At 37.0% G+C, this 71082-nt stretch overlaps 7 protein-coding genes, 1 non-coding gene and 1 pseudogene across 8 annotated transcripts; 5 read left to right on the forward strand and 4 right to left on the reverse strand.

The window, feature by feature from the left end:
• Positions 1–1352: 1352 nt before the first annotated feature.
• Positions 1353–1754, reverse strand: LOC141703020 (uncharacterized). Its single transcript, XM_074506639.1, has one exon. It carries the CDS (start codon positions 1752–1754, stop codon positions 1353–1355), a length of 402 nt encoding a protein of 133 aa, XP_074362740.1.
• A 2191-nt stretch (positions 1755–3945) lies between these two features.
• On the forward strand, positions 3946–6488 carry LOC141703023 (protein RER1A-like; annotated as a pseudogene).
• Positions 6489–9061: 2573 nt separating this feature from the next.
• Positions 9062–10259, reverse strand: LOC141703022 (putative pinoresinol-lariciresinol reductase 3). Its single transcript, XM_074506641.1, has 3 exons — positions 9967–10259; positions 9674–9808; positions 9062–9252 (listed from the first exon to the last, which is right to left on the reverse strand). The coding sequence occupies exons 1-3, from the start codon at positions 10162–10164 to the stop codon at positions 9151–9153; spliced, it is 435 nt and encodes a 144-aa protein (XP_074362742.1). The 5' UTR covers positions 10165–10259; the 3' UTR covers positions 9062–9150.
• Positions 10260–10647: 388 nt separating this feature from the next.
• Positions 10648–12434, reverse strand: LOC141703017 (putative pectinesterase 11). Its single transcript, XM_074506637.1, has 5 exons — positions 12271–12434; positions 12019–12178; positions 11600–11788; positions 11186–11421; positions 10648–10897 (listed from the first exon to the last, which is right to left on the reverse strand). The coding sequence occupies exons 1-5, from the start codon at positions 12432–12434 to the stop codon at positions 10693–10695; spliced, it is 954 nt and encodes a 317-aa protein (XP_074362738.1). The 3' UTR covers positions 10648–10692.
• Positions 12435–14075: 1641 nt separating this feature from the next.
• LOC141703028 (small nucleolar RNA U30) lies at positions 14076–14154 on the forward strand. Its single transcript, XR_012567332.1, has one exon. It is a non-coding gene; the product is annotated as a small nucleolar RNA U30 (small nucleolar RNA).
• Positions 14155–16373: 2219 nt separating this feature from the next.
• Positions 16374–18313, forward strand: LOC141703024 (uncharacterized). Its single transcript, XM_074506642.1, has 4 exons — positions 16374–17149; positions 17285–17627; positions 17799–17907; positions 18027–18313. The coding sequence occupies exons 1-4, from the start codon at positions 16374–16376 to the stop codon at positions 18311–18313; spliced, it is 1515 nt and encodes a 504-aa protein (XP_074362743.1).
• A 3823-nt stretch (positions 18314–22136) lies between these two features.
• Positions 22137–23539, forward strand: LOC141703027 (universal stress protein PHOS32-like). The gene is made up of 4 exons (XM_074506644.1): positions 22137–22359; positions 22511–22590; positions 23062–23180; positions 23252–23539. Exons 1-4 carry the CDS (start codon positions 22137–22139, stop codon positions 23340–23342), a joined length of 513 nt encoding a protein of 170 aa, XP_074362745.1. The 3' UTR covers positions 23343–23539.
• A 3442-nt stretch (positions 23540–26981) lies between these two features.
• Positions 26982–29753, reverse strand: LOC141703025 (uncharacterized). Its single transcript, XM_074506643.1, has 7 exons — positions 28998–29753; positions 28707–28922; positions 28304–28438; positions 28146–28217; positions 27875–28057; positions 27686–27788; positions 26982–27151 (listed from the first exon to the last, which is right to left on the reverse strand). Exons 1-7 carry the CDS (start codon positions 29499–29501, stop codon positions 27114–27116), a joined length of 1251 nt encoding a protein of 416 aa, XP_074362744.1. The 5' UTR covers positions 29502–29753; the 3' UTR covers positions 26982–27113.
• Positions 29754–56274: 26521 nt separating this feature from the next.
• LOC141703021 (protein RADIALIS-like 4) lies at positions 56275–57110 on the forward strand. Its single transcript, XM_074506640.1, has 2 exons — positions 56275–56714; positions 56903–57110. Exons 1-2 carry the CDS (start codon positions 56443–56445, stop codon positions 56928–56930), a joined length of 300 nt encoding a protein of 99 aa, XP_074362741.1. The 5' UTR covers positions 56275–56442; the 3' UTR covers positions 56931–57110.
• The last annotated feature ends 13972 nt before the right edge of the window (positions 57111–71082 follow it).

A 71082-nucleotide genomic window follows, 5' to 3' on the forward strand; every position in this document is an offset into this window, starting at 1 on the left:
TTCAAGTTAAGTTCACATAGTATATATAGTATATGATTGATGAGATCTTATTCATGTAAATGTTTGTTCTTGCTGAGATTCGAACCTGAAAACTTATATGTACTTTATAAAATTAATATAATGTTGTTGTTGACGGGATTCGAATATGAGAACTTGTGTAGTGTATTTTTTTAGCATTTGGATCTAACTGCTCTGATTATTTGATAAAAAAGATCCGACGGTCGTGATGAAAAGGATAATTAAAATGAGGGGTTAACCAAACTACAATTCGGTTATTAAAGTATAGTATAGATTTTTCTATTCATAAAATACTAACACGAGAGAGAGGAAAAAAAATTAAATAATATTCAGATGTCAAAAAACCAAACAATCCTCCATCGTATCAATCTACACAATTATCATTTTAATAATAAAATTAAAAATTATCTAAAACAATCTTAAATTAGGGGTGATCATGGTTCGTTTTGAACCACAAAAATCGCAAAAACCAATTCAGTTTAATCTGATACGAATCGAAACAAGGTTCATGATTTCGGTTCACCTAATTTAATAAATCGAGGTTCGTGTTTTAATTCCGATTTATCTTAAGCCAAACCACTTTCAAACTGAATCACATATTAGAGTAATATATATTTTAGTTTATTAATTATATTACTTCCGGGAATTTCACCGAAGTTGTCATTATTTAATAAAATTTTAGTTAAACATATAGTACAATTATGCTGCCATATTATTGTTCTCTTAATTATTTTGGAATACTCTTAATTATTATTTGCCTTTATTATTCATTATTGCAAGTTTTTGGTTATTATTATCCAAATATTATTATTTGTGATTATATGATTAATACATCATGATTTGCAGGCTATTATTACATTCAATGAGAAACATTTCATTTTATTTTTTAGTAATATCAGTTGTTTATGATAATCATTGTATCACTAGTCACAGACAGACTAATCGGCTAAACCCCGCTAACCGAATTATCTAAAATCGCAATCGCATGATTCAGATTAGATGGATTGATGGTTGTAGATTGGTTTAAAATTTTAAAAACCGCACCATAAGATTTGATTTAGTTTTGAACTCTAACCGAATCAATCAGACCTTGATCACCCTATTTAAAATATTCATAAAAAATAAAGAAAAACTTACTTAAGTATATAAATATTTTTGAGTAATGCGGAGGCAAAAAATATAAACAATTATTATAACATATCGTGACATTACTGATTGACAGTATATAATAATTTAATGATTTTTTTTTGAGTAAATAATTTAATTGATGTTATAGTTTAAATTCATGGGTCCATTTTTTTTTTTTTTTTTTTTTTGAAACAAAACTGAATATTTCATTCAAGAAGCATCAATAGTACAAATCTCCACCAAATGGGTAGGAGGAGACGTGAAAATGATAAAGCAATTAACCGACAAGGCATTTTAGCTAATCCATGAGCTACCTCATTGGCTTGCTTTCGAACAAACTTGACACTAACCCCTGACAACGACTGGAGCAATAGTCTGCAATGGTCAATTATGTGGCCAACCTCTAACAGAAACTTGTTCTGGCCATTAATTGCATTGACTGCTACTAGTGAGTCCGACTCCACCGTCACCTTTCTACCATCCATACTCTTCACCCACGAGAGAGCTTCTCTTATCCCTAGAACTTCTGCTTCCAATGCGTCTGCTGCTTGAGAAAGGACTACAGTTCGGCCCTCGACAAAACTTCCAAGATGGTTACGTATTACCATTCCTATGGAGAAAGATTCAGCCCCCTGAAACCACGAAGCATCTACATTAACCTTATATTCCCCAGCTGCTGGGGTCGTCCACTTCCTCAGATTACAGTTCGTTTGAGATTGGTGAACTCTTCTCTGTCACTCCCTTTGCTCTGGCTTCCTTCCAGTCCTGCACCATTTTGCTACACATCCACAGCTACCTTCCCTGTAACCGTCTACCCTCCCAGACTTGCTTATTTCTCCAGAACCAGATTCCATATAGAACCATGCACCCTGCGTAATTTCACTCTGGGATGCCGTCTCCAATTTATGAAGAAGCCATACATTAGCTTCGTCCATCTCATTCGTGTCGTACAGCAAATTTACATGTTGCCAGCAGCTCATTGCAAAAGAGCACTCAAGAATACATGGCGTAAATTCTCAATATCAACATTACACATGGGACAGCTAGTAGGGACTGGGATACCTTTACCTTGCAGCCTCACTCTCACAGGCAAATTATTGCGACAAAATCTCCAGATAAAAATTTTGACCTTGTGTGGGAGAGTCAATTGCCAGACCTTGTGCCAGCCATTCGATGAGGAATTGCAGAGCTGTCAACATTTCGATTATGCCAAAAATTGTACCCAGCTTTCACTGTATATATCCCATCCTTGGAGCTGGACCATACTATTCTATCCTCAACTTCATGATGTGGCACCCTAGTTGCCAGAATAGCTTTAGCATCAACCATCATAAACAGCTGCTTCACTTTCCTTTCATCCCATATTTAGTTCCTGGAATGAATAACGACTTGACACATTCAGACCTGCCAGCATAGCCATGAAAATCTTCCACACAAAAATTATTTTTATCTCTTAGCCAGTGATCTTTAGTAGCAATAATATCACTGCCATTTCCTACCACCCATCTGTAACCACCCTTCAATAGTTCCTTGACTTGCCATATTCCCCCCCAGACCGTGCTCGAGTTGTTTCCTTTAACAGCATGTAACAAACTTGAATCAGAAAAGTATCTAGCTTTTAGCACTCTAGAAACCAGAAGATTGGGACGACTCATACAACGCCACACTTGTTTACCTAATAACGCAATGTTAAACCCATACAGGCTTCGAAAGCCTAAGCCCCCTTTACCTTTTGACATACTCATTGACTCCCATGAATGCCAGTGGACACCCCTTCTCTGACCATTACCTGATTTCCACCAATATTCATTGAACAATCTCTCTATCTCCTGGCACAGCGATATTGGAAGCAAAAAACATGTCATACAATAACTGGGAATAGATTGTGCAGCATTTTTTAGAAGAACTGTTTTACCCGCTCTCGAGATAGGCTTTGCACACCATGCCTGCAGTTTGCGACTAACTTTCTCTTTTAAAAACCCAAACATCCTTTTCTTCGAGCGACCGATCAAAGCAGGTAAACCCAGGTAATTACTACTGGAGATATCATTAGAAACCCCCAAAATCTCCGAGAATTCAACTTGCTTCTCTCTTCTAACGTTCGAGCTATAGAAAATCCCAGACTTTTGAAAGTTGATGGACTGACCTGATTTAACAGCATACTCCTCCAATATAGACTTGATTTTTAAAACCTCGCTCACCTCTGCCTTAAAGAAAAGGAAGCTGTCGTCTGCAAACAATAGGGGGTAATTTCTGGAGCTGAAGTACTTATCCTGCATCCATGAATTTCTCCCCTAGCTGCAGTATTATCAAGAGCAATGGAAAGCCCCTCTACACAAAACAAAAACAGGTAGGGGGATAAGGGATCACCCTGTCGAAGTCCCCTTCCTGGAACAATCGGACCCACTGTCATTCCATTGAAGCAGAATTCATACCCCACTGTTGTTACACATCTCATCATCCATTTGATCCAACCCTCACAAAAACCCATAGCAACCATCCTCTGATGCAAGTATGACCATCAACTCTGTCATATGCTTTACTAACGTCTAATTTCAAAGCAATCTCACCTCCTGCCCCCTCTTTTTATTCCTCATGTGATGTATAACTTCGAAAGCCACCAAGAAGTTGTCTGCAGTATCAATCAGGGTCCATTTTAATTCATCAAATAAAAATCCGTAACTATTTTGAGAAGTAATAGTATTTTCTAGGCCTGCAAATGCAAATGAATAGAGCTCGGTTATCAAATTAAAAAATAAAACTCGGCTCGGCTCGACTATGTTCCTTTGCCTATTTTCCGTAAATATATTTGCGTAGGGAAGAAAAAAGAATATGATATTCTGAGCATAAAAATAAAATTGGATATCTAAACCAAAAAAACAGATCTCTTCCTAATTTTACTCTTCAGACCCTCTCCTTGTCAATCTCTCAACTGCTCCATATTCTCCGGAGGTAAGTTTTGTATCTATATTCTTGTTCTTGTCTATAACTCCCCCCTATATACTTTCTTGATCTTTTAAGTTCTTCAAATTAATTTATTCTATGTGTTAAATTATCTTTATTTAGATACTAACCAAGAAACAATTTTTGGGCTGACCCTTTTCAGATCTGGTGCTAAATTAATGTAAAGTTAGTGCTTTTCTTGATTTTCTTGATTATTTATGTACTGGGTTGGTGAAATTATGAGAAAATATTGGAAAAACAGGAAGATTTTATCTGTGTATTGACTTTTTTCTCGGTTTCTTGTGGTTTAAGAAGTCAAGTAGTGTAGTTTATGGTGTTTTTAGTGTAAAGATTTAAAGATTTTGTAAAGAATGTGTGTGCCTTGCTGCCCAAGTGATTCTTGATTGATTTTTCGATAAAAGTTGGGTTCTTGGTGTGGAAATGTGTATTGGGTTATAGGGTTTTTTTGGTGTGTGTTAATGGGAATGTGTGCAGTGGAGTTGATTGAGGTTTGTTTCGAGATGTGTTAGGGTTTGGAGGCCAATTTTTTAACATGGAGGGTGTTGGAAGTGAAGGTGCCTCTGCTGGGGCGCCTCTTAATCAATGGAGACATGATGTTTGGAAACGCTTTCAGTATTATTTGGATAAGAGCAGTCCACATGCGGTTTATAGATGGGTTGGAACTGCGGTTTTAGCGTCTCTTTATGCTCTGCGTTGTTATTACGTTCAAGGGTTCTACGTTGTTAGCTATGGTTTGGGAATTTATCTACTGAATTTGTTGATTGGGTTTTTGTCGCCTCTTGTTGATCCTGAATTGGAACCTTCGAATGGGTCTTTGCTGCCAACGAAAGATTCTGATGAGTTCAAGCCTTTCATTCGCCGTCTCCCTGAGTTTAAGTTCTGGTGAGTGATTGATACATCCTTTTTGTAGTTTGTGTTTATGTTTTGTATATCATATGCGCTGATAAAATGGAGTTTGTCAGTGGTGCTACCAGCGTCCAGTGGTCTCTTTCTTTGATTGTTACGTTTCTGCTGTTATTGTTTCTCTCTTTTAGGTCTCTGTTTCAGTTTGAAAAGGTTATGTTAATTCTCATCTACCTTGCTTTGATCAACTGATACTTTTTTCAAAGAGTTGCATGTGTATTTGTTTCACTGTGGGTTGCACAAGGTGCTGCTAGTTGCCACTGTTTATTTATATCACGCTAGCTTATAAGTACACTAAATATTAATGGGTTAGGAAGATGGCTTAGGCATTGCGGCATAACTTAATAAATTTGTTAGTATCATCTTCCATAGGTTTTTGATTGTTTGTTCAACTGTTATTTTAATGATGACGAAAGTAAAGGAATACAGGTGAACATATGTATAGGTTAATTGCGTGCCGAAATGTCATTTCCATTAATCCGTTTTTATAAACAAGTAGGAGTATCTAATTATATAAGGCGAGTATTTTACAGAATTTAAATCTTAGTCCTTGATAAGTAAAAGTAGAAATTGATGCATAAAGGTGGTTTCTGGTTGCAAAATTTTTTAATCTCTATTGCCATAAATTTATGTTACCATAAGATTAGAACGCAATTGAGAATATACACTTACACTTGCATGCACATCATCAATGTTAAGTTTTATGCTATCAATTGTTTTAATTACTTGAGACTAAGCAGTCTATTCATATGTATGTTTATGCATAAGAGAATTTGAGCAACATGATTGCTTGGGTAATTACAAGTCAACCTGGAGACTTAGAGTGGACCCTAATCAAGTGATACATTAGTGCATAAATATTGTATCATATACCGTTGAGTAGAGTAGTTTTCAGTATTGTGGTCGTAGTTCGGCTTTGTCAGTTTTTTAGTTCTGTTATGGATTAGATGTCTGCACAAATGTTTATAGATGCTTTTATCTGCACCACATCACATAAACACTTGGCTTTCAGTAACATGTTGCAGCCCACAGTCAGACTACTTGTCAGTGCATGGTGTTGACTTTCTTCTTCCTTATTTCAGGTATGCTATAACAAAAGCATTTGTGTAGCATTTCTCATGACGTTCTTCTCAATGTTCGATGTACCTGTCTTTTGGCCTATATTACTACTTTACTGGCTGGTTCTGTTCCTCCTTACTATGAAGCGCCAAATTATGCACATGATTAAGTACAAATATGTTCCTTTCAACATTGGAAAGCAGGTGAGTTTTAGGTTTTTCCACTACAGGGTTTAGTTTATCCTGTAATATCCGTGTCCATCGGAACCATAATTTTGTTGTTGTTTTTATTGAAGTACAAGGGGAAGAAGCCTGCAGGGGGCAGCGGCAGCGGCAGCATGTCCAGAAGAGACTGAAATGCTGCTTCATATCTTAGGCCTAGCTGAGTATGAAGCAAACTGTTGTAGCCAATTATGATGATGGACTACTGTTAGATTGTACAATTTGGAAAAGGATTGTTGAACTGAGTTCATTTAGCAAATGCTCATCAAATATATAATGGGTAGCTTTACTCGATATTCTATTTCATGTAGAAATTGATGTTTTTTTTGGGTTGACTAACGAAAAATTATTAAACAAGGATGGTTGTATATGCTCTTATTCTTGTGGCATTGATAGCTCCTGATTTCTTATACTAGGGTCAAGTGTTTATTTCAAATTCTGTTTACTGAGGTAATAGTTACTGAAGAAATAAAGGTGGTTGTGATAGTTACTGATAAAGAGCAGTAATTAGAGATTATCATATGGTTTCCAATTCCTAAGGTGTCACATTTCTTCAAAGATAATTTAAATGGGACAGATAGTAACTGTACCCTGTCAATTACTCAAAAGACATAAAAGTTTGTTGGTAGTTGGAGCTTATCATATCATGCTTGTGTTTGTTAGATCATCCATTTGATTAACTTATTATGCTTGTAAGAGAAGATAATACTATCTTCTAAGCCCAGAGGATACTCCCAAGTCCTAATTATAAAGACTTTATTGCAAAGTTTTAAAAGTGAACTATCAAGTGTTTATTGTATCAATATTGAGAATATATCAAGAAAAAATGGTTTCCAGTGGTTTGGCCACCTGGAATTCATACTACAGTTTCTGCCTCTCCCTACTACCAGTGTTGTACACAAACAGATAACAAGACATTGGTAAAGTTGAACATGAATCTTACAAGAGGGTGTCAAGGTACTCGCTTATAGTGGTGTCTCAATTCTGGATACAACTGTGACCCTTCCACCCCTCCAGATGAATCAATGTCGAAATATGTCTGGTCTCCTTTTACAAAGGCCGAGTATATAAAAACCATAGTCATGTTCTCTGGATACGGAGTTTCTGCAACACATGAAAGGAGTCTCTCTTATAAATATATCAGAACAAACTGGAACAGAAAGAAATATCGAGTATGAATTAAAGCTGATAGAAAGAAATGAAGCACTGATACAAAACTGATGACTCGAGGGAAAAATTAGACTAAAAACTGTATATCAAACCTGAAAGATTTCACGACATATAAAGGATAAAAATGGATCATATACTAGATTATTTGCTCAAAATACACCGAAAAAATATATATTAGGTGAGTAAATGTGTAGATAGTAGGTTTTTGATTCACACATTAGCTGAAGCACAGATAAGTAGATATACAGTAGATACTGCCACCATTTAAGTAAAAAGCCTGGTGGATACTCTTAAGAGCATCACACGCAGAAGACAAGACCCAAGCCACAAGATTTCAAGTGTGTATATGATAAGCTGTAGCAAGTTGCCTGCAGTCATTAATCATACAGAACTCGCTGGCCTGCTTATAAGGATCAAACAGCAGACCTTAATAATGCTATTCTGATACATAACTTGAAAGTGATCTATAGGACGGACTGGCATCAAGACTATCATGGAATACATAAAACTATATGTGATCACTCAAATAAAAATACTATTTAGCCTTGGGGACTAACAGGTACACATTTTCTAATTGTCATAAATATTAATATGAGTCAAGTCCCATTAGGAACAAGAACTGAAACTACTGGGGTACGAGCAAGTGTCAAAGCACTTGAAAAATTATGTTTGTACTTGGTTCAGATGCCATGCCACCTAAGAATCATTTTCAATTTACTGAACTGTTTGCTATTCTAAAATCAATTTGGCTATCCTGAGTAAAGATGTCGATTTCTGCAAGACAAGAATGTTATCATTTGCATATTGCAAGATCCACATAATGATAGTATGTAGCAACTTCTCGCAAACTTTTTGGAATTAAATAAAAAATTCATGCGCATACCAATAAATAGAACAGAAGGCACACTTTTATTTTCATTTAGGAGCTCATCTTCAGGAATGTATATCCTTCTCAAGTGTCTTCTTGAGCTTACTTTCCCATAGTTCAACTAGTTCATTGAGGGAGTATATATTCCCCGGGGGTCTCAATAGAGAACTTTATTCAATGTACGTGGATCATCCATAGCACTAATGGTAAAACTGGCAACATCAGCTTCCTTTCATAAAGACACCTGCAAACAATGCAATGGACCAGCAGAAATACAGTGTAACTCAAATAATGAATTCGCAACAACTTGGCTGCATTGCAAACGTTAGAAAATAAACCACTCATAAACAAAAACAAACAAAACAAGGAAAAAGAATGAGTTAATAGGCAAATACATCACTACACTTGTAGCCAATTTGCAGGTGGGTCAGCGAACTCAAAAGGCTTACTAATGAATAAAACTTGCGAAATAATCATTGAATGTAAAAAATATTCCCGCCGTTAATTCTCCTTGACTCTAATGGAAGTCCGTTAAATTTTTATCACTAAAGCGTAACAATAGTCATCCACGTAATGATTACCCACTTACAGTTGATAGTGAGTTAGTGATGTTTTTGCTAGTAACCCGAAAATGAATTATAGTCAAACCTTTGCTACACCTAAAGTATAATACTGATCCACAAACCTTTGACATCACCATTTCCAAACACAGTAAATTTGTCCCGGGTGGAGCCTTTAGACCAGGTTGAACTAAGGATGGGAGTAAATAGCTCATGAAGAAGTTGCAAGAGATGACAGTGTAGGGAATGTTTTGAGCTTCTACAGTTGTCGAATTTCAGCCTTGCTAGAATAGAAGTTGTGATCCAAGTCAGATACTTGAGTTTTGTAAGGATCCAACCCGAATTCTGATGGAATGAACCTCTGCACCAACCCACACATATTTTAATGGTCTAAAAATCACGAGACACTGCAAATGCCATTGACAATTAATTCAAACGCATAACATATTCTGAGTGCTGATGTCTAAATTAAAACGCATAACACCAGTTTGAGTTTCGATCTCTACATCTGGCCTCAAAATAGACACTTGAGGAACAAAGAATTCAAAATTACTTCGCAAGACACAAATGTAATTGTATACTCTTCAAATCAGACCAAATTTTTTCACCTCTCTATATGACTAAAAAGGATCCCATCTTTCCGCGTAAATGACAAAGAATGGCTAATTTTTTTCACCTCTATATAAGACTAAAAAAGATCCTATGTTTCTGCGGAAATTACAGACAATATCAACAAAGAGCGCGCACACACACACACAGAGTTGGAAGAAGAGATTGCCAACCTTAACGGATCCCAAATTCTTGATAACCTGAACCAACAGCTTCTGATCAAGGGCTTGTTTAGAAGAAACAGCACAAATCACAACATCTACTAGCTTAACTGCTTCAACAAGACTCTCTTCATCTTGCAGTGAACCCTAAAACCTCAAAAAAAACATAAAAAATAAAAATAAAATCAAAGCATCAATAGCAAATTCATAAACTAAAAACCCCCACAAAGCACATTTCCAAGAAAACACACAAACACACACAAACACAAACACACACAAACACATACATACACATATACACAAACCTTAAGAAGTGTGGCCCCAGCATTAGAGAGAAACTGAAGTTTGTGGGATTTTAAAGAATCAGAATCAAAGTTTCTGACAAGGGCAAAAGTGGGATTTGAAGATTGGAGACTTGCTTTTGCTAACTCAAACCCTAGATTCCCTGTTGCTCCTATTATTAGTACTCTACTCTTCTTCTCTTTCTCTTCCATTTTCTCCATTTTCTCTTCTCTTTACCAATAATTCTTATCCCAACCTCAAATATACTTTCCCAAAAAGCACTATTTTTTTCAATAAAAACTTCTTGCACCTAGTATTTTATTTTTATAAAAGTTTATATCTTTTTAATGGGAATCTTGAGATTTTAATTTTTCAAGTTGCTGAAAGTGTTTGATATCTAAAAATTTCTTTTTTCTTATTTTTTTTCGACTTGAATTATAATTTTCGGGTGAACAAGAATCGAATATGAACAAAACCGATAATAAGCCCATTATCACTATGTTATCTTATCTCTCTTTTTTTGTTCTAGTATAGCTTTTAAGTATTTAAGTGAGGTAGATATGTATGAATATCATCAAATTCTCAATCATTTGCAATGAAATTCTCAAACACATAGAATCTTGAGTTCCATGAACTTACAATGAAATGTGTAGTAAAAAACTGACACAATATATTGAATTTTAAAAAAAATAAGATGTTATAAACACAACATGACAATTAGGAAAGTGTTAATAGCTATTAGTTGTCTTCTACATATCAGCTTGCAATGTAGTAGCTACAACAGGCCTTTTTTTGAAGTGGATAGGGGAGATTCTAAGCCAACCACCACCTCCAATCATGCCTTTACTCAGGAAAGGTGTAGCTTCTTCTTTCGATAGGCCTCGAGACCATGCAACCCTCTTTGATCTATCTGCTCCCGGTCCATAACACTTGTATTCCCCGTAAAATGCAGTCCTGTCAGATTTACAATGTAATCGTTTTGTAAAATACGCTAAAAAAGAGCTAGCGGGCTGTTGGTTCTAGTTATTTGCCAGACAAACCGTAAGGGTCTTAAGTCGTACCCAGTGCACAAGCTTTCCGCATCAAATATGGGGAATGTACCAATATACGTAGCATTACCGTTATTTTTAATATGAGTCAGTTTGGTCAAAATTGGATTAGTTTGACCATAAAAAGTCAAACATGACAGATAAATTGGGACGGAGGAAGTATTTATTTGGGCGAAAATGAGTAATAGTTTACCTTTGATTGCTTGGATTACCCCAGTCATTCCATCCCTCTGGCTGTATCGCACTAGACAGATAACTTAAAGCAAAAATAACTCTAGAATAAGCTCCCCAGGGCCTTCCAAGTAGAGTTGTTCCAATCCCGGTAATCTTACAACCTAGAAATGTGTATCCTGTGTTCTCTACTGGTGAGGCCCTATGTTGAGCAGTCACCCATCCGGTTCGTTCTGCTAGTGAATGCAGATGACATTTCTAAAAACATTCATGAGACTTAGTAATGTTAGCATATCAAAACAAGTCAAGGACGCTATGATCCTCGAGTTCTTAATATCTTAATGTAAATGTTGAGGTTTATAAAATGAGCCCTCCAAGTTTTGAAGGTGAACTATTGTATTATAACAGACAAGATAATTTAACTTCAAGCACTTACTTCAAATAGGGATGCAGCATTTCCGCATATAAAATCAACACTTCCTTCGATATAACAGTTCTTGAAATAATGTCTTCCAGCATCATCCAGCACCGTATCCTGACGAGACAGTATCCTGCAACTATAGATTGCAGCTTTATCTCCTGATACCCTCAGTGCAACAGCTTTACCACTTCCCTCGTATGCATTCTACATTACAACGATTAATCAGTAAAGGTCGGTCATACCACTTTGTTTTTCTATATGTAGCCTTTTGTTAGAATACTAATATAAGATCGTGAAAAAGACCTTCCTCTAACACCTTGAGGTTTTAGAGCGACTGGTTTCTTTAACCCCTTTGTTTATTGTACATTATTCTTGTTTAAATGTCACATAATTGTAAAAAATTTATGTTCTTTGATCATTAGGAAATTAAATACCTGGATTGTGAGATATCTTCCAACAAAGTCAGCGGCTAATATAGAGAGCGTTGGAGAATCATAAATCTCTCCAGCTTCACTCCGCGTTATGATGGTGTTTGATGCCTTTGTGCCACTCAAAGTTATGTAAGGTTTATCCACAGGAACAACAATCTTTTCTCTGTCAAAACAACAATAATCAAATAGTTTATTAATCATCGTCTTAACCGTAGAACAAATACCAGTGTCCAGTGCTTGTAATAGAATTAGAACCTGTAAGTTCCAGGCTTAACCCAAATGTAATAAAGGTCAGAATTATTAGATGGAACAGCATCAATAGCATCCTGTATCTTTTTAAAATCTCCTTGTCCTGATTGATCAACCCTTATAAGAATTGCAGTTGACAAATCTTTCGGCTCTGTGCTTGAATCAGCCATTGAAAAATAAAAAGTAGAATCTCAAGTAATATCGGAATAACACAAACACTAAGATTTAAGTAGTTGTCAATCCCCATGTGCAGTTGCTACAAATTGTGCAGAAGACTTTGTTTGAGTGAACTGAAGTTGTAACCAAACCAAGTAAAGTTGATCTTCAGAAGTACATTTGTGTTAAGTAACCAGTCGTTCTAAAATCTTAAGGTGGTAGAGGAAGTCCCGAACAGGATCTTATACTCTTTAACAATTTGCATGGTCTATAATAGTCAATGGACTAATGGTCTGATTTTCGTGATCAAGATTTCAAAATTGCAAGTAATCTTGATTATGTAATGTATCTAAGTATCTCAGAAGTTGCTTGTGGCAGCCACGTTACGACAATTAGAAGATATCATTGACATTGTCTGATTTTTGTGATCATGACCTTAAGTTGGTTTGAAGTTATCATTGATTACAGCAGTTAGAAGATAGTTATTTCATTGTTCAAATTTGCAGAAAGCAAGGAAGACCATACATTGTATACTAAACCAATTTTTCAGAAAATCTTCTACGAATCCCTTTGGCTTTAGCTTCACAAATGCTCCTCACATGTTAAGTACTAAAATTTTGTCGATTGCTGCAGTTCTTCGCGGCCGTGATCACAGGCTTCTCCAGATTATTTGCCTAATGATTTAACAACAATGCATTTGATAAACTGTTAATTATTACACAGTTGGCAAATCAAAAAGACAGTTAGATTATAATTGCAGCTTCAGATATCTAACATGAAACGTTAGCTAGTTGCCACAATCTAGTTTAAGAAGATAATAAGTTAAGTTTGCATGTGCCTTCCATAGTTCACAATCACAACTATATAATTCGGTATTGAAGTTTTCTCTCCTTTTAAAAATCACAAATATATTTCGATTTTGTTCCGTCAAATTACAGTTAAACCTCTCTAAAGTAACAGGGTCGGGACCAAGAAAAAATATTACTTTACCAAGTTTATTACTTTTTCGGGAGCAAAAATACACTGTGTCCATTATGTTGGGACCGAATAAAAATATTATTTTAGCGAGGTTATTACTTTATCGATTATTACTTTATCGACGTTTAACTGTAACCTAATTTTGACGATAAATTATAAATTGCTCCCACCGTCCCAAATTAACCGTCCAGTTTGATTTTCTTACCATATTTTGTTAAAATTCAGTAATTCTGGCAATAAAAAGACAATAATTTGGGCCCGAGGGAGTATTTATTTAAATTCATAAAAAATTAAAAAAAACATTCAAATCAAATATTGTACACTTTTCAAGGGTAATTTTTTTAAAAATTTTGGTCTGCCTGAACAACATCAAAACAGGCCGGATCAAATCCAAGTGTTGGCCCAAAAGAATCTGAATCTATGAGCCCAATCAAAAGCCCAGATTTATTACCTAAAAAACAAAGGGCAGTTTGGTAATAACACACATCTTCCAACCATTCTAAAATTCTATAAATTCATAGCAAACAGATCTAAACCCTAATTCACAGCTGCTTCTCAGCACTCTCACTCCTTTTATTCTTCTTTCTTCTCTATTTTCCTGTATATAATTATTAAGTGTTTTCGATTTATATTATTATTAATTAAGTTGTGTAAATAATTTGTGTTAATTCTGAGGGCGCGATGATGAGGAACAAGTAATCTCGTTAATCTGATTGATTTGTGAGGAGAATTTCTAATCCATTTTAATTTCTGAGCGCCCTTCCTCTTACTTATTTTTCTTAACCTTTTTTCTTGTTAAAAACTCATTTTAGTTATTTTGTATTGAGCGTATGTAAATGGTGTAACGAATCGTTTAAGTAGCATTAATCTTGTCATTTGGAGCTAAAGTGGACAAACGAAAATTGTTAAAGAAATTCAACCTCTTGGTATGGCAGGTTCAGGGTCGGGTTTGTGTGAGTTAGATTTACCCGATTTTTTTTAACGTAGCCAACCCGAAATGGGATAGATACCCAAATTACTTGAAACTAGATCTGATAAAATGGGTCTAGATTCGGAAAAATTGAACTGAAATTCATGTAGCCGAGATCTAAATTGAACTGAAATTCATGTAACCGATATCTGATCTGAGATCTGAAACATATAATCGGTTAATTATCCGAAATCAAATTAAATCGATCCAAAAATTATTTGAACAAAAAATTTAATCGTAAAATGATCTGAAATATTGGATCCGATTATAAATTGAAAACGAACAAAATCGAGTCAAATATTATCAAAACCGAATATGATTTGAAATAATCAAAATTCATAAAATTCATATTTAAAAGTATTTTATGTTTATGATTATATTTTTATTTAATCATAATGTTTTGTAAAAATACATTATATTATATTAAAAGTACTACTATTAATAAAAAGATATTTTTATAATCTCATAAATTGAAAAAATCAATAGGTCATGATCTGAAAATATTCCAACCGAGTTTAATTCGAACTGAATTTGTCCGATTTTTATCCGAATTTCATTCGTTTTTAATCCAAATTAGACCCGAATCAAATCAAATCCGACCTGATCCGATAAGTCTCCAATTATATCATAATCCGAAAATGGAACTGATCAGAAATTGATCCGATCCGAAACCGAACCAGTTATCCGATTAGCCAAATCTACTTAAAATTGGCATGTTTGACATGAACTGAATACATGTTTGACATGAACTAAATGGATCGTGTCATAATCAACTCGAAATAATCCAAAATTTAAATTAAATTTATAAAAATAAAATTAAAAGGTTTTAATTTGCAACATTACAAAATAAAATGATAATATATAATGTATTTTAATTATTGTCCAACATGTACCGTTAATTTGTACTTTTTAAGTCGACATCAGATCGTGTCAGATTTTGCGACCTTATCTTAACAGCATAAACACAAGTATTAGCAAGACAGAAGAAATATAGCAAACTTATAGGTCTCGCACCAAATGGACGGGCCGAGTAGATAGATATGAGACTCGATGGACTACATATTACGAGCAAAGATTAAAAGGTGCGAAACTGATATGCAGAAATTCAGATCAAGAAGGGATGTATATGGAGTTCAAAAATATGATGAAGCAAGAGGGAGATATTTAAAATTATTGGAGCAACATGAGGTGTATTGGAAACAGCGTGCGAAACAATTTTGGCTCCGAGAAGGGGACCAAAATACAAAGTTTTTCCATAAATATGCAACTGGTAGAAAACAGAAAAATCAGCTCCGAAAATTGCAGGATTCAAATGGCGATTGGCAAGAAAATAAAGAAGGAATCTGAAATGTAATTGTGGATTATTTCTCAGAGTTTTTTAAGAGTTCAGGTTCAGCTGGAATGTTGTCTGAACGGGATGAAGTGCAGCAAGTATCAGTTAAACAAAATGAGAAGCTTATTAAACCAGTGTCAACAGATGAGGTAAAGCTAGCTACATTTTCGATGCATCCGGATAAATCTCCGAGTATTGATGGTTTAAATTCGTGTTTTTTTCAGACATATTGGAATGTAATAGGTGAGGATGTGGTTGAATGTTGTCAAAAGTTCATGATTACGGGAGAGTTACCAACTGATGTTAACAAAACAGTTGTATGTTTAATTCCCAAGGTTAAACAACCCAGAAAAGTAACTGATTTAAGGCCGATTTCGTTGTGTAATGTAATAATTAGAATCGTGTCAAAGATTATGGCAAATCGGTTAAAAGAATGTTTACCTATATTAAAATCGGATAAGCAGAGTGCTTTTGTGGAAGGTCGTTTGCTTACTGGCAATGCTTTAGTTGCTTTTGAGTTAAATCATTATATTAAAAGGAAGAGACAACGGGGGATATGAGTGGTGGGATTTAAAATTGATATTGCTAAAGCTTATGATAAATTGGAATGGCCATTTCTCGAGGCTATGATGGAAAAAATTTGGGTTTGACGTTGTGTGGAGAGATCGGGTGATGACATGTATTACAACAGTGTCGTATAGCTTTATTCAAGAAGGGGAAGTTTTTGGTGATGTGAGACCTCAACGAGGTATTAGACAAAGGGATCCGATTTTACCTTATATATATATATTGTGTGCAGAAGGATCAAGTTCTATGCTTCGTAGACATGAGGCAATGGGTCTGTTGCATGGATGTTCCATTGCTAGAGGAGCACCTCCGGTGTCACATCTTTTATTTACAGATGATTCATATTTTTTCTTCCGAGCCACAAGAACCGAGGCCTTGGTTATGAGAAATATTTTCCTGAAATATGAAAGAATTTCGGGACAAGCTATAAATTTTAACAAATCTAGTGTGGTATTTAGTCTTAATACTACATGTACAAATAGAAGTGAAGTTTGTGGTATATTGCAGGTGCATGAAGTGTCAACACCTGGTAATTATCTGGGCCTGCCAATGCACATTGGACGAAGGAAGAACATTGCTTTTAAGTTTCAGGCAGATCGTATTAGTGCTAAATTAACAAGTTGGAGTAATAAAGCATTATCGAGGGGAGGTAAAGTTTTGCTGCTAAAAACTGCAGCACAGACTATACCGAACTTCTGGATGAATTTGTTCTTAATACCACATGAAATATGTGACCAGATTCAGAAGCAAATGAATTCTTTTTGGTGGGGGAATGGAGGGTCGACGAAAGGGATTAGGTGGTTGTCATGGAGGAAAATGTGTTTTGCTAAAGAAGGAGGAGGCTTGGGGTTTAAAGAGTTGGGTAAATTTAATATCTCCATGTTAGCAAAATAAGGATGAAGACTATTGAATAACCAAAACCCATTAGTTACTAGCATTATGAAAGCAAAATACTTCCCAGACTGTGATTTCCTGCAGGCGAAATTATGAGCTAATCCCTCATATATGTGGCGTAGTATTCTTGTAGCACAGGATATTATTAAACAAGGCATTCGGAGGAAAATAGGGGATGGTGAGCAAACTAGTGTGTGGCACATACCATGGTTGCCAGGTGACAATAATGGCTTTGTGTCTACTGAGATGCCACGTGAACTGGAACACATACGAGTGATTAACCTAATGGAAACTGGTAACAAACGATGGGATGAAGAGGTGCTGAGGGACATATTTAATGAAAGTGACGTACAACTGATCAAAAGTATACCTATTCCAAATCAGAGTAAGGAGGATTCGTGGTTCTGGAATTGGGAAAAGTCTGGTACATTTTCTGTTAAGAGTTGTTACAGAGCACTACAAGGGGTATAACAGTGGACAAATGCACCATTTTGGAGAAAAAATTGGAAACTAGAATTACCAAGTAAAGTTATAAATTTTGCTTGGAGGATATGTCGTGATTGCTTGCCAACGGCTGTAGACTTGGCTAGGAAGTGTGTACAAATTAATGTCATATGTCCCTGGTGCTTAATACAGAATGAAGATGTTGTTCATGTCCTGTTTGACTGCCCTTTTGCAAGGCTGGTATGGTCAAATATTGGAATCAGTGAGGTTACTAGGATGGAGTATGAAGGAAATGTTGCAAGTATTTTCACCATTTTGTAGAAAAATGCTCATGTAATACTCTGGCTCTGATCGTCATGGTATGTTTGAATCTATGACATCATAGAAATCGATGGGTGTGGGACAAAATAAGTGTTTCAGAATTTGGTGTGCGATCAAATGCAATGAATATGTTGTATAAGTGGAGGCAACGATGTGCAGAGGTGAAGACTCATGTTCTGGGGACAACAGGAAGTTCAGCAAAGTGGCAGAGACAGCAACAGGGGTTGGTTAAAATTAATACGGATGCTGCTGTGTTTATGGAAGGAAGAAGCACAGGTATTGGAAGTGTGATGAGGAATGAACAAGGCGAGTTCCTACGAGCTCGAAATCAGAAGTTGCAGGCCATGTATAGTCCTAGAGAAGTAGATGTTAGTGTTTTGCCCTAGAGACAACACTATTATGTTTATATTATGAAACATTTGAATTATTAATTATGATTATATGGATTATTCTTTATTAATTTATTATATCTTTATTTTCTGCGATAAGATGTTAGATTAATAAATGTCCTTGGAATATGATATGTAAATATATATCTCTAAGTACGTGACATAGAGATGAGATTATGAGAATAGTATTGATATTCCTAAAGGTCCCTAATCAAGTATTATTGTTAAGGGACGATAATAAATATATTGAGACTAGTGTGTTTGTTGGCTGATGATCACATCTCATTGATCATAGGTATGGTGATACTAAAGTCAAAACACAGGCACATGTATTAAATACATGGTGCTGGATTGACCCGTTGTGAGATACTACATGGTTATAGTGTCATAAGTTAATCTCATAGTGATAATGATGTATTGGTCCTTTGACCTGAAATCATTATATTTCTATACGAGAATTAATATACTTCGATACTATTGAAAATTATCCTTGACCGGGTAATAATAAAAGTAGACATTGGGTACATTATGAATCGTATGAGAAATATGAATGATCTAGATGGGATTTAGCCTTCCTTTATTAAAGGAGTGATATTATTGGCCTCTTGATTGAGTAAGACTATAAAATGTATGGTTGTGCTCAAATACTGATTTATTTAATAGTTTATTCATTGATCAAGGAAAGAAGGATTGAACGTTAACAGAGGATGACACAATGCATGCCTCGAGTTTGATCTATAATATAAGGCTAAAGGGATTATATTATATTGTACATTATTCACGAAATGTTTAATTGATCACCGATTTAATTATTATTACTTGGGTAACAATGATGTATTACTAGATGCCGCTCATTGTTTATGATTTTAAATTAGATTTAAAATTATTGTCAACGTAATGATAACCTAAAGGGTCGCACAAAGAATGATTGGAGGATTATTTAATTTAAATTCGGATTTAAATTAAATGTAAGTAATTCGAATTATTTGTTATTAATTAAGTGTGACTTAATTAATTAAATAAATAGGAAATTCGAATTTAATATTAAATCCGAAATTAAGTTATTGGATGATTAAGTGAGACTTAATAATACAATAATTAGAATTTCGAATTTAATAATAATAGTAACTCTAAAATGCAGTTTAGGGTTGGAGGCCCATTAACTCTTGCCTATATAATATCTCTTTCTAATAGAATTAGGGTTACACGTTTTATTTGATTAAACATAAACCCTAGCAGCTTGAAGAGAGATAGAGAGAGTAAGAAGGCGACCTAAAGAACGTGCTAGTACACACCCATCCTCCGGGCGATCATTCGTGTGGATACCTTCAAGACGTAGATCGTTCCAGCGACAGGCTACGTGGTGATCATTCAAGACCTCCATCTTTCCATTAAAGTAAAGCTTCTTAAGGTAAAACATCTATTATCCGTAATTATCCGTTCATTATACATGGATCCTGCGGTAGAGATTCGAAAATTTTATTTTTCCATTGCGTTTTTATGCTCGAATCCCTAACAGTAGAAGAAATCAGATTGAAAGAAGCATTATCATGGGTTAAAGACTTGGGGTATAAGAGATGTGTGTTTGAAACAGATGCGAAAGACCTTGTGGATGCGTGTATAAGTGCTCAAGGAAATACGTATTTTCATTCGATTGTCTTGGAATGTGTGGAATTATTTAAGCACTACGACGAAGTGCTAATTGGGTATGTAGTTAGGTCTGCGAATGTAGTGGCTCATGTGTTAGCACGAGCCACACACTCTTTGTCAGGCGTTCATGAGTGGGTGCATACCCCTCCTGATTGTATTCGTGATATGTTAGTTATTGATTCGATGGAATAAAAGCAAGTACTTTTACTTCAAAAAAAAACGAGGACCTTCCGAAAAAGAAAAGCATGGTCCATCAACAATTTCTGTATAACTTTTTCAACTGTAAAGGTACAAAATTTTGCTGTAAGTTGTAAACGGTCATAACCACGCGAGAATTTCGTGTTAAAATTTTGAGTATGTCAGGTGTAGGGGCGGTGATATCGGAAATGATCCGAAACACTATACGAACCCGACTCGATCCAAAATTGATCCGTTTATAAATACGAACATGATACGAAGTTCGAAATTGCCACCTTCTTGAAGCTTGCAGCCTTACTTATGAGAGGAACTTTCATTTGGCCTTCATTGAATCAGACTCGATTATAGTTGTTTCATGTGCTTCCTCGAAAAACCCTCCTCCTTGACATGTTAGTACAATTGTTGAATATATTCGAGTTTTTGCAACTAAACTTAATTTGAAGTTCCATTTTATTCCTAGACTATGTAATGCGACAGCTCACTAGATAGCTCAAAAAACTTATTCTTGTGTATGGGTGAGCAAACTAAAACCGAAAAACCGAAACTGAGCCGAAAAATCGAAAAACCGCACCGAAAAAATCCGAAACCGATAAAAACCGAAAAAACCCGTAACCGAACCGAACTGATATAACGGTTAGGTTACGGTTTCAGTTTCACCCTCAAAACCGAACCGGAAAACCGAACCGCTTATAATATTTATTAATTTATTAGAATTATTTATGTATGATATATTATTAAATATTCATAATAAATTATTTACTATACATAATCTTAGTAGTCGAAATAAACCAGTACCTTGCTACTTGCTGTATTGACTCTTCTCTTACCATGTCCTTATTCATTTATATGTTTATTCCCTCGGTATCAACAACCTTTCCAGAATGTTGTTCAGTTTCATCATATATTATGTAATTAATTTAATTTCTTAATTTCTAGATTATAAAGTTGATGGACTAAATACAATGGTAAAATGACGGTAATTCTTTCTTATAATTATAATAAAATTTTAGTTTTTAAAATTAAAAACCGAAAAAAACTGAAACCGACGTATGGTTAACCGAACCGAAAAAAACCGTTCCGCACGGTTCGGTTACGGTTATTAGGTAGAAACTAAACCGAACCAACATATATGGTTTGGTAACGGTTTTCGGTAAAAACCGAACCGAACCGATCCGTTCACACCCCTATTCTTGTGAGTTTCCTTTGAATTGGACTTGTTGTCGCCCTCTGAACTTTCCTCTTTGATGAGGTGTGATATATTTTAATATATTAATAACCCCTTTTAACGTCAAAAAAAGGTGCAGATGTGTAATCGAGCGAGTATTGTGTCGAGCCTAGTCGAACACGGTCAAACTCGGCTTGAACTCAATTAAAAAATCTCGAGATTGATTAAAATATTTTGGCTCAAGCTCAAATTCAACCAAACTTTTAATTTAAAAATCGAAACCTGGCTCAAAATTTTTATGATAGACTCGAGTTTAACTCGAAAACTCGAACAAATTTCACTAAATATTATCAATTTTTTTTGCTAAATAAATATTATCAAAAATTTTAAATATGATAAGTTCAGTTCGAGTTCAATCTGATTAAATATATAAAATATAAATAAAATAGTAAATATTTTTATAAAAATGTATTTGTAATAAAATAAATTAAAAACAACATAGGCTCGATAAGACTCCCAAATTTTAGGAGTCGAGTAATTTAAAGATCGAGTTTTGCTTGATAAAAATTTCAAAAAGATCGAGTTCGAGCTCGACTCGATTGTTACCGAGCTAAATTCGAATATTTTACTAGTCGAACTCGAGTTTCTTGCATTTGCCTACCTTTTGTTACCACATTTGTCATTTGATCACCACTAGGTGGCGCCAAACTCGCTTATACAACGACAACAAGCCTTTCAAAAACACACACTCCTATTCAAAAAATACACCTTAAATTTTTTACATCATTTTTAACAGAGGAAATGACAATGGAGACATTAATGGAAGACGTAGAATATAATTGGGCAGACGTGAATCTACCACCAATAGAACGCCAACCGGAACTCCCAAGAGAGTCCCGAGAACGACGTCGTGGCCGTGACATTGTTATAGCCATTGATCATGGTCCTACTAGCAAATATGCCTTTGATTGGGCCATTGTTCATCTTTGTCGTCTCGCGGATACTATTCACCTTGTTCATGCTGTTTCTAGTACGTGTTAATGATCAATGAGATTTGTACATTTTTTGAAATATGAAATTGTGAATGTAGTGTGATTGTTTGAATTTGCATGTACGTTTGTTATGATTAGGGGAATGCATAAATGTGGCTTCGTAATTTTCTTGATTTTTTGATTGATTAGGTTTGAGGAATGAAGTTGTGTGTTCAGCTGCAGAGGCTCGGATGGAGAAGCTTGCTGTGGAGGCCATGAATGTTGCTATGGTTAGCCTGTTATATAGTACTTGAATCTTTTCATATTAAAATGTTAATTGCAAGCAAGTCTTAAACTCCATACTTGTATGATATTGTTCGCTTTAGGCCAAGTTTGCACAAATTCATATATTTTGGTATCTTTCAAAAGGGCTCGTACTAATTTTTGTTTGTTTTATATAAAAGAGAACCGCCTCTTGCCTCCTTACGTGGTACTTGGCTTGACAGTACCCTCGACAAAATGCATTGTCCCAAATGCATTTGTAGCGGGATCCAATTTGAGACCTTTATCTTGTAGCATAACTCTATGTTAATGTTATTTGTAGCGAGATCCAAATTTTGGGGATACATTTTCTGTGATGCATCTAAATTTTGGGGATACAGTTTCGGCCTTTAACTACTGTTAGCTATGGATCAATTAGATGTGAAGTTCATATATTCAAATATTTAGATGTGAAATGTGAGTAACTTGTTGATGAATAGGTAGAAACAAAGGCTCGCATTGTTCAAGGAGATGCAGGCAAAGCAATATGCAAGGAAGTTGAAAGGTTAAAGCCCGCAGCTCTGGTAATGGGAACCAGGGGGAGAAGCTTATTTCAAAGGTGTTTCTCCTATCATTATCTCCATCTTTGCCTACCTATCTTTCTTTCTAAAATATCTGGGCTGTTTTCAGCGTATTTCAGGGAAGTGTGAGTGAGTACTGTTTCCACAACTGTAAATCGACAGCTGTTATTATCGTCCCTGGACAATGTATTTATGAGTAACTGATTTAAGGCACAAGCTCCAGTCCATCCTACGAAGCAGGAGAAAAATTGATGATTTAACTGAATTAGGAGGTGGAATGAAACAGTTTCCCTGAAGACTCTGCGATTTCTCTGAAACATATTTGGATTTAATAGCTGTCGCTGTTGTAACCTCGCTAACCTCTCTGGTAATTATCGACCTTTTTATGCATTGCCAATTGTAGCCTTATAGGTCTTGCTGATATAAGTGATCACTTCAGTTACCCAGGTTTCTTCAATGAAAATGTTTCTGCTAGATATCCTATGATTGTTATTGCACCATTTAAATTCTGGCACGGTGTAGCAGTAAACAGAAGGTTGTTTTCCTTCACTCTAGATTTATATATGCAGGATGAACTAAAGTCGACTTGGAAACAAAACTAATATGAAAGTAACTATAAGATGAAAGATAAATTTAACTTATAGTACCCTAGATTTTGATGAATAATTCTCAGGTAAAAGATGGTGCTTTTAAGTTATCAGTTCTCGTAAAATCTCAAGGTGCTAGAAGGAAGATCTTATATCTCAATATCTGACAAGGCAAAGAGGATCATGAGATATTGCCATGAAAGCTTGGATGAATCCTTATCCTACCCCATGGCCCCCATCGCCAATTCTTATAGCTTGAAAATGAAGGCAAGCTGCAGATCTTGTCCAGAAAACGCAAAGATCCATTGACTAGAAAAGTGTTAGGAAACATAATAAATAGGATAATTATTAAATCAGTTACAAATCTGAATAATTAGTGTGTGAATCAGTTATGGATTTCAAAGGGAGGATTTGGTGGGAATAATAATATTTTAGCTTTAATTTAGGGATTGTGAGTAGAGGTTGAGGTTATAAATAGGGAAGTCATTTATATGTTTGGGGAAGGAAGAAATAAGATTGACTTATGTGTGTTTGTGGAGAGTGGGTGGTCTCTCGAATACCACCTAGTTGTGTGTGCGTGTGTTTATCAATAAAAGAATTCGTTTCTTTTTATATATATATATCCAAAGAGCGGACCTGGACAGGTCCTAACAGTGGTATCAGAGCACCTCTGTTCTTGGGGCAACGACAAGTGCAAAACAAGTTGAAAATCGAATCGACGACTTCCAGGGAATTTTTTTTGTAAAGATGCAAGCAAAATTTTTGAAGTTGGATATTGAAAAGTTTCAAAATGACATTTCTTTCCTCAAAGAAGGTATGGTTGCCATACTTACAAAAATGGACAACTATAGTCGCAAGACTACTGGACCATCTCCGCCTGCTCGTGAAGATTCGCAAGACTTGGAACAGGCCAAGAAGTCGGTCCACGAAATTGAGGAGAATCTGAATGGAATACAAGCGAATGACAGAGAGCTTAAATCAGATTTTCAAAAAAATTGATTTTGGAAAATTTCAAGAAGATGAAAAGGCTCGTCAGCAACCACCAATATTGGAGGTTTTAGGGCAGACTCCGTTAAATTCTAATAGCGGCAACAACAAAGAACAAGAGACTTGTTTGTTTGATGTCTCATCGCCTCCAAACTCATCTATGGACTCTTTATCACAAATACTTGAAATAGTCATATTCGAAGGCTTAAAACTTGAAGGTGGGTCGTTGAAGGCTGAAAGTTATTTTGACAATTATTTTGAATTAGTAAACCTCTCAACGCCAACTAAGAAGGTCTGGTCGGCTGTAGTATACTCTGTAGTATACTCGAGAAATGATCTTTTGTTCTTGGACTATTGCGGGAAATGTCAGCGGCCTTCTTGTAACTGGGAGGAATTTAGAAAATTATTGGCGGAGAGCCAGGGGTTCTCGATTAGAAAGAAAAGGAAAAAGAAAGAATGAAACTATTTTCTCATTTGAACCTTGAGGACAAGGTTCAAGTTTGGGCGGCCGGTAATGTTAGGAAACATAATAAATAGGATAATTATTAAATCAGTTACAAATCTGAATAATTAGTGTGTGAATCAGTTATGGATTTCAAAGGGAGGATTTGGTGGGAATAATAATATTTTAGCTTTAATTTAGGGATTGTGAGTAGATGTTGAGGTTATAAATAGGGAAGCCATTTATATGTTTGGGGAATGAAGAAATAAGATTGACTTATGTGTGTTTGTGGAGAGTGGGTGGTCTCTCGAATACCACCTAGTTGTGTGTGCGTGTGTTTATCGATAAAAGAATTCGTTTCTTTTTATATATATATCCAAAGAGCGGGCCTGGACAGGTCCTAACAGAACATAATAAATAGGATAATTATTAAATCAGTTACAAATCTGAATAATTAGTGTGTGAATCAGTTATGGATTTCAAAGGGAGGATTTGGTGGGAATAATAATATTTTAGCTTTAATTTAGGGATTGTGAGTAGAGGTTGAAGTTATAAATAGGGAAGCCATTTATATGTTTGGGGAAGGAAGAAATAAGATTGACTTATGTGTGTTTGTGGAGAGTGGGTGGTCTCTCGAATACCACCTAGTTGTGTGTGCGTGTGTTTATCAATAAAAGAATTCGTTTTTTTTTATATATATATATCCAAAGAGCGGGCCTGGACAGGTCCTAACAAAAAGCCACCTTTAGGATCCAGTCCATTGGCACAATTCAACATCTATAAGGTTTTCTTTTTCTTCAGAAATTCAACATATTCAGTCAGAATAGCTTGCAATTGCCTTTGGATATACTATCTCGGTGTCTTAAATTCTTAGCGAGTGTATCTCCCACTTTTTCCTAACATAACGGTTTCTGTTTCTAGCATTAGGCTCATAAGCAATATGAAGATTCAAGATTTATAGAATGTTCAGTATAGGGGTAGAAACCATATTAATGTTGAAATGCTGAGCAATAAAGCCTCTAACCTTCTGCTCTATACCATATGCTCAGCTTCGACAAATATGAATGTCTTCCCATATATGATATACCTAATGACATTCTGTTTGGTTTATATACCTAAATTAGTCTAGTTTGATTGCATCACATTGTTTTAACAGTGGTGTTTCTCAAACACCAACCTTAGTGACACCATTATAATGACTTGGTAAAAGCTTTTTCATTTTAAGAGTATGTCCAGATATTCTTTAAGGTACAAAATCATTTCTTGCGACATAGGCATGACTATTACAGGGTTAGATAGTAATCTAATCTCTGATCGCTATAACCTGTGCATCTCGGGAAATTTGTAATGGAAATTAGATGGTTCAAAGGTTGCTGGAGACATGCATACCAACCAGATAAATTTAATGCCAGAAGGTAGGATGTCATTGTTTCGCTTCCAACATATACCAAGGGCAAAATGTTCTAGCATTAATTCATCCTGTTACAGATGATGCATAATTGTTCACTTGGTGTCCATTTACTGTTTATCTTCCTGTCCACAGATGGAACTATTCGAGTTCAATGTTGCCCCTTGCCTAATATGACTTGATAGGTTTCATTAAAGTTCACTTCATAAGTTGCATTCTTTTTGTTTTGGCAAGTGTTTCCTTTCAAAATCTTGCTTCTGGCAACCTGTGTTAGGATCTAAATCATCAACCGATGAAATGATATATCTGCGTAATTTGGTTCTTCCCTGTAAACCTTGATCTCTTGAAAGTACTAATAACTACTAAAATCACAATACTTCATGGCTCATGAAGAGACTTTGCATCTGATGATTAGTGTTATTGAAATCGCTATTTTTTATATATTATGACTTTACATATAGCTCTAGCCTATACATGTATATACTAGTAGTAAAAAAATTGTGATCAAAGACATTTGTAGCAAACTCCTTAATGAATTGTGGTTGGTTCACATCTCCATTTTCAAATTGTTTCCTCCAATGCAACCTGCATACAACATTGTTCTTGTGATTAACACCGAGGTTTTTTATGTATATTCATGATATCTAGAAATAAAGAAGCAAGAACTTGATATTTTAGTTCTAAGTTTCACTCGTGCCATATGATCAAATGCTGTGAATTGATGTCACTACCAGCCATGAGCAGACTGATAGGTGTGTAGAACAATTACATATGATGAATTGTCAATATACGGATATTCTTGTTGTTCTTGATCTATATCTGCATTATCCGATGGCCAACTATGGGGAAATTTATGGTTATCTAGTAGTTTTATCCTTTTTTCCCTGTCTTGCAATTATCATTTTGGGTTGAAGACAGGGAAAATGATAGGTACCAACTAAAGAACTTTCTCAAATAAAGTAAAGGGGACCTTTTGATTGTGCAAAATCATTAACATAGTTGGGTTTTTTGTGCTCTCTATCATGTGTTACCACATTTAGATTGGTCATTTATCTACCTTCATCTCATGTAGCTAGCTAAAACAGAGACAAAATTGTAATCAAAGTATGGTATTCATACCTGTAAATGGTTGAGATTGGTAAGATGTTGAGTTTCCTTGTTGAAATTCAGCATTGTATAGGTTTTGTAACTCGGATTCCCAGGTTCCGAGGGGCTGTATTGGCTGCAGCACACCAGTTATCCTTATCAGAAGACTGAAACATCTAGGACTATTGTAGAAGTGAGTAATGAAAGGTTATAAGAAATTACGTTGAAGCAGGAAGAATCGACTAATGCTTCTGTGTGTGATATAGGCGTGCTAATTGTTCTCTTCAGTGTCATATCAGAAGAGTTAGCTGCTTGTTGTAATGTATTATACTGTAAGTAGGAAGGACCAGCCATTTCAGATGTTACCCCAGTCGTCGTAAAGTTTGATGCAAAAGCTGGAAACATCTGTAAAAATCGACCAAAACAGACTTATTGATAAAAATTACTAACACTTAATCTTTCTCTGCAATTTTCAGCTTTCTTATCTGCTTACCTCTTTTGCGAAGAAATTGTCAATGTTGAAATCCATCCGCGGATTGACAGTTGCGAGTTTCATGGATAAGAACTGTTGTAGTAACAAGTTTGTTAGATTATTTTTAAGAATTTTCATCACAACGACTTTTATAGAGTGAAAAAACACGAAATTTTTACCTCTACTTGCCTCTGGAGAGACTGAACATAATTGATGATTTCATCTAGCATTCCTGCTTTCCCTGTGATCTTATTGCATCCAGGCACCAAGTCTTGCAGATATTTCATCCTCTCGCTAATCTTTTCTCGTCTTACCTGCGTAAATTGCATAAATTTAATCAATAAGTTAGAGATCAGAGATGTTAATGTTAGGCTTGCTGAGCAGGCCTAACTCCACATTAGTATGATATTGTCCGCTCTGGGCTGACCCATACGAGTTTGTTTTTGGATCACTCCCAAAATGCCTCATACTAATTGAAGTTAACTGGCTGCTTATATGCTAGCAATCTTCCCTTCGATGTGGGATAACTCCTAACAGTTAAGTCCAAGACCAAGACAGAACTAAGAAGTCTTAAAATCTTACTCTTTCAGCTAAGCTGTGGCTGTCAGTGGCTTGACCGCGCCGAGCCCTGACATGAATGTAATCAGGCTTCTGAACCTCAGAAATCTTCGAATTCTCTTTCGAAGTGTCATTAGATGTTTCTCTGGTGTTACAGTTTTGCTCTGTTGTGATCTTTGATTCTCCCTCTTCTGCAATTCCTTTAGTCTTCTTTTCCTTAATGCATTCATCCTCAATAACCTAAACAAATACATAAACCATTAAGCATTTTTCGACAATTTTAAAAAAATGTAGTTTTGGTTGTAACCAACCAACCTTGTGAGCAAGGGCCTTATCAGCTTTCCTCTTCTTGAAGCTAACTCTTCCAACACCAGAGCTGATCTTCTCGTGAAACACCGATAAATTTCCATTAGCATGATCCCCGGAAGGCTCTGCAGTAGCAGCAGCCACTGCTGGTGGACAACTAATAGTCCTGGAAATAGCACAACTCAACTCATTCACATTCACATTCCCATATCCATAACTCAAAAAATCACTATCTCCACCAAACTTGCCGTAATCAGGCCACCCGTTGTCCATTCCAGGATCAGGCTTCACCGCGCAGTTAAAAAGACTCGCAAAACCACTGTCATTACTCATCAGCTGATCAAACTCTGGAGCCTGAGCCTGTGTAGAGTACATGTTAACCTCATTCCCACCAAAAAAACTCATTTCTTGGTGTTGTTGCCACTTCATTCGAGCTTGTTGTCTTTCGAAAACACTCATCTCAACATTTGCAGCAGAACTCATGCAGTGTAGCATGTCCGGTAATGCATTCATCTTTCTTCAACTTTACTCTTATAACTCCTCTCACGCTTATTATATATAAGGATACAGTTCTCGTAAGACGGTCACAGTTTTGATATCGAAAAAAGGGAAGTGTAGAAAAGACTAGGCCTTGTGTTTTCCTAACATGAGGTCCTCTCAAGACCAACAATGTGAGATTAATAATAGAAGCAAAGAGTTTGGTGTAAAATGATTTTTAAAGAGATAAAAATGTGCCGGAATCTTGAAAGAATAGGCCGGAATAAATAGAGGGAGCCAAGGCCCAAGAGCCGAAATGTAACCATATCTTATGCCCATGGGCTGTGGGCCCAGTATTGACGTGACTGTCACGTGCAAATGTTGGAGGAATATAGTGTTTGGGTGCTGCTTTACAATCTAGGTAACTAGCTAAATTTTTTTTATCATATCATTTAATTTCATGTATCTTCCTATCTTTGCTCAAGGTTGTAAAGCAAGTTGATTAGATGATTTTGACTGGGGAGGTCATATATGCACACCCTTCGGCTATAGATGAACAATTTTTATTGACATTCAGATCAAAATATTGTTATGTACATATTTAACTATATACATTTTCATTCAGAATAAGGATAATTTGATCTCGATTTTAATAAAGGATGTGCATTTATAAATTATGGGTGGGCACATATCAGCTCGCGTTACTTATGCTTAGCTTGATGACGGTGATCTCGATTTCAATAAAAAATGTGCATTTATAAATCATGGGTGGTCACATATCAGCTAACTTTACTTATGCTTAGCTTGATGACGGCCTGTAAATTAAGATAGTCGAACTGAGTTTTATTTTTTACTATAAATCGAGCTGAGCTTTTTTAAAAATGATATTTAAGATCATCTCGTTAGTAAGCGAATCAGATAAGAACTTGATCACGATCATTTTGATTCCAGCCGAATGTGAATCAGATTTGAACTAGGTAAAATGGTAGAAGAGTTCAATTATTTTTTTAATTTTAGTTACTTTGTAAATTTAAGTTTATTTAAATTAAATATTAATATTTATAATATATATTATTTAAAATTATGTTAAACAAACTGAGTCGAGTTTAACGAATTCGAGCCGGCTTTTATCTAAACAAACCAAATTTTCAAATGAACAAGTGTAAAATATTATTTATCACACCCTAGTAATAATGTAGAATTTTAGAATTTTGAATAGAATTTGCAATATATATATATATATATATATATATATATGCGCTCACAAATCAGAATGTGAAGTACATCACTGTCATGTAATTTTTTTTAAACTAGCACGGTTGAATAGCTCAAATGATTAATAGTTTATCCTCTATTCTCCCAGACTGGGTTCGATCTTCGCTCATCCCGAGATTTATGAGAACACATACTCATGTGTAAGGATATAAGCCATATTTGTCAACAAAAAAATCGTCATAAATTCAAGTTTTTATCAATTTTGGGATAACAAATAAGTAGTCCATAATAAAAATTCCAAATATGATTAAATATTTTATGGGACTGAGCGATGCGTCAAATGCAACTGAACAAGAATGCACCAATCAGAAATACTGAGAGTACAAAAACTTTAGCCGAAGAACAGCAGATTTTAAGGAAGTAAAAAGACTTTCTAAATATAGCCACTTTCTGTAAATAGGAGCTTTCGGTTTTTTTCATGGTTATTAATAGATATATTCTTATGTAATTACTAAATTCTTTTTGCTATTTGTATTGCACAATGTAATTGTTATTTATTAATTGATTCTACACTTGCACGTCCATCCTTTTATGTAGCTTATATAAGAGAAATTACCAAAAGTATTACATTTTTTAATTTTTTTTATACTATTTTTTGATTTTTTTTTGTAAAAATACAGGATCAGCCAAAATCAGTTAAAATCAAGCAGACATGTAACTAGTTGAATCGAGTTTTTTTGGTTGCGTTTGAGGTTGTACGAGATCGCGTGAAATTGCAAAAACTCGTTGAATGTTGCATATAGTTGAATCAAGTTGCAGAAAATCGTATTTTTGTAAAAAAAAATTAAAAAAATAGTATTTTTGCAAATAAAAGGTATTTTTGCAAAAACCTAAAAAAATTACAGTATTTTTGTAAAAATATTTTTGGCCTTGCATATTTTTTTGAACAATTCTAAAATTAATTATATTTTACACCAACATTTCATTTGTATTTGAATAAATAAGTATATTTATTTTGTATACTTCCGTTTGGCGTTGTGTCGTTTTGTGTCGTGTTGTGTCAAGTACTCTAGGCAAAAATTCTTATCCGACATTGAATTGATTATGTACTTTTGTTTTCGTGCACATCCGTGTTTATGGTACCAAAAATCGAATTCAAGCACTAAATTTTAGAGTTGTTCACGAACCGAGTCGAATCGAGTTTTGATCGAACCGAGCCGAGTTTTAATTTTTTCTGCCGAGCCCTTAACGAACCGAGCCCTTAACGAGTCGAGCTCGAGTTTGCAGCTCTACTAAATTTTCATGATCGTGTCGTCAACCAAATTATTGGGTTTACTGATAAATTAAACTATATGCGCAGAAATTTCAATTGTTTTTGGAGAGTTTTAACTGCAGGGATGTAGATGCATGTATTGTCTGAAGATGTATGTACATGATAATACCAGGGGAATACATACAATTGAACTTGGTTGTTCAATGACCATTGCTTACACAGTAATAAGTGTGTATTTTGTTTTTGAAGTTTGAAGCATGTAAAGAAAGATAATTAGGCAAAGTGGGGAACAAGTCCAGTGAGGATGAAGTCTACTTCCACTAGCCCTAACACCAAGGGGTCCCTTGTAAAATGACTTCATATACACACCCAAGAACTATAGAGACAGAGCAACACATAAGGATGTCCCCGTCATTATTGGATGAGATACAACTATTGCAATACTTAATTACGATAGTACTCACATATCGCAATAAGATATTGCGACTAGGATTGTTCGCGAACCGATCGAGATAAGTTTTGATTGAATAAAGTCGAGTTTTTTTTTTTTTTTCTGACAAATCGAGTCGAGCCGAGCCGAGCTTTTTTATCAAACAAAAATTGTGTTCGAGCTCGAGCTCGTTAACTAACGAGCCGAGCCGGGACGAGCTTATTCGTGAACAACTCTGTTCGTTAATAACCCTAATTACAACCGCCCGCGATAAAATATTGCGACTGATATATTTCCGCCAAGTTGTATGAGGATAATTTACCTTACTTCAATGTATTTATAAAAGTATAATGCATGACTTAACTAAAGGCAATTGCCACCTGCCTTTCTCGATCCCATTTTTTCCAATCACTTTCTCTGTGGGCTATCTTATATCAACAGAAAAACTACTCCAATCCCACTAGCATCATCTTTGTATTATTCTCTTAATCTTGGTCCGCAACAAGCGTTTGTAACTTTGTATCGTGTTATATCACCGTATTTATTATAATACGGTGCACAATAAATTTTTCAATGTGAATATATGAAAGCCTATTTATTATCGCACCGTTAAAAAAATTCTTTTTAATGTGAATCGTCCGTTAAGATGCGTGGGAAGGAACTTACCAGAATCTTATATCGTATTCTTGAACTCCACCTCTCCGTTCCTTATTTTCAAAGATGTTTCCACCTTTAGATCTCTCGTTGGCTGAGGTTCAAGTGCAATGTACTTACACTACATTTAATCTACTTTGCTTGATTCAAAGTTCAGTTCCAACTTATGATAACAATTCATTTATTCTCCATTATCTATAGCAAGTATGCGGCAGGTCGGCCGATAGCAAGGTCTGAGAACAGTTCTCAGACCTATCGCCGCCTCAAACAGCAGTTTATCAAACTTTCAATATTTCGGCTTCAATAATACAGTTAGTAGTACTCCTATCGCCGCCTCAAACAACAGTTTATCAAACTTTCAATATTTCAGCTTCAATAATACAGTTAATAGTACTCTTATCGCCGCCTCAAATAATAGTTTATCAAACTTTCAATATTTCGGCTTCAATAATACAGTTAATAGTACTCCTATCGCCGCCTCAAACAACAGTTTATCAAACTTTCAATATTTCGGCTTTAATAATACAGTTAATAATATTCCTATTGCCGCCTCAAACAACAGTTTATCAAACTTTAAATATTTCGGTTTTAATAATATAGCTACCAGTACTATAATTCTACTATAATTCTGAGCCCCAACACGGGTCACCCAAAACTTGGTACTTTGGAGTAAATACGTATCTATTCTAAGAAATCTCGGAAATAGCGAGATCCGAACCCAGAACCTGGACGACAAATATATTCGTATTACAAGTGTCACATTTTAAAACTATAAACAGAGTAGTAGCTAGTTTGGAATTTATGAGGAAAAGAGATGGGGGATTCAATAATGATAAACTGACAGGCTCTGAATACTAGAAACTTCGTGGAGGAGCAGTGCAAACTTCCATGGAGATCCTATGGGACTTAATAATTAATGCAAGCAATACAAGAACCCTACTCACTCTTGCTTAAACTATAGTATTAATAAGAAACTCATCTTATCTTCGATCTCTATCTATATAATGGATAAAATGGTAGTCATGTAACAATAATGGAGTTAAGATATGGGTGGCCAATCAAATTTGTAGCATCAGATCCAGTGTAGTATTTGTGTCCTAGATGTTTATAGTGATTAGTGATTACTTGACTCGTAATCTTGTCACCGGAAAAGACACGAGAGATGGACCTTTATCACTCGACTATCCAATTTTAAGCGAAACTGTAAGAATATTATATAAAGATCCAGTTAAGTCTTTCTCTAACGAGTACTTAAGGTTTTAGAGTCAGTTACTTATTTACACATTTACTCGGCTGAGTAAATTTTACACATTTACTTGACTCGTAATCTTGTCACTGGAAAAAGATACGAGAGATGAACCTTTATCACTCGACTATCCAATTTTTAAGCGATTGGTATATAATATAAAGATTCGGTTGTGAATTCCTCTAACGTCTTAAGGTTTTAGAGTCGGTTACTGATCACAGACGAGAACACTCGTGTGGAAGTAACTAATAATAGCAGGACTACGCATACAGGAAATGAAAAAAGAAACAGCAAGTTGGATGGATACCACTTTTTTTCTGGACTGGTTTTCTGTCTTTTAGCAAGTAACTTGCATCTGTTACTTGTGATGATACATGTTGCATCACACAATTATAATCTGTTGGCTAGTTTCTCTGCAGTTCCTGTTGCTGATGAATTCTCTTTGTTAGATATTATTAGCCCAATTATATTTTAAAGAATGTCACTCCTATTCAGTCAACATTTTTGGTCACCAAATTTATGACTCCTACTTCCCAAACTCGATCTTTCTTTCCCCAGCAAATGTACATTGTCATGCACATTTGACCAGAGCTAATAATATATACCATTAACACAAGACCCGTTCAGAAGCAAGCGGTTCTTGCAGCATATCATACCGCGAAAAGTTTTTGCGGTGCCTGTACAGTAAGGTTTTTGGTGTGCATACATGAGGGAGGGTTTTTGATGTGGAGGGGCTCATTTTTGTACGTAACGCGAAAAATATTCACATTATGGTACGGTGCATCAATCGCTAACTCATGACCATCTCCATGTGTTAAAACACACGTGTACGAGACCTTTTAAATTATGAGATTTGAATCTGGTTAACGTGATTGGAATGAGATTGTAGAACCTTAATGTACTAGAATTTCAATCCGATTCTCGTTAACCGAATTCAATTTCATATAATACACATATCCTATGTAGTTTATAGTATTGTTTTTCTTTACTTTGAAGTTATTGTTTGATAGAATCTAGTACATAATGGTTCTTGTTACAGCCGCGAGTCAGTAGCAGAGGCAATGATTGCATAATGTATTGTATGATTTTCATTGTAACTTAAGTTCTACTCTCTGCATTACCATGTTTAGTCTTCTTAAAGGAATAAATTTGTGCGTGAGTTTCTGGAGTTGGTACAAGTATGGTGTACAGATCACCAATCGTTACGAGGATGATTTCAGCATTTTCATTTTCAGACTCTGAACTCGAACAAATCTAAGATTTTTCATCTGCATAACTTGTTACAGTAGTTGGTTGATTTAGAACAACTTATAATAAGATTCAGGTCAAATTTGCTGTTACATTTAAGCACATTTCGTCCATTAACCTTTGATTAGTCGAATTTAGGACAAGTAAAATCGACACATCGTTGCTAACTGGTATCGAGGTCACACACGAATACCGGAAGTTTTCAGTTTTTAATGCACTAGGACTAGAATGATTAGTCGAATTTAGGACAACTAAAATCGACACTGTCTCGTTGCTAATTGGTATCGAGGTCACACACGGATACCAGAAGTTTTAAGTGTTTTAATACACTAGGACTAGAATGATTAGTCGAATTTAGGATAACTAAAATGACACGTCTCGTTGCTAATTGGTATCGAGGTCACACACGGATACCAGAAGTTTTAAATGTTTTAATACACTAGGACTATAATGATTAGTCGAATTTAGGACAACTAAAATCGACACGTCTCGTTGCTAATTGGTATCGAGGTCACACACGGATACCGGAAGTTTTAAATGTTTTAATGCACTAGGACTAGAATGATTAGTCGAATTTAGGACAACTAAAATCGACACGTCTCGTTGCTAATTGGTATCGAGGTCACACGCGGATAATGGAAGTTTTCAGAATGGAGACTCATCCTTTGGCCAGGGAATACCTGGGCCTAGTTTATTTGCCAATAAAAAAACTTGCAAATTATTTTGTATAGATTTGTAGGGCCATTTTGGAGACAAGAATATAAACCAAATATGGAGTTGAAAGTAATGTATCAGACTCTCCCCCTAAACTATTTTGGTTCCAATACTATTCATGATATAGATTTTCAAAAGCAACAAAATTTTAAAAATTCCATGCTTATAACAAGTCCAATGTATTAGCTATATGAGCTATACTCTAGCAATGTCATAGCATTTCCATAAAAAGTTGAGACCTTAGATCCAACAATATCACCCTCGTTTCCTTTACAAACTGTCGAGGGTCTCAACCAACCAACCAATTTTTACACGATTTATACTAGGACGTTGGACTTGCTCAATAGATGAAAACACAATAACACGAGAAGTTTATAATGCTCTGCAATAGTACAAATATATATATACATATATGTATCAAATTATCAATAAGAATTAAAGAAGTGACTAGTGACTAGGAAAGACAAAAGATTGTAAATAAGATAACACAACTTTAGTCTGTAGATGCATAACTAGATGAAGAAAAAAAGATGTGAAGATGCAAAGTTAAAGCTTTATATGACTAATTTGTGTATTTGCTTGTTGATTCATAATTTTATATTTGAATTTGTACAATAAGACTAAAAAGGCTAGGGGAGTGTTAGGAAGATTTGTACTGAATTCCACTAGCTAGGCCATATGGGCATGTCCCAATTCTTTTGTTCATAAAGTTTTATTCAATACCTACCATTTCCCAACTCATGCTTAGCATGTATTCCAACAAATTTGTATCTATCTATCTATCTTGCATTATGTTTATAATTATACCCCACAATCTTTTTTAGGTACATTATAGAATCATGCATTCACCCTTTCATTCTTGTTATTAGATGATAGAATCCCAGAAATGCAAATATTAAATCAGGTCCAGTGTGTATCTAAATTTTTGTAAAGTAGCGCGATGAGACAACTCAAGTAATAAAGACCTATGTTATTCGGACTCGGTTAGAAATTTCTGACAATAATACGTGTCCGAGTATCGGACTCGGTAACTTTTTAAAAAATATACATGTTTTTTGCCTAAAATAAGTGTCTAAGTTCGAGCGTACATGTCCGAATGTCGAGTATCCGCACAGATACTCGAAGGTAAATTAAAGAGTATGAGTAACATATATAAAGATTTTAGCCTATGTGATTCTCGATTGGATTCTCGCTCACTCCGAACTAGTGATAAGTTGAGCCTCATCCAAGATTGAAACTTATAAATAGTAATTTCATGATCAGAAGATGCCAGGAACACAATGACCACATATAATATAAATCTAAGACACCTTACTTACCATGTCACGTAAAACATGAACCATAAATTAATTACACTAGTTTTAATGTTTTCATGTATAAAAACATTATCACACTACAGCTAGGCCAAAACCCAAACAATAAACATGCCCAAGTGTTCAAGTGTCACATTGCAATTCATTACTTATTATTATCCATTTTATTGACAAAACAAGAATTGTGTTACAGCTCGGACTCCGTCTAACACCTCAATCTTTTTGATAAGTCGTTAATATCAGACATTGGTTTAGAGAGGGTCTCGGGATTTCTCGGTCTATCTGTCATGTCCGGTTTGTTCAATCGTATGATTAAACAGACCGGTTATAATTTAAACAATGTTACATATCATCCGGAGTACTATGCTAGAAGGGTACAAGATCAAATATTTGATAGAGGGTCCTATTATTTCATGTACCTTCATGTGTATGTCTACAAATAATGTAGATAGGTATAATGTAACTTTAGTAACGTACCTGACCTTGTGAATTATTCCAGAGCCTGCGAGATCTTGAAATGATCCAATGCACTAGCATTTGGTCTTGTCAAAAGACCATTAATCATTTTTATTTTGAGTCAACTAAGAAATTATGTAATTTTGGAATATGTCACATGTAGTTTATCCATACATTCGTACTTGATTCAACATTTTAAAATTTTCATCGAGGGTTCATTATATTGCATCATGCTCTCGAAAAAACCTGAGAACGATAAGAAAATATACATTCCTACTTGGTTCAACATTTTAAAAATGTTCATTTAGGGTTCATTACATTACAGCACGCTCTCGAAAATACGTTTTAACACGAGAACAATAAAAATATATAGAACAACATTGAAAGTCCGGAAATTGTGAGAATAATTGTTTTGTAGCATATTTTAAAAAAAAGGTGCAAGAACAATATTCTCAGGTATAAATGTCATTCTTTGTCAACAAAACATAAGAATTTCATTATTATCACATATAATTTTTTCCCACCGGAATCATGTCCTTTTTACTATGTGCCTGTTATGGGAAATCTTAAAATAAGTAAGTTACAATTTAAAACGAATAAGTGACTTACAAGTGATATATAAATAAATATATTTAATAAAAAAGTGAAAAAATCAAAATAAGTTGAGAAAAAGTATGTCGTTCATAACATTCACTTATCAGCTTATAAGTTACAAATTCGACTTATAAGTTGGATTGACAAACACCGTCAATAAGTATTTACCGAGTTATAAGTAAATAAGCAACTTATTAAAAAGCAGCCAAACCCTATATTTAGTTAGTATTGTACTCTCTCCGTTCCAGTGGATTGTTTACGTTACTTTTCAGCACGTTTTTCAATGCTCGTTTAAAGTATACTTCCATATTATTTTTTTAAAAAAAAAATCTGAAAAAATGTTTCATGTTTAAACTTTTATTCAAAAAAAATTTAAGAAAAAACATTATGAAACAATACTTTATTGAAGCCTCGAAATACGTGCAAACAGTGTACGTAAACTATCCAGCGGGACAGAGAGAGTATTGTTTTATAGGTAAAACATTTCACCAAGTATGAATCGGCTGTGTATGAGTGGGATGGGCGCATATGTAGAAAAAATCAGAATGGGCCAACATTTTTCTAATTCCAACCACTATGGATCAAAGTGATTACCTATAACAAGAACATGTATGCTTGTTTAAGGCCCAATTCATGAACCCACATTAAGGGCCGGTGGCAACTGGGCCACTGGTTAGTAGGACTTAACATTTCTATTAGATTTACATATATACCAGGATTAATAAGCTATAAGTTGTTTCCAAAGGCCCACACCCCACTTTTAAGTTAATTATGACTTATAAGTCCGTAACAGCTTATCAACGAGTGTTTGTCGACCCAACTTATAAGTTGAATTTGTAACTTATAAGCTGATAAGTTGAATATTAGTAATGACGTACTTTTTCTCAACTTATTTGATTTTTCGCTTATTTATTAACCTCAGTTTCAAAATATATATTTTTAAATGTTAACCAAACTTAAAATTTAAGAATTAATATAATTATATTAAATAATTATTTATTTTAGTTCTTTTAAGAAAAAAAAATCTGACTTATAAGTAAAATTATCCAAACACTTATTTAACTTATAAGTATTTTTCTACTTTTCACTTAAAATTCACTTATTCATTTTACGTCGTAAGTTACTTATTTTAAAATTTCTCAAACGGGCACAAAATAAACAATTTAGAAATCAACATGTTCATATTTGCTCCCTTTTATATGATTGATGATTTTTTGGGAAATTCCTACAATAAAAACAATTAATAAAGGCCCCCAAATTTGCAAGTGTGTCTACATGGCTGTTATGCCCAAAAATTGGTATAAACAAAATCCAGATTAAGATCAATAAAATGAGCAGAATCAAAGTGGAAGCGCCTGAAATCTAGGGAAAAGATGATATTGACTTTCCATAAATAGAAGGCGCGCCCAAATATTGCGCCCCGTTGACTAAGTAGCTGATTAACGGTTGTGATTATCATGTATTAAAGGCGTGCCCTCAAACAGGTGGAGGAGGCGCGCCCAGTTATCGAGAAGGAGGAGAGAATTTTCTTAATTGAAACCTGTAGTGTAGTGAGCCTTAGGGCGCGCCTTGGGCAAGGAAGGCTCCTTGGACGGATTGTTTGGACATGATTGCTTTGACAGACTTGCTCGTTGGCTTCGACAGAATTGGAGCAAGCCCTAACGATGAATAGTTTAGGGCGCGCCCTATGATGTAGAATGATATAAGAAGAGACCAAAGGCTGGTGACACAGGGCGGCGCCAACATACAGAGATGTCAGGGCGCGCCCTCAACTTCTACTTGACATATAAATGCAACTTTTATGTGCTGTTTGGATGGATTCTCTGGAAGACTCAAGGAAGATGGAGAATGTTATTACTAACCTATTTGATGCAGGTACTCTATTGAAGAACTCCTTCCTGTAGCATATCTACAGGAAAGGCGGTGTCCGTGGTCAGAGACCTCCAGGGGTATGCCTGGACTGAAGGCCTCCTCCTGTAGTCAATGGGTGTCCTCATTGAGGATGTTGGGTGAAATCTGGTGTGTGCTTTGGGAGCTCTGTCTCTATAATCAACGGGTGTCCTCGTTGGGAGACTTTGGAGTATCCTGCACTTTGCACCCAAAAGCTTGGGATCACTTGTCCTGTAATCTGGTAGGGGCTCCTTATCGGGGGACAAGGATGCGTCCAACATTTGGGGTGAACCACGGCTATACCTGCGTCCACGGACTAGAGAAACAGCATGTAGCGGAGGGTTATCCTTGGCTAGGGAGATGCCTCATCCGTGAAGTCTCGAAGCCGCGGACGAGCCTTGGGCCTTTGTGGCTCATCGGCGGACATTCCTAAAGCTAGTAGAAGACGGTTTCCAGTGGGTTTCCCATTGGGCCTCGGGATAAGAAATCTAAGCCCATTAGGTTTCTTGTTCCCCAAGAACTACGTGGGCTTGATCCCCTATAAATAGGGGTACGTAGGCACATTGTAAGGGGTCAGAAGCGAGAGCGCAAAGGAGGCACCACTAACCCTAAGCAATCTCAGCCCCCAATAATCATCACCACCAAACACTGTTCATCTTTTCTGACGAATACTGTTCATCGGATTCATCGGTTACTGTTCACTTTTCCGGCGAAGAACTGTCATCACAGATCTTGTTTCCGGCCGCTAACCTCAAGTTTTGTTGTTCCCAAATTCCTCCGTCAACAAATTGGCGCTAGAAGGAGGGGTATCAAGATCTACATCTGGGAGGAAGGATGTCTCAATATCATGATGTAAGTTTTTATGATGGAAGTTCTGAAGAAGATTCTGATCATGGCTACGAATATGAACCCTACGTTCCGCCAATGACTGATCGTCCCACGCCAGACGTTGGAGGACAACCACCTGTGCTCATCAGCAACGCCGACTTGTTGGAACAACTGTATCGCATGGGCGATGCTTTGAATTGTTTCGATTCGCGGTTGAGCACTGTGGAACGGTGCAAGGCCAGGAGGGATCTTCGCCACAACCGAGCGGCCCAGGCACCTGGAAAAGCACCAATGACGGATAGGGATGTCTCGGCCGGCAATGGCCACACTGAAAGAGGGCGTGTGCCGATAACCCCGCGACGCCTGGACTATTCTAATGACACGTCCCCAATCATCGAGCTAGTGGAAGAAGATGCTGATGGACGAGAAATTCTGCGGACAAACACCCGGAAAGCCACCCATCCGCACCGCTCTGGACGTAGTCTCGAGGAACGCCGACATGTAGAGTCGATGCCGGAGAATCAGCAACGAGGCTTCGCAGCTCTGAAAGATCGCTTGGGGATTTGCTTGGGCGATGACGATTTGAGAATGGTATTACTTGAGTGGCAGAAAGAAGCTGATCGTGGAGATGTGACGCCCCATGATATGACGCGTGTGCCCCTGAATTCCCAGGAAAATCAGGAGCGGCACCGCGATCCAACGCGTGTGCCCCTGAATTTCCAGGAAAATCGGGAGCGGCACCGCGATCATGAGAGAGCTCCTCCCCGCAGATCGCTGGATCGATATGGGCGTGGATATGGAAATGATCGTTGGAGAAGGCCTCAATGGAGAGGAAGAGGTGGAGGCCGAGGTAGATATTTAGAGGGATACCGTCGTGGCAATTACCGCGGTCACCTTGATTCCCGCTGGAATAACCAAGCAGATGGCTATGATTATGTGGAACATGATGATCACAGAAATATAGAAAACTATGATCGCAATACGGCTCGGGGCCGCGGCCAAGGTGGAGAAGAGAATCAAGGGAGAAACCAAGAACGAAATCCTGAAATAATCATAATACCCGAAGACGCCCGGAATACGAACCAGCAGCAAGCCCCTCCCGGGGGGAATCAAGCGGAAACACCTCCATTGCAACCCCAAGGTCCGCAGCCTCAAATGCAGACCATTCCTGGCGTGGGAACTTTCAATGTAGGAGATCTAAAAATGCTACTTAACCACCTCGAGGGCAGAGTGACGGCTACAGCCGAAATCCCTTCCCCATTCTCGGCAGCAGTAAGAGAGGCACAATTGTCGGCCGGGTATCGCAACACTACTAGCGATCTCCATTTCCACGGAAACTCAGATCCGGTGGAATTCCTGGGTCATTTTAATATAGAGATGGATGTGTACCAAGTCCCGGACTTGGCTCGATGCCGTCTCTTGGTGGCAACCTTAAGAGAAAGTGCCCAACAGTGGTTTCAAAAGCTCGGGCCAGGAGTGATCACCTCGTGGGATCAGATGAAGAATTTGTTCTTAACCAAGTTCCAAGCCGCTGTGAGATACGCGCCCTCTGTCATAACTCTTGCCAATGTTAGGCAAAGGGAAAATGAAAGCTTGACATCGTACTTCAAAAGGTTCAACACTGAATCTATTAGCGTGAGGGGAGCATCGAACGAAGCCTTAAAAAGCTTCTTGATCGCAGGATTAAGGGTTGGTTCAGATTTTTGGAAGCACTTGCAAGGGAAAGATCCGACCACTCTCGCAGATGTCTTCGCTTTGGTGGAATCTTTTAAAGCCATAGAACAATCTTTGGCAGATGTACAACCGACTTCACAGTCGAGTCAGAGAAACAAATGAAGGAAGAGGGATAGGTCCCCAAGCCCGAGATACCGAAGGGATAGTCGAAGCCCAGACCGGGTAAATACAGCAAGCACAAGGAGGGGATGGAGCCCTCCCTCAAACTATGACTACAGGACAATCCGGTACACACCTTTGGTCGCATCTATCGATCATATCTACGAGGTAAACAGAAATAAAGGGCTATTTAGAAAACCTGAAGCTTTATCATCATGGCAAAGCAAAGACAAGAAAAAATATTGTGAATACCATGAATCATCTGGACATAACACGCATGAATGCCGACATTTAAAAGACAAAATCGAAGCGCTTATCAAGGAAGGATACCTCGGAGAATGGGTAGTCAAGGAAATAAGGAAGCACAAGGATGACAGAACAAGGGAAGAGGAAAGACGAGCCCCACGCGGGACAAACAATGATACCCTGGAGGAAAATAAATTGGTCAGGGATGGCAGTATCCGAACAATCTATGGGGGAGATCCCGGAATGGAATGCAGAAACCGAGCCTTGGCAAAATACGCTAGGGAAGCCCGGTTCAGGCCTCTCACGGATATTCATAGGGTGGAAACTCGGCCACCCAAGGTGTTTAAGGGTGAGTCCATGGATATCACTTTCAGAGAAATAGATGCCCGATGGGTACATCATCCCCAGAATGATGCGCTGGTTATTTCCATCCAAATCGGAACAAAAAATGTCCATAGTGCCTTCGTGGATAATGGGAGCTCAGCAAACATCCTCTATTACAGCACCTTCAAAAAGATAGGACTGCCTGATCAGGATATGTCGGGGGAAGACTCGTGGGTCTATGGTTTTTCAGGTGCAGGAGTTAGAGTCATGGGGTCGATTCGGCTTCCATGTACATTGGGAGAAAGCCCACTGTTGGTAACAAAGATGCTTGAATTTAAGGTCCTGAATCAGGAATCGTCCCATAACGTGTTATTGGGACGACCTTTTCTGCGGGAAATGAGAGTCATCACTTCAATTCATCACCTAACTATCAAATTTCCAACGCCAAATGGAGTGGGAAGTATAAAGGGTTCCCAGTATGACTCACGGGAGTGCTACATGCAGGCAATGAAAGGTTTTAGAAAAGACTCCCACGCCGATGATACTCCGGACGTGGGTCGGGAGAAAAGCATTGAGCAACCAACCGAGGAAATCCGAGTCCACTATTATTTTGAGCAAGAAGAAGAACATTCCTCTGAGTTGCCCCCGACAATGTTGTACTTGGAAGACGCAATCAGAATTGAGATGTTGGAAGAAGAAGAGGCGATGGATATCATAGTCCAAGCAGATTTCCATGGGGAACGTTTAGAAGGAAGATTCGATGTCTTGCAAAGCCTCGAACGGGGTGATGCCTTTCCCCCTGCGGGAGCACCCTCGCCCGCAAAAAATACTGAAGAAGTTGATGACTCTACTACGCAAGGCACACCTCCTAAAGGGGTTGCACCCTCTCTACAAGACCAGGAGATCTATGATTCCCCTGACTTGGATCCCCGGATACCAATGCCAACAGAAAAGATGGGGCCAGCAGAAGATACGATCGAAATCCCTGTTGATGAAAAAGACCCGAGTAAGGTTCTGAGAATAGGGTCCCAATTGGAGAACGTGCGTGGACTTCACTGACCTAAATAAAGCATGCCCAAAAGATAGTTTTCCCCTACCAAGAATTGATCAGTTGGTCGACGCCACGGCGGGGCATGCCCTGCTCAGCTTCATGGACGCATATTCCGGGTATAACCAGATCCTTATGTATGAGCCTGACCAGGAGCACACCTCTTTCATCACTGATAGAGGGCTCTACTGCTATATCGGAATGCCATTTGGTCTGATCAACTCCGGTGCCACTTACCAAAGGTTGGTAAACAAAATGTTCAAGAAGCAGATCGGGAAGACTATGGAAGTGTATGTAGATGACATGCTCGTGAAGTCGAAAAGGGCAGAAGATCACGTCGCCGACTTAACTGAAATGTTCCATATTCTGAGAAAAATATAGGATGAAACTAAACCCGCAGAAGTGCGTGTTCGGCGTAGAGTCGGGGAAATTCTTGGGATTCATGGTCAACCACCGGGGGATTGAGGTTAACCCGGCAAAAATAAAGGCTCTGCTAGACATGAAATCTCCCACCAGCGTCAAACAGGTACAGAGTCTAACGAGAAGGATCGCGGCCCTAAATCGATTTGTGTCAAAGTCGTCGGATAGGTGCAAAGAATTCTTCAAAGCAATTAAGGGGAGAGGAAAGGATTTTCTGTGGACCCCGGACTGTGAAGAAGCTTTTCTGAAAATCAAAGAACAACTGGGAAATCCTCCGATGTTGGCCAAGCCAGAAGACGGAGAAACATTAATTCTGTACTTGGCGGTGTCTGAATATTTCGTCAGTGCCGTATTGGTAAAGGAAGAAGCAAACCACCAGTGGCCTGTATACTATGTAAGCAAAAGGTTGTTGGACGCAGAAACCAGGTATACCAACATGGAAAAACTAGTGTACGCTCTTATTCTTGCGGCACGAAAGCTAAGGCCGTATTTTCAGGCTCACCGAATAGAAGTTCGCACCGCTTACCCGCTCCGGCATATTCTACATAAACCCGAATCGTCAGGGAGAATGTTAAAATGGGCCGTAGAGCTGGGGCAATTCGATTTGGAATATTCTCCTCGCACGGCAATCAAAGGACAAGCGTTGGCTGATTTCGTACTTGAGTTCGATGAAGAAGTTGATAATAAGGCCATAGTGCTGGCAGAACCAACCTCGCAAGAAAGTCATCAGGATGAAAAGAAGCAAGAACCCCCCCACCCTTTGTGGACATTACATGTGGACGGAGCCGTAAACAACAACGGGTCAGGTGTCGGGATAGTCTTGATCACTCCGGAGGGGCACCGCTTGATGAGTGCTATCCATTTCAAGTTTTATGCTACCAACAATGATGCTGAGTATGAAGCCTTGATTAACGGTCTGAAGTTAGCTCTGGAGGTAGGGGCCGTGAATTTGATAGTTCGAAGTGATTCCGAATTAGTTGTCAATCAAGTCAACGGAGGATTCCAAGCCCGGGGACCGCGGACAGAGCTATATATGAGGTGTGCAAAACGCCTACTGGGAAAATTTTCAAGTGCTAGACTAGAAAGTGTTCCGCGAGAAGAGAATAGTAATGTGGATGCTTTGGCCAAGATGGGTTCACAGATGGACAGCGTTCAACTTGGACAAATCCCTTTGGGAATCCAGGAAGTTCCAAGTATCCCGGAGGTGGAGGTGTTTCAAATGCAAGAAATCCCACAAGAAAGCTAGATGACCCCCATCCATAACTATATTCAGACAGGGGCTGTACCAGAGATTAAACTGCAGGCTCGACGCCTTCGGTACCAAGCTGCGAAGTATGTCGAATATGACGGGGTACTATACAAGAGAGGATTTAACCAGCCACTGTTATGTTGTGTGGATGTGGAAGAAGGAAATTATATTCTCAGAGAGGTACACGAAGGGATTTGTGGCAATCACTCGGGGGGTGGTTCCTTGGCATTAAAAGTGCTCAGACAAGGGTACTATTGGCCGACTATGAAGGAAGATGCTTTCAATTTTGTCTGGGCTTGTGATCGTTGTCAGCGGTTCGCCAACTATTCCAACACCCCGACATCCACCATTACCTCATTGACAAGCCCCTGACCTTTCGCCATGTGGGGAATTGACCTCATTGGAGAGTTACCCAAAGCAAAGGGGGGTGTGAAATATGCCGTGGTAGCTGTGGACTACTTAACCAAATGGGCAGAAGCCATGCCACTAGCCACGATCACGACAAAGATGATAAGGGATTTTATGTTCAACTTCATAGTATGCAGGTTTGGTATTCCCTACAAGCTCATTTCAGACAATGGAAAACAATTTGATAGTAAGGTGTTAAGGAAGCTCTGTGAAGACTTAAAGATTAAAAAAGACTTCGCCGCGGTTTATCATCCGCAGAGTAATGGTCAGACAGAAGCCATAAACAAAATCATAAAATATACCTTGAAGGCAAAGTTAGAAGAAAAGAAAGGGGATTGGCCAGAAGAAATGCCTATGGTCCTTTGGTCTTACAACACGACACCTAGGTCGACCACAGGTGAAACCCCTTTTCTGCTGACCTATGGGTATGAGGCCATGGTTCCCGTGGAGGTAGGAGCAGGATCTCTACGGAGAGATGCGTTCGTCGAGGAAAATGCGGAAGTTAACCAGAGGCTCCACTTGGATCTGTTAGATGAAGCCCGGGCAAACGCTCAATTGAAGCTCGCTGCGTACCAACAGAGGGTCGCAAGGTATTTCAATAAAAAAGTAAAACTCATACCGTTCAAGGTTGGAGACCTCGTATTGCGAAAGGTTATGCCTAACACTAAGATAGCTCAGCACGGGGTGCTTGGAGCTAATTGGGAAGGACCGTACAAAGTTAAAGCTATACTCTGGAAAGGGACCTATCGCTTAGAAGATCTGGATGGTAAACTTATTCCTCAAGCATGGAATGCAGAACATTTGCGGAAGTATTATCAGTAGGGTGTGGCTGTGTCCCCCTTGTTTTCTTCTTTTGATTCTTATGTAATAGGCTAGTAGCAAATAAATTCCTCCTAGCCTCGGGGAGGGGGGTAGTACACATGACTGCGAACCTCGGAACTAGCAGAAGGAAGAAATTTTTTTCAAATAATTTCCCCATAGAGCATAGTAGCCATGGGACTGGTGTAATTTACACACTAGAGCGCGTTATCAATAAAAGAGAAAAGTTACTTCAAAAATTACTATATTTGCTTGACATATAAATTCTCATTTGGAAAACATCAAAGGCGCGCCCTATGTAGAGGCGCGCCCTATCTGATAGCTCCTGCTTCATAATCAAGACATACATAGTAGAGAAGGATGAAGGAAATAAATGCACATGGCCAGCAAAATAAGACAAAGGCAAAAGCTCCCCAAACTAAGGCGCGCCTTTGGACTAATAAGTCAATTAAAATATTGCAAAGGTACTGCTGGAAAGAAAAAAGTAAATATTATCTGCAATATGGCGCGCCCTTATATCTAAACACTACGAAGAAAGAAACGATAGATCTAAATGACACAATGACAAACTTTGAGATCACACGAAAATTAATTACACTAAAAATATGTTAAAGGGCGCGCTATATAGTAACATACTCCATGGAAACATATGATTGCCAAAGGAAAAATCAAAGTGCCTTAACAAATTTTTGAGTAAAGATGAAATTAACGACGAGTCATACATACAAGAATAAAAGAGTAGCAGGAAAAATAAGTCATACAACTTTGCACAACATCAAAAGAGGGCTGGCTCCTCATAAGTATCTGAAATTTAAAGCTGTAAATAATCAAGGCGCGCCTTGGGACTGGTCTGTTGGAGGAATAGATTGAAGAGGGACAGTTGGATCAACTTCATGCGCGTCCTTGGAGACTCCCTCTTGTGGCGCGCCATCCCCTTCTTCTTCTTCTTCCAACCCAAGTTCTATCCTCCTCGCCTTGATTTCAGCAGCATGCTCTTTTTTAAATTCCACCATTTCAGCAACAGTCTCTTCCCCAAACTTCTCAAAGGAATAATCTGGATTATTGGCCACAAAACCAACTCTGTAGAAATGAAAACCACTGGAAAATGCCTCATCAGATATTTCCCTTTTCTCATCAGGCCAGCCTAGTTTCTGCTGGTCCTCCAGATACTCAACCCTCAGGTTGGCTGCACCAAGCTCAGTATGGAGAGTGGTGGCCTTTTTGTTGGCAATCTCTAGCTGAGAAGTAAGATTGGCAACCTCATCCTTGAGAAAAGAAATCTCAGAATCCTTGGCCTTGATGTCCTTAGCATGCAAAAAGTCCTTGTCCCTGAGGGTATTCCTCAAAATATTGTTATCCCCCTGCAGCCTCTCCAGGCGCGCCCCCTCTTCCAGTAGTTTGTCCACCACTCGAGTGGAGTGGATAAACAATTGGCAAGATGCCTTTATTGAAGCACAAGCTGCATCTCCCAAATCCATGGCTTGTCATTGCTCCACTTCTTCATCCAAAACATTAAGGGAACCCATGGGGCCAAGAGCATTCAAGGCAGCAGAAGAACCGGAAGGCGCGCCCTCTGCTCTTTGCCTCTTAGGCGCGCCCTGTTTCTCTGTAAGATCAATTATGGGCCTTTTTGGAGCATGTGTTGTTTGAGGAATGGGGGCGGAAGTGGGAACAGACACCTGTGCTGCAGGAGCATCCTTCTTTGCCTTGGGCCTAGGCTTGTCACCAGGGCGCGCCCCAAAAGACTTAGGGATTCTTGGAGGTGCCATTTTTACACAAAACATAAGACATGTTAGTTAAGCATGACAGTTAAGTATGTTGAATGGAGCACTAAATTAAAGCAGTTGATAAAGACAACATTGGTAAACATGTGTAAAATGATACGCCCAGAGTAAAAGGGCGCCCCCCTGAAGACGTGGAAAGATTGAATAAAACAGAAGTTTTTATCCAGTATGATAGTAAAGAGTTAACAAAAGAGAAGCAGGACGCGCCAATAGTGAAAGGGTGCGCCTTTAGATTTTGAACCTGAAGGATCTTGGCCTTGTAAGGAGCCATCCTCTGTTTCTTCTTCTTCTTCTTCTTCAGCTTCTTCTTCACTGTCTAAGTCAATAACACGAGAAACGGGAGCACCCTTCCTGAACTTTACATATTTGCACTTCACTCCTACTTGGTCAGAAAGGATTCCTACTCGCATCAAGTTGGTTCGAGTGACTAAGGTTTTTAAGTTCCACCTGTCAGTAGTCACTCTAAGGAGGGCTTCAGCTCATTTTTTGGGCTCGCCTTTAAGGGGTTTGGACGTTGGTCTGTCTGAAAAAGTATAAGGATGAGAAAAGAAAGAAAGAATATAAAAATAACACAAGGGAAAAAACAAAAAGGCGCGCCCTTACTCGGTGACTTGTTGAATCTTATCCTTATCCTGGGAACGTCATACAGGTAAAATAAGTTTTCCTTCCAACCTTTCTCATGACTAAGCTTGCCAGAGGAAAAACCCTTCTTATTGTGCTGCTTGTCCACTACCAAATAGTAGTACCCATGGTCAGATTTCCTTAGATTGAAAAAATAAGCAACTTCTGCCATTGACGGTTGAGGGAAACCCAAGTCCGTATAGAGGACAAACAAAGCCAGGATAAACTTTTAACTGTTGGGGGAAAGTTGGAGTGGAGCCACGTCGTACAGTTCTATCACTTCCCTAAGGTAGGGATGTAAGGGCGCGCCTATACCCAAAGATACTAGCTTAGGGCTGGTCACCATTCTGGGAATTTTAAAGTTTCTCCCATAATTGAAGATATGGGGCCGCATCATGCTTAAAGGGCGCGCCTATATGCCCTCCATATCATAAAACTCCATGAGCCATCCTAATTGCTCATCTGAACAGGCTGAAGACAGGCCCACACAAAAAAGCTTACCATGCTCCTTCCTGAAACGTTTCTTCACAGCTTCATTGCATGGTTCGAATTTATCCCAGTCGAAATCTAATTCACTATCAGAAACTTCCCAGTGTTGGAAGGGGATTGGAGAAGGTTCAATAGAGGTAGAAAATTGGAAGGAGTCCTCATCAAAGAAATTTTCTTCATCACGTAGAGGTGACGCACTTGCTTCAGGCGTGCCTTCAGGAGCGGAAGAAGTAGGCGCGCCCTCTTTGTGTTGAGAAGATGGGCTTGGGGATACTGTCCTGTAGAATACTTTAGAGGGTCCTGCGCCTAAATTAACACCCCTCTCAATGCCCCTGTATCTATCAGCATTCAAACTCTCGAACCAATCATCATCGTCCAGTTCTGTCCTATCTGGGATTGGGGATCTATCCTTTTGGACCAGCTTCTGCTTGCCTTGCCTATGAGATAAAAGAATATTGTCTGTGGACGAATTATCTGAGGAATCTGCCATCAAGGTACCCTCTTTGGAATCCTGAAGAAGGCGCGCCACCCGGTTCAGAAATTCAGGAGTGTGGGGGGTGTTTGGAGTTAAGGATCGAAGTAAGTATTTGGGGGCGAATAAATCCCCAAATTGGTGAGAAAATTCTTGAAAGGGTGAAAAGGAGAGGACGCGCCCTCATCTTCCAGCTGTCAAGAAAACCAAAAGAAATGTTGAGGGCGCGCCCCATACGAAAGAATGAGATACAAAAGTGTAAAGAAAATGGGATAGATAGGTGGGGGGGTGTAAGAGAAGAGTACTTTCTATGATCTATATCAGCTCCCTTCTGAAATAAGCCTTCTAACAAGGGGCGCGCCGTCAAGAAAATCTTAGCCTATCATTAAAAGTCTTTTTTACAGGCGCGCCCTATTCTGGTCATGAACAGGTTATAAGCTAAAGATAGGGCGCGTCCTAAGTTGCTGATGGATTCTTAGGACACAGATGGTCAGGTGCAGATTGTAATTAATGATTGAAATTCTCAAAAACACAAATATAAAAGTTAGACCCAAACGATTTCAGATCTAAAGCAGCAAAATTTGAAATTACAAATATACATACACAGATACATACATCATTTCATATATATCATTAAGAACAGAAGTGGAAGATAAAAAGGTAACATGGCATGCAATGTGATTTACTTGACAAAATTCAGAAATATAAGAAGTCAGTCGTACCTTTTCGAATGGAGAAGAAGTTGACTGAAAGAGATTTGGAGAATGGCAACTGAGAAGGCTGGTTCTGAGCAAAACAACATCGCTGGGTTTGGAGCTTTTGAGAAGAGAGAGAAAGTAAGAAAAAGGGGGGAAGGTAAAAGTAAAAGAAAAAATGACTGATTATGACTGATATTTATAGTAAAAAAGATGACAGCTGTCGAATCAATCATATCAATTGTGAATCCCTAATAATAAGGGGAACGGCTTTAAAACCGTTTGAACTTCTAGGACGCGCCCTATTTGAGGCGCGCCTTGTTTGATTATTATGAAATCCTTGAAACTTTAAGGGAAAAATTGGGAGGCACTCCCTATTCAGGGCGCGCCCTGTAAAAGTATTGGAAGATTTGTTTATACGGATTTTAATAAAGGTGAAGAAAAATTCCAATCCCATTTTCAATGACATATGGAATTTGGGGGGTAGTTGTTATGCCCAAAAATTGGTATAAACAAAATCCAGATTAAGATCAATAAAATGAGCAGAATCAAAGGGGAAGCGCCTGAAATCTAGGGAAAAGATGAGATTGACTTTCCATAAATAGAAGGCGCGCCCAAAGATTGCGCCCCGTTGACTAAGTAGCTGATTAACGGTTGTGATTATCATGTATTAAAGGCGCGCCCTCAAACAGGTGGAGGAGGCGCACCCAGTTATCGAGAAGGAGGAGATAATTTTCTTAATTGAAACCTGTAGTGTAGTGAGCCTTAGGGCGCGCCTTGGGCAAGAAAGGCTCCTTGGACGGATTGTTTGGACATGATTGCTTGGACAGACTTGCTCGTTGGCTTTGACAGAATTGGAGCAAGCCCTAACGATGAATAGTTTAGGGCGCGCCCTATGATGTAGAATGATATAAGAAGAGACCAAAGGCTGGTGACACAGGGCGGCGCCAACATACAGAGATGTCAGGGCGCGCCCTCAACTTCTACTTGACATATAAATGCAACTTTTATGTGCTGTTTGGATGGATTCTCTGGAAGACTCAAGGAAGATGGAGAATGTTATTACTAACCTATTTGATGCAGGTACTCTATTGAAGAACTCCTTCCTGTAGCATATTTACAGGAAAGGCGGTGTCCGTGGTCAGAGACCTCCAGGGGTATGCCTGGACTGAAGGCCTCCTCCTGTAGTCAATGGGTGTCCTCATTGGGGATGTGGGGTGAAATCTGGTGTGTGCTTTGGGAGCTCTGTCTCTGTAGTCAACGGGTGTCCTCGTTGGGAGACTTTGGAGTATCCTGCACTTTGCACCCAAAAGCTTGGGATCACTTGTCCTGTAATCTGGTAGGGGCTCCTTATCGGGGGACAAGGATGCGTCCAACATTTGGGGTGAACCACGGCTATACCTGCGTCCACGGACAAGAGAAACAGCTGGTAGCGGAGGGTTATCCTTGGCCAGGGAGATGCCTCATCCGTGAAGTCTCGAAGCCGCGGACGAGCCTTGGGCCTTTGTGGTTGGGCCTCATCGGCGGACATTCCTAAAGCTAGTAGAAGACGGTTTCCAGTGGGCTTCCCATTGGGCCTCGGGATAAGAAATCTAAGCCCATTAGGTTTCTTGTTCCCCAAGAACTATGTGGGCTTGATCCCCTATAAATAGGGGTACGTAGGCACATTGTAAGGGGTCAGAAGCGAGAGCGCAAAGGAGCCACCACTAACCCTAAGTAATCTCAGCCCCCAATAATCATCACCACCAAACACTGTTCATCTTTTCCGACGAATACTGTTCATCAGATTCATCGGTTACTGTTCACTTTTCCGGTGAAGAACTGCCATCACAGATCTTGTTTCCGGCCGCTAACCTCAAGTTTTGTTGTTCCCAAATTCCTCCGTCAACAATGGCTATGCCTTATTAGGGGCGGGTATTAAGTCCGATAAGATTTCACTATAAAAAATACATATGATGATCTTTTACGATCATCATATGTATTTTTTACGATCTTTTAAAATAACCATATGCATGCTTACTATAACGTGAAATTATTGTATTTTTGACGTAAATACAGGGGTCTAGGAGTACACGAGCGTCCTTATTAATATAAAATGAAGAATCAGGTAGATATTTTGTATTCAGAAGATAGCTCTTGAAGACTCCAGAGAGGTGATTTACAGCTAGTACTATAAAAAAGTGAAGAAAAGATTGCATGATGAAGTATGCATGTGTGTGTAAGTAAGAATTCAGGTGAACAGACAAAATGTTTTTGGAATGTTGTTCATCACACTTGCAAAATATTCCAAAACTATCCCAACTCCGAAGTCCTGAAAGGAATATATAAATAGTTAAATACTGATATATTATTATATGTATGCACCTCTATATGCTCTGCTGCAACTGCAAATCTGCAGCCAAAATACAATGCTATCTTTTGGACTTTTGTTTCATCTTGGAACATGATCAACCTTGTCATGTAGCTTTTGTAGTTCACAATATATATATTTTATATGTCACAGGCAGAACGTTCCACAGAAAATGTTATGTTAAACACTAAACTGAGTAGTAACATTGCTGCTACAGCTAGCTAGCAAGTCTTCTGCAGCAGAGATGGAGTGACAAGCATACAGACTGGTTATATTCCACTTAAAAGATCCCGGAAATTGTTTCTACTCGGTTGCGTATCCAAAATTAGAGTAATTAGTCGATTTTTCGAGTACTCGTTTTCAGGATTCAAGTAATGGTATTTGGCCGACGAATACTCGCTTAAATCCGATTCTGTTTCATCTCCGATTTTTGAGTACTTATATGAGTCAATCGGTTTTTAAAATACTGACTATAGTATATTGGACAAATGTCGATTAGTAAGTCGATTAGTAATATTAATTGTACGTGCATATAGTATCCAATCATGAATGTCGATTATTGTTAAATAACCAAGACTCGTTCTGCACAACCTTTTGATATCGCATCAGATATCAAATTATTGTTAAATAATCAAGACTCGTTCTGCACAACCTTATCTTGATATAGCATCAGATATCGAATGCCGATTACTATTATTTCTTATGCTTTTTGACCCCTACTAGTATCAGATATCGAATGTCGATTAGTATTATTAGGTGCATGTACGCAGGGTATTAGATATCGAATGTCGATTATTAAAAACACACACATTTGCTCTAAAATTTAGCAGTACATGCAAGTGCGGGCAGTAGCTGCAGAGAGATATTAACAAAACAGAGAGCAAGCTGACAAGCTCCATGTTATTCTCTGGCTTTCCCCTCTCTTCTTGTATTTGATCACCTGTGGTGCCAGATCACCCTCTTCAATTATTTTTTTTCTGTCACAATAATATATACTAATATTGACTATTGTACATGTGTCTGTATCATTTTCTAACAGGATGATGACTTGACAACTTTTTCTCAGAATATACAATGGGCCTGTTTTGCAAACCCTAGTTGAACTTCTACTGTACAGAGCTATGTGTTCAAAAAAATTTATCAAGGTGTTTGCCATTGAACTAGTAAACTCAAGCTATGCCTTCCATAATCTTACAGGATGATAAGTCAACAGTTACAAACAGCATATTTTCATCTCAACTTAGTTTTATTGCATGGTATTCTAATTCTTAACTACTAGTATTTGAACACTTGTGTTTATCAGGATCATTGTATCAAATAATAATAATTATTAAATAAATTTATGAGTAGTGCTACGTCCCCAAAATGATAAAAATATTTCAAAATGACACATGACATGATTTTATTATGAAACTCATATATATACACGAGAGATCCACATCGATTATGAGTGAATAATCACTAATAATATGCTAACAAATATGAAGGATTTTTAGAATTTTAGCATTTCTTTAATTTTATATACATAACTTATAGAGCTGTAATTCATCGGACGGCTCGCGAACTCAAACTCCTTTAGTTGGGCTTGACTCGTCAGCCGAGTTGAACAGAGGTTCCGATTCATTTAATTAAAAGAGCATGCTCAACTTCTGAAGATAATAACAAGCCGAGTTCTGGTAGAGGTGTATACTGAATTAAGTGTATAATTATACGAGCCGGCTCGCTTGAATCGTTAAAAGCTAAATGAGCTGGCTCGACTCGCAAAATTAAACGAGTCAAGTTTAGAAATTTAGACTCTATTAGTTAAATGGGTTACTTTGGCTCGACTCCATTAAATTCAGCTCGATGCCCGATTCAAAACTTGGTTCATCTGACCTGAATTACAACCCTAAGTATATTTTCGTTTAATTATCACTTAAATCATTTAAAGAACAAGTTTATTTTAAGATAATAGTTAATTACTTATTTTAAGAAATTCCAAACTCGGCACCAAGGGTGCATGTGTTTGATTTAAGTACTTATTGTCCGTCAAAAAACATATACTTAGTATCCTATTTATCTTATTTTTTAGAAATAAGTAGTTATTTTCAGGAAAAGAATATGTAGACCTACATTTTTTGTTGAAAATAAGAAATGCCATATGCCCTAGATATTTCTTAGGGGACATATATGTACTTATTTTGTCATGATACTCCAAGCCAAACACCCTCATTTTGTGTACATAAGCCAGCATCCCCTAGAAGCCTCCTCTTTTCATACACCATCCCTCAGTAACCCTTCCCTCAAAATCTAATTCAAAGAGTTGTCTTGATCATTCGCACTTGATCATCAACTCTTTTAACTACTATTTCTTTAACTATGGCTTCGAGCTCTCTGAGGGATAGTCTTTCAACATGGACAGCAGATGAAAACAAAGCCTTTGAGAAGGCACTTGCTCAGTTCGACAAGGACACACCTGAGAGGTGGCAGAACATAGCTGAAGCAGTTGGTGGTGGCAAAACTGCAGAAGAAGTGAAGACGCATTACGAGATTCTTCTTGAAGATCTTCGTCGTATCGAATCTGGCCATGTCCCTATCCCTAGTTACAAGAACACTAACATTTCTGCTGCTGATGAAGAAGAAGAAAAGAGGTAATTATTAATTCCTTTCCCTCATGTGCATGTCTATTTTTCTTGTAAACGCGGAAAATTTCACCAGATGATTCAACAATCGCTTGTCAAGGACCGGGACACGTTTTATATATACTGTCATGTATTACAACATGTTTTTTTTAGATATTCCCTGCATAATTGATTTGTAATTGTGCTTTAATTTGTAGGCTTTTGAAGTATCTCAGCTTTCAGTGAAGTTCAAGGGCGAGCTCTGCAAGTTAATTACTGTCTGCTTGTCTATTTATCCCTACTATATATCTATCTTGCTAGCTTCTTTCTTGTGACTTCCTAATGCGAAACTATAAATCTAATGTATGTTATATTAATCTAAAAATGAAAACTCCAGCTATAATTACATCTTATTTGATACTTTGATGAGTCTCTGACCTTGATTCAAGTTCATAGGCATGTTTCACTTGTTTCGTTTTCCATACGAGATCATTGGCGATTTACTCCAAATTGATGTGATAAAGAAACTAACAGCTGTTGCAAAAATGATTTTATCATCTGTTGAGAGGGCAAATTTGGTTGTTTATTTGTTTTGTTTTGATATTTGCATCCATTTTTTGGTTACTTTAATTTAATGTATGAAATTTAGAGTTTTTAGAGAGTATAAACAAAGGCAAAATCCTTCTGTGACTCGGCAAATAATCTTATGCCCCGGTTTAAAATTTTGGATTTAATTTGAAATTCTGAATTTGATAAAGTAACATGCATGACTGGATAACAAAAAGAATTGAATTATATCCACATATTAGTATAAATATAAGAATTTGAAATGACAATACTCAATGTCATTTGTAAACTATCATTTCAAATGAAATATGAAATACATGTTTCCAAACGTAATCTCAGACGAAACTGAAGTTTAATTAATAGTAGTTCATAGGAACAAAACAAATATAAATGTGGAACAACCCTAGTTGAGTTCAAAGTAAGCAACACAATGAAAATACAGATTACATAAAATCCATGAGCTTTGCAGTGTGGCAGCCTTCATTCTGCAAGACTTCTAATCTTTGTCATGTGGTTTGCTCTAATTTTCAAAGCTAGTAGTTCAATGGTAGAAGCTTGTAAAATAAGTACTATATGAAATTCAATAAACAACAGGTACTAATGCCCTGCCCTCTCTATGAATTCAAGACTCGCTTTGTCTCCTAACTTTCTGCAGATTAATGTAACTTATAATAATCAAGATGTATTTGGATCAACAGGTACTGTTTGTATATTAGCTAGTGTAATTACAATGCATGTGGTGTTTGTATGAGGGTACTTGCTCCTTCATGTCCTGGGCAACTTTCGACTTGAAGATCTAATCGTCATCTCCCCGGAACAGATGAATCCTCTATAATTTTTCAATGTGCTACACATGGATGTCAGTGTTAAAATATAATACTCCCTCCCTCCCTTGTCCGACACGCATATATAGTGTAGTTCTGTAAAAAAAAATTACAATTTTGTTTTTCTGAATAAAAATTAAAACATTCAACTTTTATTCAAATTAAATCCAAATTTAAATTTTCAAACATGTTATTTGATTAAATCCAGAATTTTAAATAAAACTCAGTTTCCCAAATAAATTTTATTTTAACGAGAATTGTGTTTACAAATTAGTACAACATTTTGAGATGACCGACTACTTATCCAGCACTATAATAGAAATGAAATATATACTTATATTTTTTATAAAAATAAATAAAATGAGAAGTTCTAATATATATTCTGAAAAAGTTCTTAATTTGAACAGTAAAAAACTTAGTGAAATGAATTTATTGACCGTACATTTAAGAAAAAATCCATATATGCATGAACATTAGGGCTGAGAAAAAATCGAATTGAAACCGAATCGAACCTAAATCGGGAAAAAATAATTACGATTCCGATTTTATCCTGAGCCGAAACAGTTCATACTCATCTCTAAAATTGGCATGCATATGGTTAAGCCTGTGGCCTAATGGGTACCTCGAGTCTTGAGATGCAATGCTTTATACTTGGAGAGAAAAATAGAACAATTTTTTTTGACATCCCTGAAAATAGATTTAAAAAATTAGTCATTTTTCAATTATGTTTCCACTTTCCATTAGAGGAGATTCTGGAGTAACGTTCGCAAATTTTGTTTATTTTAATTACAGGATTTGAAATTTGATATTACTACCTTAAAACACGTGCGATGCACGGATGTCACAGATTTTTTTAATATTATATAATTTTTTTTAAAAAATGGAATTCAATTTTTAATTTTGTTCATATAAAAGTTTAAATGATATGACTTCATGCTAAATATATTAGTAGACGTATATGTTCATAACTTTTTAAAACATTTAAACATATTTAAAATGATAGTATTGGTAAGGGAAAAATATTATTATAACGAAATTATTATTTTATTGAGGGTAAAAATTTAATGTCTCCATTATGTTGGTACCTTAAAAAATATTATTTTAGCATGGTGATTACTTAATCAATTAAGTATAACTCTCTAAAAATATTATTTTAGCATGGTGTATTTTTTAAAAATTAATATTTATGTTTTAGTTAAAATTTAATTTTTTAGTTCACATCAATAGGATACGAATTATATTTAGTCTAATTTTAATTTGATATATCTCGGATCAGTGATTTACATTAGTTTATTTTAGCCCGATGCCCAATACACCAACCAAATCAAACTAATTATTTTTAGTTTAATTTTAAATTTTTTAAAGTCTGGATCAATAAGATAATTTTATTTTAGACTGAATAATTAGTATATATGATTGTGTTTTTGTTGGTCGAATTGTATTTTTGTTTTAGATTTTTGTGTTAATCCGAATAAATTGTATAATGTATTTTTCTATCCTGGATAAATAAAATATATTATTTTGTTTATCATGTTCATTAGTATATTTTTTAGGGGAATTGATAGTATTATTATTTTATCTTAACCAGAGTCACATTATATATCAACTAAATTTTAATAATTATATCTAGTTTACTTAAATTTAATTTAGCCCGAAGTAACAAATTAGAATAATATAGAATTCAATATGAATTAAAATTTAAAGGGTTTTTTTGAAAATTACCCAAGGCTAAAAACATTTTTGCAAAAATACAGTCAATTTTTTAAAAAAATTGCAAAAATACTTTTAAATTTGCAAAAATACTATTTTTCGAAAAACAATTGCAAAAATACGGTTTTTTGGCAACCGGAATCAACTGCATGCAACATTTGATGAGTTTCTGCAACTATATGCAACCTTAAATCAACCAAAAAAACTTTATTCAACTAGTTGCATATCTGGTTGATTTTGGTTGATTCCGTATTTTTGCAAAAAAAGTCAGAAGATAGTAAAATTGCAAAAAGAAACTTAGAAAAGTTAGTATTTTTGGTAAATTCTCAAATTTAAATTGGTAGAAGAAGTTGAATTTAATATAAATTATAATGATATAGAGTTCGATATAAAATAGAATTGAAATTGGTAAAACAATAGAGGAAATTGACTTTAATATCAATTAGAATTAGAACTGTTTGACCCAATTTAGAATAATTAAATAAGGCTCATTAAGTAATTTCAGCAAATATCGACGGACCGACTACCAAACTTTTAATGTTTCGTCTATATTATAATATAATAAGTATGGATAGATATACCGTTCTGATTACGCTGCGTTGAGAATAGATCAGAATCAGTTCATCAGATTTCATATTCTATTCAAACAAAGGTCTATTTTTAAATTAAAAGTTAACGCTTGGTGGAAAACGTGGCATTATAGACAATAAGATATTTTTTTCCCTATAAGCAAAGTCGTAAAGTGACATTGTCTAATAATAAGTTACTAAAACGACAAAATATAAAATTTGCATGAAATCTTTTCAAAAAACTATATAATTTGTACAGAGATAGGGTTGTATACGTCAGTGTATCTCCACTAGACTAGAAGTTGGTATTTGTTTATCAATATTGTCAAATTTGGTAATTTTTCGAATTGGTAAAAATCTATATATTAGAGTAAAAAAATGTATTTTAATAATATTCTCTTGGCCTCGTTTGTTTCGATGTAAACCAACTATGTAACTTAAAGTTCTTTGGATACAAATGAGCTATACTGTTTGGTTTGCTGTATTTTAAACTGGTAAGTGAACTTCAAATTTCATGATTTTTGTAGTTATCACAAAATAGAGGAAGTTAGTTACCAAGCTCAATCATGGTCGGCACAAGTTACGTAGCTATTTCATAAAAAATATTAATTACTTACCAAAATTAATTACGTAACATTTAGTTACATATCAATAAACCAAACACGTATATTTTAATTAACTTGGAACTTGTAGTTGTAACTTAGTTACGGGGAAGTTCAACTTCCCATGTAATTATCAAAGTTGACGAAACAATCTTCACAGATTGATAGGTTTGAGGGTAGTACTCCTGAGGGGGAGCTATCTAAATCATGTTGGGTATAATTCTAAATAGAACTAACACTACGCGCAACAATGGGACAGTTATATATAATAAATTAACAAGAACAAGCAAATTCAACCAAGTAACGAAACAAACACGAAGGTACAAATAATATATAATTAGAGACCGAATTGACAAGAAATTAGAGAAAATCACTTAGATCTATGAAGCTTTATTAGAATTAGAGAATCAACTGAGTCGCCAAGCCCTCGAGAAGACTTCACTGTTCTTGAAGAGATTATTGCCCCACTTACGCTGTGATGGGTTGCCGCAATATCACTTCCAGGATAAAACAGCTCAGAGCGATCCGTTCACAGATACGAGAAGGCTCGACAACGATCAGCACCTCAATTCACCTAGAAAATCAATGAATATATGTATGTATATGTGGGAAAGATCCAGAGAGATGATGTTCTAGGGTTTCTTTCTATTTTTCCAATCTATCTCCCTCTCAGATTTTCACACACTTCAACTTTTGCTCTTCTCTACTAAAGTAACGTATGTAATCTGATCTATTATATATTGTATAAGAGTCTAATTATTATTATTATTAAAATAATAATAATCCTCACTCAAATATTAATATATAATATACTTATTTATACAAAACATGTTTATATAGTTTTAGCAATTGTCTTCCAGTTTAGGCCCTGAGCATAAGCCTCAGGCCCTAAACAAACCAAAACTTTTCAGCACCTCAGGACCTGAACATTGAGGCCCTGAACATTGCAGAAACATTCTCAGCATACCATCGGGCCCTGAACATTGCAGAAACTTATTTCAGCACATCATCAGGCCCTGAACCTCTAGCCCCAGGTCCTGAACATTGCATAAATTTCACAATATGCTTCTCAGCTAAAATCAAAACAACTCTTATACAAATAAGCATTCTTGCTCTTATTTCTACATGGATTTCACTAAGAAAATGTCTTAGATCCAAATATGAAAGTTTATGTCCTTATAGCAAGGAACAACCTCCACTTGTTATTAACCCGAAATTACATCAAAAAGACATATTACACGTGTCCTCAAAATTTCCATTTTCTAACAAATTATCTCCAATTCAATTGGAGGTTCCTCATGTAGGGATAACTCCCCTCAAAACCCTAGCTGACATTGCCTTAACAATTGAAGCTAGGAGTCCAATTGCCAATGAGTCTGTTATAGGGGAGGCAAGTCAAGCACATTCAAGTGTCAGCTCTCTGCAAAAAGAGCAAGGTTTGAGGTCATGGTACATGACAGTAAACTGGTCAAATCCCCTCCAATTCAAATGGAGGTTCCCCCAAGTGGTGAACAACAAACTGTCATAACCACAGTTCCAACTATGAGTCAAACATGTCAAATGCCCTGCCCTCTCTAGTCTTTATGAATTCAAGACTGATCTTGTCACTTAACTTTCTGCAGGTTTTAACTTATAATAGTTAATATATATTTGATGAACCAACTTTTGTTGTTATTAGCCGGTTGTTGGGCCGCGAGCAAGCCTTAACTCAATATTATTATGATATTGTCCGCTCTGGCCCGAGCCTGTATGGATTTATTTTTGGGCATATCCCAAAATGCCTCATACTAATGGAGTTAATTGGATGCTCTTTATACAAGAGAATTGTCTTTATTCTCATTGTTATTTCTAGAGAACTAACAATGAGATTTACAGAAGGGGGGTTGAATGTAAATCTCAAAACTTTTTCAAGTTTTGAGCAGTTTATAAAGACTGTGTGTTCAAGATGAACAAGTGTGTGAATTGCTTTAAGCTGATACAGACAGATATATATTCAAACACAAATGTAAAGAACACAATAAACCTTTAAAAACTTTTCTGGTGGATTTGTTGTTCCACCAGAGATGGTATTTCAGAAATTCTGTGATCTAAGAATTTGATCACAGCTGCATCCTAGTACAAACTAGATAATTTTTCTCTCAAGATTTTTCTAAACAGCTCTGGAAAAATTCTTATCTAATTACTAGCTACTACTTGGTTTATATATTACCAAGTTTACAAGTGAAGACAAGGATATATAAAATAATAAAGTAAGATCTCCACTTGTTTCTTCTCCAGTTCACTCCAGTACTTTGTTGACTTAATGTCTCTTTATACTAGAGTAGAACGGCTGCTTTTTCTGATGTTCCTGAAATTAGGCTGCCACATTTCAGTTATCTCTGTTCACCCACGTGCCTCTGTTTGTAGGTACAACTACCACTTATCAACGGTTAATCAACAGAACATCCGTTGAAGCTTTCATCCGTTGATGCACTCATCCGTTGAAGGATGTTATCCGTTGAAGCTTTAGAGACATCCGTTGAAGGTCTTTAAGTCATCCGTTGATACCACTTCATTTATACAAAATTACAAGGCATGAAATATTTACAATTGGCCTTCCTATCTGCATATCTTCTAGTAGTCAACATGACTCATAGTTTCTCTCAACTTCTAAGAATTACATCTTAAATACAGAGACTGAAATATGCTACAACACTAGACTTATTTCTAAGTAAAGCTACACCATCAACGGATAGCCAAAGTGGTCTTATCCGTTGAGGCTACAGACACTGAATTTCTACTTAAGTGTTTTGTTAAACATATCATCAAACTAATGCACATATATTCCTAACAATCTCCCCCTATTTATGTCTATAAGAATTGTAGGTATAAATTCAGGGTTAACTTGATGATAACAAAACACTTAACAGATATATATATTGAAACTAAGTAGAAATTTGAAAATGCTGCAAAAATGTATGTACTAGGAGGAAATTGAAGATTTACAGTATTTCCAAGGATACTCCTTTAGCCTGAGCAAATCATCTTTTTCTTCTTTGTTCCCTGGTTTTCTTTCCTAGCCCTTTGTCATTTTCCTCAATTTGGAGTTGGAGTTGTCTGAAGAATTCAGCTTCATCTTCAACACTGATATCCAACTTAGATTGCATTTCCTTGAGAGTTTCATTGCTGGCAATCTTGAGTTGGTCTTCAAGTCTGAAAAATCTTCTGACTCCTTTATCATCTCTAAATTCCATCAACCCATGAGGTGATTTGTGAATTGTAATTCCCCTTTCTTGAATGAGTAAAGTCCTGGGTAAAGCATTGGGCTCCCTCCAAGTTTTCCTTATATTGGCAATCTTGTTGAGAATTTCAGTCTTGGCAGTTCTGGTAAAGCCAGAATCCTTTTGTATAGCTGAAAAGACTCTAATCAAGGTAGAGTAGCCTTCATTCAGAATCCTGTGGAGAGGCCATGTTCTTTCCCCAGCTCCTTTGTATCTGAACACTAATCTCTCTGGTAGCTGTCTGTAAGCAGCTATTCCTCTTACATCCTCCAGCTCATCCAGATAGAGTTCAATGTCTGAAATTTATTTTATGTCACAGATTTGAACATAATCATTTTAGAAATGGATGGCTTAGGCTTAGGCTTTTGTTTTTGAGTGAATTTCTTAGAGGTTATGGGAGGTGTAGATTTGGGTTTTCTTTTCTGTTTCTTTGGTAGTGGAAGAGTGGTTAGAAAGGTAGGCAATTTGATGGTGTCCCAATCAATAGGTTCCTCTTTTGGAATGATTGGTTCACCATGGATGTTTATAGTGGGATTAGCAACAAGAGGTTCAGGTATGGAAGGTAGTGGTTTAGATATAGATTTGGTTACTTCAGTATTATCTTCACTCCTTCTATGTGCCTTGGCCTTTCTTCTGTTTCCCTTCTGCCATTCCTCTCTTTCTTCCATACTCTCACCAAATATACTCCCAAAAACCTCATCTAGGTTTGCAATCTTGTCTTCACCCCTGACTTCAATTCCTTTCTCTTCTTCAACTTGACTTGACTTTAGCTGTTGTTCAAGCTTTGCTTGTGCTCTTTTGTCAGCCTTTAGTTGCTTGACTTCTTCCTTCTTGGCTATTGAGAATTTGGGATGTCCTTGCATCACACATATGCTCTTTCCCTCTCTAGAGATAATAGCCCTATTTCTCCTTACAGCCTCATCCATGGTCTCTTTGAGATAAGCAATACTCCTACCTAAAAGCTTGTTCTCATCAGCTTTTGGAGGAGGAAAGTCCACTTCTTTTAAAGGATTCTTTGTAGAGTCCTTATTGGATCTTTTATTGGGCTTGAGAATTATAGCTTGTAGTTCTTTGGAAGAAGCTTCTCCATCCTTATGTCTCCCTACTGGCTTGAGCTCCATGTTGATTGGTTCAATCTTTGTGCTATATTTCACAGATGTTGATTTATATTGTGTAGAGCCAAACAACAGTTGCAACCTTTCATCAATTCTCCTCCTTTGCTCTTTCACTTGAATTTCAGCTGCTGCTAGCTGAATCAAATCAATTCCATCAGGCTTTCCTTTGATTTGAATGATTGGAGAAGTAGTGATGGCAGGAACTAACACTTTAGATATTTTGATTTTTGTAGATGGCTCTCCTTCCCCTTCCCTTTTACTCTCCCCCTTTTTGTTATCATCAAGGAGAGGGGTCAAGCCTTGTGCTTTTGCCAGCTGCATTAGGAGACTGGTTTGAGATTGTTGGTTGTGAAGAATGGTGGCCACAGAATCTTCAATAACTTGAACTCTGTCTTCCAACTTGGCCAGCCTTTTCTCAGTAACTGATTCCTTTTTCAATCTCAAAACCAAGTCCTGCAATGTACCATAGGGCATGACTGAATCCAATTTTTCAGAACTGTAGGATTTCAAGTCAGCAATATCCTTCCTGAGATCATCCATACTCAGATTCTGCTTTACTTGCTGCAACTTCATGAGATGCAGTGAGTCCAGGTGAGCTTGAAGGATAGCCTTGATACTTGCATGTGAAGTGTTCTGAATGGCCTGTTGAATAGTGTTGATTTGTTTGACTAAGGAGACATTGAATTCCCCTGATCTATACTCCTTTGTCAAAGCCCATTCAGGTATATTTGGAATTGAACTAGGGCCTTCAGCTCCCCCTAAGTTCATGCTTCCATTAAAAGAAACAGAGTCATCATCATCAGAATTTACTCCAAATTCCTCAGATGGCTCACCAGCTGTAGAAGGCATCTTGTTAATAGCAGCTTTATCCCTTTGAAGAGATTCTGTTGTGTATACTAGATGTAGTGTCTTTTCTGCCTCCTCATTGCCCTGAGCAGCCAACATTTGATAGGCTGACACAGGATGAGTAAAAGTGTCAGCATCCAAGGAAATGTTATCAATTACAGCTTTGTAATGTTGCTGAAATTGTCTTTCCTTTTCAGCATCATCCACAATCATTGACTCACTAGCAATGGCTGGTTCCACCCTTATATCTACTGTACCTGCCTTTCTCTCTTTTTCTCTATTTTCTTGCATCAGGGGCTCCCCCTGGCTCACACAACTCACTCCCTCACCTTCACCTACTAAGGTGGTACTCCTCTCACTTACTTTTGCCATGCTGGAATAAATAGCATACATTTTTGAGCTCTCAATCTCTCCTTTTGCCTGGGAGCAACCCAGCCTCTCACTCAAATTTTCACTCCCTTCCCTCAATCCTAAGAGTGATTGCACAGTATTCATGTCTTCTACACTTGGAATTGATTCAGTTATGTGTGGAGAGACTATCAACGGATGTGAAATATCCGTTGAAGGTGAAACTGATGTTATCAACGGATAACTGCTGTTAAGCTTATCCGTTGAAGAGCAACCACTTGTCAACGGATGAGTGATATCCGTTGAAGAAGGAAAAGAAGTTGAAATTGAAAGTGATATAACTGTTGAATCTGTGTAGATTGATTTGAGATGTGGTGACACAGATCCTTCAATTATATCTGAAAGAATTTGCGGGTGATCCAACAAATCATCTAAGAGATGATGATCACCTGTATTTGAGTGGGGCTCCTCCCTGAGTTGTAAAGAGGGAGAATCAGGAATTGATGGGAATAACATATCCACATCCACAGATGGTGATGAAGTGTTTGGTGATTGATGTGTGATTATTGTGAGAGAATGGGGCTGTGACTCCACATTTATTGGAGCCACATCAAACTGAGTTTGAGAAGGCATAGATACAGATGGATGTATCTGTGCAGTGTGTGCACCCTGTGTAGAAGATTGGGTTCTAGCCTTCTTTCTTCTAATAAAAGCTTTTGTTGGTGAGTGTTTGGCTTCAGTGTCCCTCCCTCGTTTGTTCTGTGTTCCTGGTTGGGAACTATTTTCAATAGTAACATCCTTTTGGGAGGATGCAACTAGGGATGTGCTAGATACCTTTTCAACCACCACAGCTTTTTGAGAAACTGTGGCTTGGCTAGCTTGGGAAGCACTTAACTCTCCTTCCTTATCCTGGGGGTTTCTTTGATGTTCACCCCTCCCCTCACCACTCACACCCTGTTCACTCCCCTCAGGGTTAATGGTTGGTGTTACAACTGTTGTCTTTTGAGAAACAACAGAGGTGGTTTTCTTTGTCTTTGATTTTGAAAGTTTAGTTTTGGTGACCTTGGTAGAAATCTGTTGGGGCATTGTCACAGATTTCATGGCCACACTAGAAGATAAAGAAATAGAGGGGTTGGAAGAAGTAGGAGTTGTAGAAGCAATTACCTCACCTACCTGAGGTGCATTCATGATTGGTAAATATACCAATGGCACACTGCTGTTGAGATCCATTCTCAATAAATCTGCAAGAACTCTTTTCTCTTGTGCCCAGCACTTGAGTTTGTTATTCTCATTGATTATGACCAAACCTTCAGCAACATGGTTAGCCAATAACATAAAGAATCTAGCATAATAGATGTTATTAGGTCTATTAGCTTTGTTACCTAATCTAGTACCCAATTCTAGCATCACATAGTTGCTAAGGTTAAAATACCTATCAGAAACAAGCATATAGAGCATATTAACAAGAGATGAAGTTATGGCATCAAAATTACTAATTTTCCCAGAGAAAACCTTTATAAAGGCATCCCCAAGAAAACTCCATTCTTTCCTAAGGCCTTTTCTTCTAATACTCCCTAAACTAGCAGAGTTAAGAGAATAACCTATGGAATCTAACATGCTGGATACATCATTATCAGTGTGTGGTGTCATGGCATTGTTCTCAGGTAATTTAAAACATGCTTGTAAATCATCACAGTTAATACAGTGATTTTTACCTTTGAGAGTGAAGGAGATAGTCATATCTATGGAGTTGAACTCAGCAGTTGTCCAAATCTCCTCAACTACTTCACAGTAAATCGTTGGGGCTTCCAGCATTGCATAGCTAAGTTTACAGTTTTTGATGAAGTCCATCATTTTGTGATAGTCTGAATGGGCTTCATTCTTTTCTACCAAAGCTATGAAATTGTTCTTCTCATAGATGAACCCAGATTGAGACATAATTTTCACGACTGGTGCCATTGTTGTGAGTAGAAATTGCAGAGAATAACTTGAAGGTTTTGCAGAGAGAAAATGGTAAATGCTTGAAATTTTAAGAAAGCGTAAAGTAAAAATGAAAAATCAGAAGGGCTTATATGCTTTCAAAAAAAAAAATTAGTAAAAGATTAATCAATAAGTATATGTTAGTGAATTTCAGCCGTTTAAGAATAAACTGTAAGTATTCTAACAACTACCTTTAAAACCAATACATACAGATGTATGTATGAGTATTAACGGTTAAGAAAATAGAATCAACGGCTGTGAAACACCTGAATCGACTGATGTGACATTTCAACGGATAAGGCAAATTGTCATCCGTTGAAAGGTACTTCAGTTTTATCCGTTGACGGATAAAAATTCCAGAAATGTATTTGTCTTTCAACGGATAATGAATATCCGTTGATAGAGCAATTTTGACTTTCAACGGATAGGAAACATCCGTTGATGGTATAAACTTTGTTAAAAGTCAAATTTGTTCTAGCAACTAATATATTTCAGGCTTCAATTCAAATTGCAATAAGGACATGAATTTTAAGAGTAATTAAGCATACCTAGCTCACTTACTAATCTTGTGAATGTTGATTCATCAAGTGGCTTGGTAAATATGTCTGCAATTTGTTGTTCACTTGGAACAAAATGTAGTTCCACTGTACCATTCATGACATGCTCCCTAATGAAGTGGTACTTGATATCAATGTGCTTGGTTCTTGAGTGTTGTACAGGATTCTCTGTTATGGCTATGGCACTTGTGTTGTCACAAAAGATAGGAATTCTATCAACATGAAGTCCATAGTCAAGGAGTTGATTTCTCATCCATAACACTTGAGAGCAGCAACTTCCAGCAGCAATGTATTCAGCCTCAGCTGTAGAAGTAGAGACTGAATTTTGCTTTTTGCTAAACCATGATACAAGCTTGTTTCCCAGGAATTGGCAGGAGCCTGTTGTACTTTTCCTGTCTATTTTGCAACCTGCATAGTCTGCATCTGAATAACCAATTAGATCAAAGCCAGATTCTCTAGGATACCAAATACCTAAATTTGGTGTACCCTTGAGATATCTGAAAATCCTTTTGATAGCTATTAAGTGAAACTCCCTAGGATCAGCTTGAAATCTAGCACACAGACATGTAGCAAACATTATATCTGGTCTGCTAGCAGTTAAATATAAAAGTGAACCAACCATGCCTCTATAACTTGTAATGTCCACAGACCTTTCAGTCTTATTTAATTCAAGTTTGGTGGCAGTGGCCATGGGAGTTTTTGCAGATGAACATTCCATTAAGTCAAACTTCTTTAAAAGATCATGAATATATTTAGTTTGACTAATGAAAATTCCATTACTAACTTGTTTAATTTGTAAACCAAGAAAATAGGTTAGTTCTCCCATAAGGCTCATTTCATAATTACTTTGCATTAGCTTAGCAAACTTTTTACAAAGTTTATCATCTTTAGAACCAAATATTATGTCGTCTACATAAATTTGAACAAGTATACTAGAGCCATTAACATTCCTAAAGAAGAGAGTTTTATCAACAGTACCTCTAGTGAAGTGATTCTCCAAAAGAAATTTTGATAAGGTTTCATACCAGGCTCTAGGTGCTTGCTTCAGTCCATAGAGTGCTTTCAACAGATAATATACATAGTCTGGAAAATTTGGATCTTCAAATCCTGGAGGTTGACTTACATAGACTTCTTCCTCTAATTTCCCATTTAGAAATGCACTCTTGACATCCATTTGATAGACTTTGAAATTGGCATGAGCTGCATAGGCTAGAAAAAATTCTGATGGCTTCAAGTCTTGCAACAGGAGCATATGTCTCATCAAAATCTATTCCCTCTTGCTGAGAATAGCCTTTAGCAACCAATCTGGCTTTATTCCTTATGATAATGCCATTTTCATCCATCTTGTTTCTGAATACCCATTTTGTGTCAATAGGACTCTTGTTCTTTGGTTTGGGTACCAGCTTCCAAACTTGATTTCTCTCAAATTGGTTTAGCTCTTCCTGCATAGCTAATATCCAATCTGGATCCAATAAGGCTTCTTCCACTTTCTTAGGTTCCTCCTGAGATAGAAAACTACTATACAGACATTCATCTTGAGTAGCTCTTCTTGTTTGCACTTTAGATGATGCATCACCAATGATCAGTTCAAAGGGATGATTCTTGGTCCATTTCCTTTGAAGTGGAAGATGTGCTCTAGATGAGGTGGCCTCAGTATTGTCATGATGTGAGACAGAGTGTTGACTAGTTGAAACTCCCCCTGAGTTGTTGGTCCTTTGCAGGGAACTTGGAGTTCTATCAACTGATGATGTAAATCGATTATCCGTTGATAAACTATGATCAACGGATGTTTCATTTAGTACTTCAACGGATGATACACCATGTCTTTCAACGGATACTGCATTGCCTCTATCAACGGATGCAGAATTCTGACTTTCAACGGATGCAGTATTTTGTGCATTATCCAAGGGCATGTTTTGAATCCCTTTTGAAGTGTTATCTCCATCAGTCTCCTCTTCACTATCATCACAATATATCTCAATGTTGTCAAATTTGAGTCTCTCATATTGTCCCTCATCTG

The sequence above is a fragment of the Apium graveolens genome, unplaced genomic scaffold (genome assembly GCF_009905375.1).
Source record: "Apium graveolens cultivar Ventura unplaced genomic scaffold, ASM990537v1 ctg6086, whole genome shotgun sequence".
Taxonomy (NCBI): domain Eukaryota; kingdom Viridiplantae; phylum Streptophyta; class Magnoliopsida; order Apiales; family Apiaceae; genus Apium; species Apium graveolens.

Bases quoted from the DNA above. Each gene is read 5' to 3' on its own strand.
- LOC141703022 (XM_074506641.1), bottom strand. From the start codon at position 10,164: ATGGAGAAAATGGAAGAGAAAGAGAAGAAGAGTAGAGTACTAATAATA. The intron at 9,809-9,966 runs GTTTGTGTATAT...TTGAGGTTTTAG, and splicing joins CTGGGGCCACACTTCTTAAG to GGTTCACTGCAAGATGAAGA. The intron at 9,253-9,673 runs GTTGGCAATCTC...GGGTTGGTGCAG, and splicing joins AGAATTTGGGATCCGTTAAG to AGGTTCATTCCATCAGAATT.
- LOC141703020 (XM_074506639.1), bottom strand. From the start codon at position 1,754: ATGGTAATACGTAACCATCTTGGAAGTTTTGTCGAGGGCCGAACTGTA.
- LOC141703027 (XM_074506644.1), top strand. From the start codon at position 22,137: ATGGAGACATTAATGGAAGACGTAGAATATAATTGGGCAGACGTGAAT. The intron at 22,591-23,061 runs GTTAGCCTGTTA...GTTGATGAATAG, and splicing joins AGGCCATGAATGTTGCTATG to GTAGAAACAAAGGCTCGCAT. The intron at 23,181-23,251 runs GTGTTTCTCCTA...GGCTGTTTTCAG, and splicing joins GGGAGAAGCTTATTTCAAAG to CGTATTTCAGGGAAGTGTGA.
- LOC141703021 (XM_074506640.1), top strand. From the start codon at position 56,443: ATGGCTTCGAGCTCTCTGAGGGATAGTCTTTCAACATGGACAGCAGAT. The intron at 56,715-56,902 runs GTAATTATTAAT...TTTAATTTGTAG, and splicing joins GATGAAGAAGAAGAAAAGAG to GCTTTTGAAGTATCTCAGCT.
- LOC141703017 (XM_074506637.1), bottom strand. From the start codon at position 12,434: ATGGCTGATTCAAGCACAGAGCCGAAAGATTTGTCAACTGCAATTCTT. The intron at 12,179-12,270 runs GTTCTAATTCTA...TTGTTTTGACAG, and splicing joins GTTAAGCCTGGAACTTACAG to AGAAAAGATTGTTGTTCCTG. The intron at 10,898-11,185 runs GTAAACTATTAC...TAAATCTGACAG, and splicing joins GGTAATCCAAGCAATCAAAG to GACTGCATTTTACGGGGAAT.
- LOC141703024 (XM_074506642.1), top strand. From the start codon at position 16,374: ATGACATGTATTACAACAGTGTCGTATAGCTTTATTCAAGAAGGGGAA. The intron at 17,150-17,284 runs GTTAGCAAAATA...TATGTGGCGTAG, and splicing joins GGTAAATTTAATATCTCCAT to TATTCTTGTAGCACAGGATA. The intron at 17,628-17,798 runs GTATAACAGTGG...TGCTTAATACAG, and splicing joins GTTACAGAGCACTACAAGGG to AATGAAGATGTTGTTCATGT.
- LOC141703025 (XM_074506643.1), bottom strand. From the start codon at position 29,501: ATGAATGCATTACCGGACATGCTACACTGCATGAGTTCTGCTGCAAAT. The intron at 28,923-28,997 runs GTTGGTTGGTTA...GTATTTGTTTAG, and splicing joins ATAAGGCCCTTGCTCACAAG to GTTATTGAGGATGAATGCAT. The intron at 28,218-28,303 runs GTAAAAATTTCG...TTACTACAACAG, and splicing joins CTCTCCAGAGGCAAGTAGAG to TTCTTATCCATGAAACTCGC.